Below are 72,089 nucleotides of genomic sequence, written 5' to 3'. Positions count from 1 at the left end.
ATGTATCTCCCACTGGAAACCATTGTGTCCAGTTAAAGTCAATCGACTTTTTTTAAGGAGAGTTGTTAGATGCTGTGCTCATGAGGACAATGGGTTTTAACTTGCAGCACAACACAAAGCTGCCATACTGGATCAACGATCAAAACACTTAATTGAGCAGAATTAAGGCAAAATGTAATATCCTCATATGATGACACATCACACATGATCCAGCATTGTTCTAAGAATGCAAACTTTCTTATTGGAAGTTTCCACAGCTGCCAGAAAGGGACAGATTACTGGCTGGTCTTAATGAGTGGTCGTTGCTCTCTCGTTTTTCTCTGGAATTGCTGCACAGAGGATGTAACACCCATGATAAGCACTGAGGTTTGTGTCCTTGTCAGAAATCAGCAATACTCAGCTTCCAGGTAAGGAAAAGTGGAACCAGAAGATATTCAAATGCATCTCTCCACAGCTGCTGATGAATTCTACAAAAAACAAAGTTTGTTAAAAACATTTGCAGGTGAATCACCACTGATTTATCAGTGACATCCATTTACTCAAAAATTACTGACAAGTGGATAACTAGGATATATAATATATATATAGATATAATTTCAAAAATGTCCTGTACAAAATGGAACTGTATATGACAAATGTGGTGTGGTGCTTGTGGAATTTTTAACAAGGACCCTACAAAACTTTACAGTACTCATGCTGCCAAACTTTTGACAGTTAGGTGTGCAGTAGGGCTGGGTACCGTCACTGATTTCTAGAATCGATTCATTTCCGATTCACAAGGTCCCGAATCGAATCGATCCACGATTCGATTCAATTCGATTAAATTCGATTTGAATCTGGGAAATTTTGACAGTCAGAAATATTATAATTCAGATTTCATTGACATATTTTTGTATCTACAAAAAGGAAGCTGACACACGCAGGACTTTATCAAAGGTGTGACCGTCACAGCAGATGCCTTTGTGTCAAAGTAGCTGAAGATAAAACAGAAAAACATGAAGGTGGTTTTCCTGGCCTGGGATTTTATAAAAATATGTATCTGCAGTACATCAAAAACGAAAGAAAACCATTAATCAACATATGAACGTTACCTCTGACGTTACAGCGGTTTTATTAGAGACACGGCTAAGCGTTTTGCATTTTGCATAATTTTAAAAAGTTTAAATTTGTTCAGTATTGAACGGCAGAAATTAGGTTTTCTTTTCGGAAGTATGTAAAAAAAAAAAAAAAAAAAAAAAAAAAAACAGCGGCCGACAGCGCTGTAAACAACAGTAGAGTTGCGCGTAACAAGCAAGTGAATAATGCAGAAAACAGTACAGAGAGAGAGAGAGCGAGCTGTGCATGAAGTGTGATTTTATCGTGGGTGAAGCAAAACAGTAAAAGTCAGAGGGAATTCATGACGATGTTTACGTGAAGCGTAGTTTGGATCTTCTTTTGCTGCTGGTTCAGTCAATATTGTTTGGAGAGAGATAAAACTAACAGCTTTAGAATCAGCGCAAAAAGGGCGTGAACACAAAGCGTGGACCCGCCGAAACATCAGAATCAGCGAGCTGTCGGCTTTCAGCACCGACCATGTCCGTGCAGTTGTTGTGCCAGAAAGTGATTGCCGTCCGTGGGAACGCACGCAGACGCTTAAAGCTGCAGCGCCCGTCGGGTGAGAAAGGTGACATCTCACTGATTCTGATCCGCGGGTCCGCGCTGTGTGTTTACGTCCTTGTGCAGAATCCGTGTACCTGCTCTCATTTACTGTCTTAGCTGTTTGGTGGTTGTTGAAATTTTGTGAGGTTTCACCTGAGATTCTGGCGTTTCGGGCAAAATAAATTTATATTAAAAAATCGATTCAGGATTTTAATGAATCGATTTCACGTTATCCAAGCCAGGCGATTTTAATCGATGAATCGATTATTAAAACCCACCCCTAGTGTGCAGTTCCTGCTTTAAATGCATTCAAAATCTAAGTGATAAGAGGCCAGAAATGTTTGAACTCGCTTATGAACCTACATCACTGAGGCCGTCTCTCCTGCATGAAGTCCAGGTGCTGGTTTTCCAGTGTGTGCGTCTGATGGCCCAAAGCTGACTCAGAGCTGTAACACCATCAATGGCTGCAGTATGGAACAGATGTGGGTGTGTCCTCATCTCCCAGAGGAGTCCAAATCGTCATCAAACAGCCCTACAGACACAAAAACGTGAAAATATAAACAACCAGACTATCAGCAGTGATTTAAGTACTTTAAGACCTCTGTGAAAATCATTTACAGTATATATCATAGAATTTAAGGCCTTTATAATCACAGAGCATACAGAGAAAAGTACTAAACTGAATCAATTTCAGCTTTCATTTTTCATGATGTATATTGTATTAATAATTAAATTTCATTATCTGTATCTTTACCACACATTTGCCACACAGGTGTAGATACTATAGGTTCGGTGAATGCTTACATTGCACTGATTAGAATATACTGGACATTTAAAGCTAAGATTCAGTGCACTGTGTTAGAGGCTGGGATTTGATGAATTCATCATATATACAACCTTTGATCATCATTTATGTCCAGTTGAGAATGAATCTGTGCACTCACATATTAAATGAACTGAAATCAGTAGTGTGATCTCCAGTCTTGATATAAGGAATGAGAGAACTGACAGCTGTTATTTTAATCAGCCTGTCTCAGTTGTTTTAACTCTTAAGTACCATAGAGTAATGTGGTAACATCTGGACTGACGAGTTTACGGTCAGCATTGTAATCGCTAGTTTAAAGGCTGTAGGTTGCAGCCATTGCTCTAACACCGTATAAATGTAACAGGGCTCAGTGCTGGTTCTAACAGTCTGAGCTGCTTCCAGCTTTATTTGTGAAGAGCACAGCAGCTTACAAAACACGTAGCGAGCTCGTACAGCTGCGACGTAAAACTTTCATTAGCTAAGATGATCTTAAAATAACGGGCAACGCGTGCGGTGATGCTAGCGTTAGCCACGTTAGCACCTTACCTTCAACAGGTGGTCAGAATGTGTAGACAGGCACTCAGTCAGAGGTTGGCTCTCCGTTTCGCTGCAGGGTCCCTTCATTCTTCACATATCCGTGTCGAGCCGAGTGTAAATCCCGAGGCTGAACGGCCTTTGTACAAGCACACACGCTTCAGCGTAGCAGGGAGAAGCTATGAGCTAGAAAAATCCAGGCTGGCAGACAGCCTGTGTCTGACCAACCAATCAGAGAGCTCCTTACATCCCACGGTGTGGCTAATTTGAATAGCCTCCAGCAAGTTGTTAATCGAAGAGCTAATCCAGGAGCTAATCCAGCAGCTAATCCCAGAGCGAACAGGAAAGGAAATGGATTTTGAACTGCAGTTTATTAAATTGCAAGTGGAAAAAGGATTTTGAACTGCAGTTTATTAAATTGCAGGTGGAAGAAGGATTTTGAACTGCAGTTTATTAAATTGCAGGTGGAAAAAGGATTTTGAACTGCAGTTTATTAAATTGCAAGTGGAAAAGGATTTTGAACTGCAGTTTATTAAATTGCAGGTGGAAAAGGATTTTGAACTGCAGTTTATTAAATTGCAAGTGGAAAAAGGATTTTGAACTGCAGTTTATTAAATTGCAAGTGGAAAAAGGATTTTGAACTGCAGTTTATTAAAGTGCAACTGAAAAAAGGATTTTAAAATGCAGTTTATTAAAGTGCAATTGGAAAAAGGATTTTGAAATGCAATTGGAAAAAGGATTTTGAAATGCAGTTTATTAAATTGGAATTCAAAAATGAATTTACAATTGCAGAATTTATTCTACAATTCATTGTTAAAGCACAGAAATTTTTATTTCGATGCGCGTGGCTCTTGTGGTCCTCCATAAAAATTGGGGCAGAAGTCAGTTTGTCTATAATCGTCTCAAACGCTTTCTGACAACTCTCTGTCCATCTCTCCCCGAAAGGAGCTTTTGGCTGAAAGTATTGGATGTAGTTGGACTTAGAGCCATTGCTTTTCCGCAGTGGGGGGTATCCGGCAGTTAGGTTGGTAAGGGGTTTTACGATCTTAGAAAAGTCCTTAATAAACCGCCTATAATACCCCGCAAACCCTAAGAAGGAGCGGAGTTCTTTCAAGTTCTTGGGACTTGGCCATGTTTTTAATGCTGCTACTTTTTCGGGGTCTGTTTCTACACCGTTTTGGGAGACAATGTGCCCTAAGTACCGAACTGACGTCTGAAAAAACATACATTTTTCAGGCAATAGCTTCAGACCGTATTCTTTGAGACGATTAAGCACGTGGAGAAGGCGGGTCTCATGTTGTTCGAGGGTTTCGGAGTAAACTATAAGGTCGTCTAGATAGACCAGGACTTCCTTAAGGTTGATGTCGCCCATACATTTCTCCATCAGCCTTTGAAATGTGCTGGGAGCGTTTGTTATGCCTTGGGGCATCTGGTTGAACTCGAAGAACCCCATCGGACATACGAAGGCCGTTTTGTGCTTATCTGCCTCATCGACCTCGATCTGGTAGTACCCGCTTTTGAGGTCAAGAACCGAGAACCACTTCGATCCTGTCAAGGCGGAGAATTAGGAAGCGCGTAGGCGTCTTTGATGGTGTTCAGATTCAACTTGCGGTAATCTACACAAAGTCTTACGTCTCCGTTTTTCTTCCTTGCCACCACTATCAGTGAGGAAAATGGCGACTCGGATTCGCGAATAACACCTGCATCGCTTAGTTCCTGCAGATGCCTCCGTACAGCGTCAAGATCTTGTGGTCGTACGGGACGGGCTCGGTGTTTAAAGGGGGTTTCATCACTCAGTTTGATTTGGTGTTTTACTTTGTTAGTGCAACCAAAGTCTGTATCATGTAGTGCGAAAACCGACATAGCACTTAACTTTTGTGTGATTCGTTCTTTCCATTCAGCAGGGACTGGAGAATCAGCAAAGTTAAGATTAAGCTCAGCAGGGTTTGAGCTGGGATTCTGTTTAGACTGCTCTGTGATCTGACTGTTTGGTATGAGCTCTTGAATAGCATGCATTCGCACAATGTGCTCTACTACAACCTTTTGCACCTCAGGGTGTGTTATAAAACTCTGTGGAATGTTAGTTTGTAGATCTGGTTGTGTCTGGTTGACTGACTCAGAATCGCTGATGCGTTCGTTAGCTTTGATTGGTTCTGCAGTTTCACTTTGGATAGGTTGGTCATTTGCTTGTACCTGGGTTGCTGGTTCACTTTGTGCATCTGGAGTAGGAGCTTCTGTGCTGTGTGTGACTGATTGAGCACATTGGGAAAGGTGTTCATGCAGTACAGCTTCAAAAGATTTGCCACAAAGTTTAGCAATGCTTTGCAGTTCATGGCGACGTTGGTGGCGACGTTGGTAACAGCTGCGATGTACTCAGGTGACAGGGCTCGTATCTGACAAGTGACTTCATTTGGACATTCAAGTGTGTAAGGTAGTAAGGGTTCAAGTGTTGACAGAGCAGCCCCACTCTCATACTCCACAATAACATTTTTGTGGTAAGAAGACTTGGGATCATCTATCTTAAGGGTTCTCGCTGTTCGACCATATCTGTTTAAAAAGTCTTTTAAAGCTTCATCAGCGTCTGTGCCTGTAATCCCACTAACAATAACTGAGTTTGGGATTTTAACATTCTCTCTGTCAACTATTTCCATTTTGCCGGACTTGGCCTATTTTTGAGGTCTGGGTCAGGAAAACAACCTTGAGGAATAAATTACTGCTCCTGGCTGGCTCGCCACTTCTGTAACACTTCTGGAGTCGTTACAGTATACTAGGACCAGCTAGGTTCGACTACTAGAGTAGTAATGAGTGTAGCGTGTGATAAAGACCACAGACCAGAAAATAAGTTTAAATTGCCGGCTTATTATTTTGAAAAAAAAAAACAAAAAAAAAAAAACAGATAATAGACAGTTGACAAACATTACATAAAACATTCAACACACCTTTAAGGAAACAAGATATTTTCTTTCCCTTCTTTAGTTCAGTGATTTCTGTTGATTTATCCTATTTATTTCAAAACCTTTTATTTGGCTTTAAAAGGATGTTATTTTCAACCTAGGTTATTGTTTTATTTATTCCAAGTTCTAAGTTCAAGTTTATCCTTTGATCTATTTGCATTAACACTGTGTTATTTTAAATCAAGTTTAGTTCTTTAGGCCCAAGATTTAATTTAGTCTTGGTCTAGGTTCACCTTTAAATTTCAACTAGTTCGTATTTTGTTTTAACCCAACAAAATTATTTACATTTCCAACAACACCATTACAGCATTAAATGTAAGGTTGACCAAAATAAATTACAAAAATAAATAAATAAATGTAAAACTGAAAACAATTCAGCAAAAGGCTGAACAAATCCCTTAAACAAACAAATAAACAAAAGAAAATTGTCTCTGTGTCCTTTAACTATAAATCCTGGAATTGCTCTGAATGATTATCCAGTGCTTTGAAAGTCCACTGTTCTTTTGCAGAGGTGTATGGATTAATCCTACCAGTTTCTTTTAGCGAAAGAGTTCAACGTCCAGCAGGGGGCGGTTTCCTTTTTCCTGCTCGATACAGTTCAATGGGTCCCTGGGTGGCTCGCCATCTTGTTTCTCGCTCAGCGGATCAAACTCCGATTCTAGCTCGGCATTTCCCGATCCACACCTTAATGGCCAAGTCCCGTTCGGTTACGTTCACAACGTCACCAAGGCAAGGACAGGTCGGAAAACAAAAATATATTCTCCAGAGTACAAAAATGACTTTATGTAGGCTTCTGACTTGTTTTTTAATATTTTTTCACTCGTTTAGGCAGCAGCTCCGCAAGGACTATCTGCATTTCTCCCTCTCCAGCATCAAAAAGAAGGAACAACCCGATTGGGTGTGACTGATCACAGGAGTCACGCTGCAGCGTACCCTTTCACAATAAGAGTCTGAACACATATTTTAGCCATTTTACCTGAATTATCATAAAAACACCATGAATTAGCAAGTTTTTAAACCTTTTAACATGTTTTTAAACACAAATGAAATCCTATACCATGAATTATATCATTGCTGATGTTTTTAATGAATTTTCTAACCATTATGATCTATTTATTGACTATTTATCACCAGTAATATATTTCTTATGACTGTTTTTACTAACAGGCTTTTATCTATTGACAACTATGTTAACCAGGGTTACACCTACATGAAAGTAACAGCTGTGATGTGTGACATCAGAAGTGTATCTAGCAGAAATGTATGAATCTGTTACTATGTTTGTGTTGTTGTTTTGTCCCCCCCTCCTCCCAATAAAGCATTGATGCGACTCATTAACAACTGACCCGAGACGCCTTATTTCCGGCCACTGCCCTTGCATGTCTGCGTCTTAAAACTGTGTGACCAGCTGAGGTAATGTGATGAGTGTGGTGAGGTGATAAGTTGGGATGTGAAAGAGGGAGTGGCTAAAGCTGTCATTACAAAATATAATACGGCGGCAGCCATATCTGATGGGGGATGGTGGTCAAAGTGACATTGTTTGAGGAGTTTGCATCGAAAGTGCAGCAGGGCTTGTCATATATAATAAGGGGGCATGACCTAAGAGGTACAGCTCCCCCTTATGCAATACACATTAGTGCTCACGCTCAGTTTTTCAAGGCCTCTGCCCTTCCTGTTTCAGAAGAGCTTTGTTCCTAAAAGCAGAGGATGTTTTGCATCCTCCGGCTCCTGAGAACACCCTGAGGATGAGCTCCACAAATATGGGGCTTATTACAGTAGAAGGGGAGTGTGGTGGGGCGTGGCCTGCGATGCCGCTGCAGGTGAGACGGACTCACCTGCACAGCATCTACAATCATGCCTTGCCAGCATAAAAAGCTTTACTTGTGTTCTCGTTGTTGTTGGTATGTTGAGCTGGCAGTGGGTTAGCTGCAGCTGGGGTGTAAACAGCAACTGAGAGTTAATAACAGATGCTTAAAAGCGTGAAGTGTCCTCGGGTCTGCCATGTTTTACTACAGGGTGTTTGTTGATTTAAGTATTTGTGCTGTCATCAGAATTGATCATGGTTTAGGTTTTCAAAGAAGCCATGACTGTTTTTCTGTATTTACAAGTAAAAATAATCATTTTTGACTTTGGTTTCCAAAAAACACTAAATTTGATGAATGAATTCGATTTGATAATTTGTATTTCAAAGTGTTTCTGGTATTTATACAGTCCATCTTCATCATGCCAACATACATTTGTACTGTTGAGATTAGAATGAACAGTTTGTACTGCATTTATTCTGTACTTCCTCAGAACAACGAGATGATTAGTTTAGTTTTATTAATAAATTTACAGAGAAAGGGGTTTATTGAATTTAATGTCTAATAAGAAAAAGGTTAGGTACAATGGGAATTGTTAAGCAGGAGGAGAGGAAGTTGGAGCTTGTTACCATCATGGGCTCATCTGGTCAGGATGAGAATGAACAGTCATCAATCACTTGCAGGTTTCTTGTTTTATTGACTGATCAGTACTAAAGGAAAGACACATGGACTGCTAATTCTAAAAGGAAATAACGTGTGATTTAAGTCACTCAGTAACTAGAAATAATACATGAACTCAGGGCACTCAACAGAAACTCACCTCAGCTGCTGCCCCATGTGGGAGTGAAGAAAGAGTGAGGTGTAGGTGAGTGCAGTCCTTGTATAACGGGTGACAGGTGAGTGCAATTAAGGCCAAACACCACACCCAATCACAGGTGTGGAAAATAAACAAGGTGCATCTGGTGGAGTGAGTGAGCTGAAAGGTGTCTTTACAGAAATGGTCAATATTATGGTGAATTGGGAATTGTCTATGACAAATGTAATTGCCAGAGATTGAAACAGGCAAATTGAACACTGATGTTGGTGTTGCTGAAGCATGAGTTTAAAAGAAAATTATGAAATGTATTATGTATCCAAGGATCCATTTTTGTGTTTGTAGAATTTTTATGAACACCAGAATATAAATAGTATTGAAGAAGGAAAGACTTATCACGGATGTATACATTCACTATAACTGACATTATATTTTAATGGACTTTTCAGTGTTCGGCAGTCAGGAAGGTGGTGTCAGGGAAACAAGAAGTTCCCATAAAACATCTGCAGCTAAAGCAGGAAATGGTACAACTGAAGTGTGAGTTTTGAAAGTGATGTCTCATATTTGAGATTGGTGGTAGAGGAGCAGATTGTATTAGGATGTGGGCTGTATTTTGGTATTGAGTGACTTTTTGTATTACTTATTAAATCTTTCATTCTGTCATGTTTTTGATTTCAGGATGTTATACCATGGCAGTGTCCCTGTGGAGGGAGGCAGCTATTCACCTCTTTCATGCGAGACCACACATAAAGGTCTCTCACATAAAGTGAGATCCAGTCTGCTTATGGGTCACAGCTGCACACTACATCATTCACAAACACTAACGTATGAAGAAGCCATATGTTTGTACCAATAATAATGTATGTATGTATGTATGTATCTGACTTGGTGATTTGGGGAAAACGTTTGATTAACACATTTCCTTGTTTTTGGAAGAAAAAGGTAAAGATTGCAAGGCTAAAAAATTACTTGTGGTGTATCAACAGACAAAAGAAGAGGACAGAGCCCAGGTCCATATCATTGGTGTGGCCACTACTGAGACATCCATCGAACTGGAGGTACTCCTGGAAAGTGGAGAAAGCCTCCATATTGACACAGACATGTGGAAGCTCTTTGATGAGGACCTGGAAAAGGCCATGGTCAGTTTGGATAGTAAAATCCAAAGGAAGCATATTACCCAGATGGAAAAAAATCAGTGAGTAGTGAAAGGGGGAAAAAACAAAAGTGGTTTGTGTGTATTGTTGAGAATGTTCAGAAAAATTTGAGCAATTATAGATTAGAAATTAGACCTACTGGTCTTACAGAAACAACCTTAGAGGGTACACCGTACCCCCCCATTCAAACTATCCCAATGTTAAATTCTCTGATCTTCCTGGCATTGGCACCACCAAATTTCCAGCTAAGAAGTATTTTTAAAAAAAAGTTGGACTTGACTTTTTTATCTCAGACAATCTCTTTACAGAAAATGACGTGACACTCCCTCAGAAGATGAAGAAAAAGCTCTACTTTGTTCGCTCAAAGATTGACAACAATAAGCTGAGAGAAGAGAGCCTTTTCCATGCCCAACATCAACCTGGAGATCATCATCAAGGATAGATAAAGTTGGGTGCCATGTCTTCTGATGATGCTGCCTAAGGGAAGCATGTCCATAAACAGAATTGGTCCTAACACTGAACCCCGTGGAACTCCATAATTAACAATGTGTGTGAAGAGGCATCTCCATTTACATGAACAAATTGGAATCTATTTGGGTGAAACAATTCTAGTTTATTCTCACATTTAGAATTGGGGATTAGAAATTCACTGTAAAATTTTGCATAGCCTTTATTTCTTAGTTGAAGGATTCGTGTGTCAACGTGACCCGCTTAGCTTTGCTTAGCTATGTTATCTGCTGACTGTATGAGACTCTCAGGGAGGCCAGTGCCAGGGGCTCCCTAAGCATAGATGGTGAGAATGCTCTCTGTCCAGCAACAGCACAGGTGGACAAACTATTGTAACTGAAAAGATGAAGAGAGTTGTGTGTGAGAGTATAAAAGGGAGCTGCGACGTCTGAAGGGTAGAGCTAACTTGACTGTATAAGTGATGGTTAACGTCTGTTTTACGGTCCTGCATGCAGTAATTAAAACAGAGCGTGACCACAGTTGATCTTAATTGATCATAATTACTTATGACAGACACACGCTCCTGAATCTTCGATTTTCTTATTCCCAACGACCGGACCTTTGTGGGACCTTGGGCGATGCAATCCCCTTAATACCTGATTCCCTCACCAGTGCGACCTACTTACCTTTTCCCACTCTGCGCAGGAAACGCTTCAGGAAACGGGGTAAAAGGAGTGGCGTTCGCGTCCGCTTCAAGGCTTACCTTAAAGCCATGGCTACGGACTATCCTTCTGCAAGCCGTGAATTTTCACGCTTCATCCACTATCCCAGGAGCCGCCCTGTGGCTAAACTGTTGAGTCATCGTTGGATCTGCCCTGCTGGTCTTTGTTAAGGGTCCGAAATTGAGGACGAGAGTAAAACAATCATGGTCCAAAAGAGGTCGGTCAAACAATTGATTTTAATGAATGCACGCAGCGTGGAGAGGTGTAAACTGCAAAACATCAGTTGTACATCTCCACCCAAAAATACACTTCAGATTGCTTTTATAACATCAGGGTATTGTAACGCCCCCTCATGCGTTTACAAGCACATAATTTGCATCTTAAGAACATTGTTTGTCTCCTCTACAGATAATGATCTATTCTAAGAGATAAGTGCAGACACAGAAGTTCCCCTTTCTGGCATCCTCTTTCCAAATATGGTGATGATCTCAGGCCTTTGCTCAGCCTAAACATGTTAATATGTGATTCTGATAACCCCTGTAATACAAATTATAACATAATGCCAACAACTTCAATAAATGCTTGGATGAAATGATAATTGATGCAATGATAAGGATGATGGTTATATACAGTTCAGCAGTAAACTAATTTCTTTAAATCTTACAATCCCCTCTCTTGACCTCTTGACCACAAGAGGTCACCATACTGTGTGTTGTGTCACTCCTCGACCCACTCTGTCACCTCTAGATCCATTAATGGCACCATAGGCGCCGAAACCACCATTCCCAAGTCCACTGTCTTCGCTCTTACCCTCTCTAGTGGAAATCTTCTCCTGTAAGGGATAGAAAACAAACAGCCTTTCTCTGCTACACCTCACTAACCTACTGTGTTCATCTAAGGTTCCTTTAATTATTCAAAGTTGGTTCACAATGTCATGTTCTGGGCTTTATCCATTATATTAACTTTATTTAATCTCAATACTCTTTATGTGCGTGAGCAACGCTTTTAGTTTTATTAAACACACCCCGAGTAAAATACACACCATCCCCATGTCAGCCTAAATCTCCGCTAGAAAGCACACTTCAAAATTTTCTATCAGGATTTACGCCTCTCGTGGCTTCAAGCATATACATAACATGCAAACATTACTGTTAATGCCAGTTAGACAAGTTTCCATTATCTACAACATTTTGTTTCACCCGTCTCAGTAGTTGCTAAGCAGAAACAAAGCAACATGTGTCCCACCTTTACCCTGTAACATAACTCCATATCATGTTTGTGTCTATAAGCATGTTTTGCATTCATTCATTACACTCCACGCCATTCCTGCAAGTTAGGAGCTGTAAAGTTGAAAGCTACATCAAGTCCAGGCCTTTGGCCTCGCCTATATTTAAATCATGTGTGTTTGTAAGCGTGCATGCAATTAACCTGCTATGTTCTCATCTTCCCTCAACATGTATCACCTGGACACTCTCACCAGTGAAGCTTAAAACCCTTTTGGACGGAACATCAACTCTAAACAAGCACAGATATGCATTGTGTATAAAATGAACTCACCCTATAAATAGAGACGTCACTGTGATGACAAACATATTCAGTACTATTAAAATAATACTGTACAACATGTTATTAATGCAGTCATCATAAGGCAGATTATATGATAGCAATAAAAGAATCTCTAAATCCCCAATCCCAACAGGTTCTGCTTTTAAATCTTCCCTGACTTTCCCTTCAGGTTCTGCTTTCTTAATACAATCATGAGGTTCTCCTGATCCCATTAAATCTGCCATATTGATTCCTTCATGTGTAAATGTCAGATTTGGAGCGTCTAAAACTTTACTCAGTCTCTGTTGTGCTAATGATGTCATAGTGAACGCCTGCGAGTTCACATAAGCCACCACACTATGTGTAGTCAGAACTTTTAGTGAGTGTTCTCTCACTACATGTGCTGTTTTCTATATTATTTTGGCAACCCCTGCTGCATGCTGTGCTCATGTAGGGTGCCTTGCTTCTGTTGGACTCAACCTTATGCTAACCTACATAAGTACCTGTCTTTCTTTATTTAATCATCTTCCGGGGGTGAGGGACCTCTGCACAGCTCAGACGCCAATTGCAAGAGCTCTCTAACATTAGAATCATCAGCTGTGACTTATATGGTGTTATTTCGGTGCTTTACACATCACACACTCTTGAACGTTGTTTATATGGACAGTTCCTCTTTTTGTGTCTATATCTATTAATATGCCTTGTGCACTAAAACTTCCTGTTTTTCAGTCTGGCTGAGCACTTGTTTGTGAGTAAAAGGTGGCCTTGCTCTACAAGCCTTCATTATTAAAGTACATAAAACAAGATAATGAGCAGCGTCAGCTAACAGAGACTTTTAAGAGAGAAACCTAATATTTAATAATCCACATTTCACTATTTTATTCTTCGGTTCAGATTTGGATTCTGTATTGTTCTTTATTTGTTATTATTTATGTTTAGATTGTTTATTGCTAGTCTTGGTTTGTTGTTGTCTGTTTGGGAGCTGACATAGTCTCTATGGATAAGCGTCTTTGGTGGGGTAGCATCAGGAGAGAAGCTCCAGAGAGGCATGTTCCATGTTAAACACTAAAATATAACAAAAGAGATTATGCTAAACAAACAAAACCTTTCGATTGGCCAACCCTATCTGTCTCCTCAACGGGTTGTATATTTTCAATGTTTCCTTATTATTTTGTCATAAAATAAATCAAACAAATAAGTTAAGCTGTGTGACAGCACCTTGCGTTTACGCCGGGCTGTGAGCTGCCCTGAATCTACTTGCTACACCCCCTTTCACCCAATTTAATCTATACACTATACCTTTTATATTGTCTTTACAATAGACAGTATAAACTTGGTATTCAGTAAATTAAGCTAAGCAACATCATCTTAAATGCAAGTTAATCTCTGCTACACTTGATGTAACCTAACTGATTATGAGCACTGCAGTCACTGTAAGGCAGTCCAGCACAAAGCTTTACTGTGAATTCACCACACTAACACAACCTAACCTGCTTATCCTGGACAAAACTAACCAGTATTCTCATGCAACATTTGAATTCACAAAATAAGTATAGGTTAGTTTTTTTGCAGGAGGTTTAACAATATGAAAATACATAATTTATCAAACACACCGTTTACAAAACCAATATGTGATGAAAATGATGGCATTACATTTAAGCTTTAAATTCCAGGTTTATCAAACACAACTGTGCAGTTATTGTGTTTAAATCTCTCATTCCTCTCCTGCTCTGTCTTTCTTATCTTTCTCCATCTCTGAGTGCCTTTCTTTTCTCTCCCTGCGTAATACAGCAGCTGAACCTATAGCTGCAACACACTGTGAGACAACAGCTGCACTCTTTCCAGCCTACTTTAACCATTGAAACTAAAGTAACAAGTCTATAAGAAGTAGAAAGTACAGCTATTTGTTTTACAGGGACTAAAAGTAAAAAGTTGTCAGGATAATAACTACAGATACTTGAAAATTCTACTGTAGTAAGGAACGATTTCTACTTCATTACTGCCCAGCTCTGATTTTCATGTTCTTATATTGGACAACCTAATATAATTATATCTGCCTGATTATATTCTGATCCGTGTTAAGCATAATATCAGCAAAATCACAAATGAATCACAAATCTGTGTTTAACCATTACAGCATTAATGCTGTTTTCTGCTGTTCCAGATGATCACAAGATAATGTTGGATTAGGTCGGCAGTACAGTTCTTTTCTTCTCAGTCCCAGACATGAATCCAAAAGTTGATGATTAATCATTTATTACAGAATTTAGACATTTGAATAGAAATTTTAACTAGTCAGGCTACATTTTCCATTTAACATATAAACAACAAAGTTATATTTTGATTTATCTTTTTGAGTAAAAAAAGAATAAAGTGACTATTAGGAAAAGGACACTAGCACCCTGTAAATTACTGTGTGTGTCTGACTGTCTTGTGTCTCCTCTGCAGGGAGAGTTCAGGTCCAGGATCAAACAGGGGACATCAGGAACAGAAGCAGCTCCATTGATCCGACTCCTCTGATGGCTGATCAATCAGTTTGATCTGTGTGTTCTTTGATTATTGATCAGTGATGTCAGAGTGGAGTCAGTGTGATGTTGTTGTTGTGTGTTTGAGACTTTTAGTGTCCATGAAGGTCTCTGCTGCCGTAGATCCTCTGAACTGTGACAGAGGTCTCACTCTGGAGGAAACTCTCAGCACTTTCCAGCAGCTCCTCCATCATGGAGGACGTTCCCTCACTGTAACAGGTGGAGGAGAGAGGAGAGGAAGCACAGGTGGATCCTCTGAGGAAGAGGAGCGTTCTTGAAGATTTATGGGTCAGCAACTATGTTTCAGAGTCACAAAGTGGCTGCATTTTTAACTTTGAGATCACCATGGTGACTAATGTTTTTTTTCTATATGACTTTGCCATTTCTTACTGTAAATTTTTGCTAATAAATTTATGACTTTTAACTTTTCTCTCTTTTTTGTACCTCCGTATTCCTAAAACTAAAGATTAGTCTTTGTGTTCTTTGTATGACTGTAGACCTCAGTGCAGCATTCGATACTGTCAACCACAATATCCTGTTAGAACTATTAGACTAGGCTGTAGGTATTACAGGTACTGTGCTGCAGTGTTTTGTATCATATCTATCTAATAGACTCCAATTTGTTCATGTAAATGGAGAGTCCTCTTCACACACTAAGGTTAATTATGGAGTTCTTAAGGACATGACTTTCAGATACTATAAGTTAAGTAAGTAAAATTTTACATATCAAAGTAGATATGTAATTGAATATCATCTGCAGAAAAACGATACTCAGAATGTGTTAAAGTGGGTAGAAACAAGGTCAGGTATAGTAGAGACAATAAGGGCCCAAATGTAGAGCCATGTGGTACACCTTAGCTCACAGAAGAGGACGAGCGCCTGTAGTTAGAAACAGCTGCAGGAAGCATCATTCGGACTGATATGATGTGAAGGACTCCAAAGCAGATCCAGATACACCCACTGAATATTTCAGCCTATCAAGCAAAATATGGTGGTCAACAGAATCAAAAGACAGAGGTCAGGTCCAACATCACCAGAACCAACCACACTCCGGCATTGCATTGCATCAAAATGCCGCTGCATAGCCTAAGAAGAGCAGCTTCAGTAGAACAGGATCTAAGAAAACAAAGATTGAAATTTGTCAAATGCACTGTGTTTATCTAAGACAGCTGCAAGCTGCGTAGGCACAATCTTTTCTAGTATCTTAGCCATGAATGTAATTTTGACTTTCTAAACTTTCTAGCCTCCTTCATTTGAAGAGATTGGGAAGGCAGGTGGAGCAGGAGTAACAGTATTACTAATGGTGTCTAATAAAACCTTAGGGTTACCTCTGCTCTTTGTAACCAGCTGTGAGAAATAGGCAGGACTCACATCTATAACTCAACTGTTGAACTGTCTAACTTCTTTTGTCTAAATACAAGTAACACTCAGTACACAAACATCCAAATCATATGCAATAACACATCAATACAAGTACAACTTCAAAAGCAGTCCCAGTTACCAAAAAGACTACTCTCTCAATCTTTTAAACTCTCCCATCATGACCAGTTTTTTCATGTTCCCCTCTAGGTTATTTCAAGAAATAATAATAATAATGGATTGCATTTATATAGCGCTTTTCAAGACCCTCAAAGCACTTTACAATTCCACTATTCATTCACTCTCACATTCATACACTGGTGGAGGCAAGCTACAGTTGTAGCCACAGCTGCCCTGGAGCAGACTGACAGAAGCGAGGCTGCCATATCGCGCCATCGGCCCCTCTGGCCAACACCAGTAGGCGGTAGGTGAAGTGTCTTGCCCAACAACACAATGATCAAGACAGACAGAGCTGGGGATCAAACCGGCAACCTTCCGGTTACAAGATGAGCTTCCCAGGGAAGCTCATCACTGCCCAGGGCCAGTGTAGCTAAATCTCCCTTTTCCTGATTTTGCTCTGACTCTAGGGTCAAACATTTGGAGAATATTGGAAGAGCACAGAACATACTGGTTGTGGGTTTTACACATAGAGACAGATTGGAAGGAACTAGCCTAAGCAGAGATTTAGATATAAAATACAACAAATGGGTAAGTCTGCAGACATACAGAGACCGCAACTTAGCAGCAGTTAAGAAAACAGTGATGTACACAATTTCCACAGTCAGGGATAAAGAAGACGTCTTTACTTACAGGCCAGGTGCATTTAAAAACAGCAGATCACTCTAATCCAATAATGATTTAAAAAACAAACAAACAAAGAAACAAAACAAGAAAACAGTTGCAGAAATCAAGTTCCTGCCTTGGGTTTGTTATTGTTGTGACGAATTTCAGTTTTGTGATTTTCTATCAGGACAAAGCTCAGCATAGATGAAGAAGAGAAGAAACCAAAAGACTGCAGTTTTTTGTTTTGTTTTTAAAAAAAAATCCAAGACAGATGTTAGGCAGTGTCTTAGTTCCTAAATGCTTTCAGTATACGAGGAGCAGAGTTGGAAGTTGTTGCCAGGTTGAAATCAGCTGGAGTGATTGTTACAGGCCTTAAAATGGGTCTGTTTTAGGCAGGAAAAGCAGACACATGAGATGTGACTTTTCTGTTCGTTGAGACATTCTTTTATCTTTGAACACATAGTTTTCTTGTAACAAAACACAGTATCAAATTGAGTTCATGTTATGAACCCACTTGTTTAGAAAACAGCTTCTTTATTTCACAGAATCTCTTTTTCATACACTTCAACTTGCAACTAGTCCCCACAACTGTTGAGCTTAAATAATATAGCAGTAGCATTAATCTGCAGTAGCCAGTGACCTTCTTATTATCAGCCTTCTCTGCATATCTTATCACATATAAAAATAACACACCATCAGATCTATAATACCAGATAAACAACAACCAAAAAACACATTCAGCCATTTTCAAAAATCTAAATGCACTACACTCTAATTACAATACTAGAACCACAGTGAGTGAACAACTTTAGAAATCACATTGTTACATTTTTTTCAAAAGCTTTGATAACATTTAAAATAGCTGACATGTGTCTTTGAACTACATTCACCCGGGAAAATACACTTCTTTTTCAATGTAACTCAATCAGATTAACAGAAATGGGGTTTATATCCTAATAAATGCATTGATATCTCATACTTCTGACCAGCAGAACAGAGCTTGCAGTCTGGTATTCTGATGTTATGTAGCGAGCCACAGAATCACTGAATGCAGCTCCAAATCTGACTCACCATCAGTTACTCTGACCTGCCTCCAGCAGCAAGACACCACATTCAGCTGAAACACCACTTCCTGTTTTACTGGCTGATGATATTTTGTTATAATATTGTAGTGATGAAGACTTTGAAGAGCTCATCATCTGAGGTTTGATCTGCCAGAGGAAGCAGCTGAGTTTCTGAGCTCAGAGAAAAACCTTGGGACTCCAGGAAGCAGATTTTCTGTTTTCCTTAGACATGGAAGATGGCATGTTAATTCTGTCTAGTTAACGGAAACCTGGGTGTAAAATATGCAAACTGTGCTGGACAAGCTGAAATACAATGAGCACAAAAGGACCACATGTGGAAAAAAGCAGATGTGACAAAACTGAAAATGACTGAATATTTTCAGAAAGAGTGTATCAGAGAGTATCAACTATTTTCAAGAAAACAGCAGAAATTGTGTTTTTTGATGCAGGGTGATGAAATTAGTGAATGAGGGTTTTTTCCAACAGTGAATCCTTAAAACAAATGTTATAAACCCTCACAGAGAGCTGCTGTCCAGGGAGGCGGGGCTGGAGCAGCAGACCAATCAGATTCTTACCTTTTGGTTCCTGCTGTACCTGGTAGATTGGTGCTTATATATATATGTGCAATTTCTACTTGAAGTCTTATTCACATTCATATAGTGCTTCTTACTGATGCATAACATGCACACTCCCATGGGTAGATCAGGGTACCTCGGTATCCTGCCCAAGGATATCTCCCAGAGTTCCTGTGTGCCATGTTGGGGATCAGTTTGTTTCCTGCCTTGTTCAGTCGGTATTGTTTGATGTTGGACTTTGATATTTCTCTGAACATCAAAGAACAAACCTTATCTCTTTTATTATAACGTCAGATTGAAGTCATCTTTGAAGTCCAGAGTTCAGATGGCTTGCCTTTCATTTGTAGTTAATCATTTCTTCTTCCATCAATCACACTGCATCCTGCTTTTTAGATCCTGGTTCAAGAGCCGAGACAATCACAGAAAACACAACTCCTATTTAACTTCTTTGCTCTTCACACGTGCACAATTTCACACCAGATTTAGACGAGAGGTTAGTGCACACATGTGACTGTAAACCTTTAATTGTCTCTGTCTCAGGTAGAAGACCAGCTGTTGGTGGGAGACACTTCCTGTTGTGTCTGTTGTGCATATGGAGCTGAAGTTTGTCTGTTCAGAGTCTCCAATGAGAAAGAGCGAATACTGAAACGAATACATGTGTCATTTCAGATGATTTACCATCAGTCACTAATCTGCGTGTGTGTGTCACTGTGAACCTGCCTGAACATCCTCCTCAGGAGGGATCTGTGAATTTCAACAGGTCTAGTTTAAAATCCAAGAACATGAACTTCACATTACTCTAAAGGTTTTGGGTGTCATGTAAAAAGATTTTGCATAAAGAGGCGTGGGCGATCGAGGTCAAAGGTCAGAGGGTTTGTCTTCCTGTGTGAGAGTGTCAGTAGATGATCAGCAGAGGAAAGTGAGAGCTGCTGTGAGCTGATGTCCTGAAGGGCTTTTAAAGAGTCTCTGAGTTTGACAGGAACATGAAGATGTTTGTGGTGTTTGTGATCCTCCTGCACGGTAAGTACACCTTCCTCTCTCTGCTCTCATCATCATCTCTCTCTCTTTAATGTGTTGAAGTGCAGCAGGAGGAGATTTCCATCAAACACTGGATTCTGATTCAGATCAAACTAACAATCCAAAGCAGCAACTTTCAAATCACTGGATTCTTCTTGGTGGCTTTCAGATGAGCTCATGTTACAATCAGCTGCTGTGTGTGTGTTGTTGTGTAGCTGAAGCTCTGACTCACATTTCATGTGTGACCAACTCTAACTCTTTGTGAGGGGTACAATGATGACCATGAATTCACACATCGGCTTCATGTAAAACATTATAAACTATCTGTAGTGAATGAGCAGTGGATCCTGAAGCAGTAACACCACCTAGTTTGTCATATTTGACTGTTTTTGTGAGTTTTAAGACTTCTACATCATTGTTTTCTTTTTCTCCCTGAATTTTCATTTTGTATATATGAAAATTAAAATGTAATACATTTTTAAAACCGATTTGTCAGACGGTCCAATAAACTCCCTATTTTCCAAAAATTTGAATTTTCTGGTAATTATATGATATTTCAGACTTTAAGGGGTTCATGCATGATTATTAATGAATAAAGTGTTTCAGTAGTGACTGAGGAATTCATCAAAGTCATTTTGAAAACTGATCAGTGAGATTTTGAGTTCCAGATGTTGTAATCATGATGATGTAAGAGGAACTCTGTTATGATGTCATCACGTGTGGGGCGTTTCAGGAAAGTTCAGGACTCTTGGGATTGGTTGGTGTCCTGACTGGGCTGGTTTACTTACTTTGTTAACCCGGCTGACGTCGGGGAAGTGATGAAGCATGAACGCTGGTTTGGTTTGTCAGAGGAGATTTTGCAGGTTGAGGAAACTAAGAGAACCACACCTGGACCACACAACATCTGCCGAGCTGTCACTGAGCCGTAAGTGCTCCAGATCACACCGATGTGTCGGGAAAGAACCAGTGTCAGCCTCTCTGAGCTTAAAGGATGAACTCAGGGGATCTGTCCAGCAGGAGGTTAATTATGTTTGAGCCTCTTTTTTAACTCTGTGTGCAGCACACTCACCGCACTTTAAACGCAACAATAAATCAAACCGAGTGAGAAAGAAAAAGTGCTAAACCACGTGTGCAAAGGGTGTGGAGAGTGAAGCAGCAGCAGGCTGAGCTTCCTTCAGTGAAACATCTCCGTCCTGTGAGATGAACAGCAGCGGCTGTGAGACCAGTGCTTTCTTTATTCGTCCGTGTCTCCTGTAAATAACCTTTTATTTATCCAGGTGAAAAAATCCTCATTGAGACAAACCTGTAGCACAGCAGGGATTGTGTAACACACACAACTGGTGCACAGGAGTGGCAAGTGAACACAACATCCCAATCACGTGCAGTCTGACTCTCATATTCCTGTTTTACTTTGAAAGTTCCTCATGTGGTTTCCTGTTGTTCTGCTTTTTTCCCACCTTCTTTATTGTCTTGTTGCCTGATTTTTTATTCTTTTGTGTCTGGCTCAGATTTCTGCTTTCACATTTTACATTTGAAAATGAAATATTTTGTTTAGAGTAAAATATTTCATTTTATAGCAATCACAGCGATGTCTAAATGATCTTTACCTCAAAGTGACACACAGAGTCTCTGTGTCCTCAGTTTCCCAGCATGCCTCGGCTGTGCAGCTGTATGAGGGAGAGCCGTTTGTCCTGCTGCCCTGTGAGTTTCCCATTTTCGATCTGACTAACCCCACAGTGGTGTGGAGTCGCTCCGACCTCAGTCCTCCAACCGTCCACCAGCGTCAGCGTCAAGGAGACGAACTGAAAGATCAAAACCAGCGTTACAGCGGCCAAACATCTATGAAGACTGACGCTCTGGAAACTGGAGACCTCAGCCTGAACCTGACCAACCTCCAACTGTCTGACAGCGCCACCTACACCTGCTCAGTCAAATCGTTTAAAGGAGAACAGAGGTTGTCAGACATTCAGCTGCAGGTCAAAGGTCAGCAACATCTACCAAAATACAGTTAGAGAGGATTCATTTCTGTACCAATAAACATGTTGAGTCAAGACATCTCAGACTGAGGTATATTAAATCAAAGTCTTTCATGTAATTCGTTCACTCAGACGTCAAAGGTCATGTTGTTTTTATATATTTTTTCCATAGAACGGTTTCCAACCTGGGCCACAGCTCTCCTGGTTCTCCTGGTTCTTGTTCTTGTGGTTTCTGGAGGTCTTTTATTTCATTTCCAGCAGTATTTCATGTCAGGTGAGTGTCTCCTACTACACTACCCATAATGCCAATGATTAGCAGGTGTCCTCTGGTGGCTCCTGTAGCTCACACAGATGTTGTACTTTGTTGTCCTCTCAGATTACAAGGTGGAGGTGGATTCAGGGGTGGAGTCTGTTCAGCTGCCCTGCAAAACCACAGTTTGCCTGCCTAAATACGCTAAAGTAGAGTGGACATGCAAACATGATGAGAACGTCCACAGGAAGGTCCACGTGTATGAGAACGGCTCTGAGGAGCCTGAAGAACAGCACCAGGTTTACAGAGGACGAACACAGGTGAAGAGAAACCTGCTGAAAACTGGAGACCTCAGTCTAACCTTGAAATACCCCACAGATGGAGACAACCACAACTACACCTGCACCATCTACAGCAGGGAGGGAAACATCCTGATGAAGAAACAAGTGGAGCTGAAAGTCAGAGGTCAGTGCTGTAGATGCAGGTTGGAGGTTTTAGATGGTGATAATATGTTTAGCATGTAGCTAGCACATAGCTGAAATAAGTCAGTTCAAATATCAGGTGATTTAAAAATATATTGTTTTCATGACTGACTCAAAACACCTACATGCATGTTTTACACTTGAACTATGAACATGGCCTCAGATTGTTTCCAACCCTGTTTCAGGTTTCAGTCCTCTGTGGCTGTCTCTACATTCCACAGGGAGCAGTTCACAACATTATGTCATCTGAATTTATTACTTCTGAAACACTTACATTAAATTATTCTCTAATCTAAAAGCTGCAAAGCTGCTTACTTTTACAGATACAGTCACTGCTGACCAACAGCCAGTTCTTATCTGCAGGAAGTCCTCCTGTTCTGCTATCTAGTTTACAACAGGCCCACATTCACACCAATGGGCAATTTAGATTCACCAATAAAACTAACCCCACTAACTGCATGTCTTTGGACTGTGGGAGGAAGCCAGAGTACTTGGAGAGAACCTACGCAATATGGGAAGAACATCCACACAGAAAGGTGGAGATGGTGGAGTCAAACTCAGGATCTTGCTGTGAGGCAACAGTGCTAACAACTCAGAAAACAGTGCATATTTTCTTCTATTTTTGCATAGTTTTGTTGTTCTTATGTATATTTCAAGGGAGTCTGAAAATCTTTTTCCATGGCCTCTCCAAACTCATTCCACACTCGAGTTTTTGCGTCAGCCACTGCTCAAGTCATGTTCCGCTTGGCCTGTCGGTACCTATTAGCTACCTCCTCAGTCCCACAGGCTAACCAAGCCCGATAGGACTCCTTCAGCTTGGTGGTTCACCTCTGGTGTCTGCCATTTGATTCGGGGTTACCAGCACGACAGCCACCAACCACCTTACGGCTGCAGCTCAGTGCAGAGTCTTCGGCAATGGAGGTGCTGAACATGATCCATTCTTAATCAATGTCCCCAGTCTCCCTCGGAATGCTGTTGAAGCTCTGCGGAGGTTGGAATTGAAGCTCTCACAGGCCAGGGCCTCTGCCAGGCATTCCCAGCACACCCTCACTATATGTTTAGGCTCCCCAGGTTGGTCCAGCATAATTCCCCCGCCACCTGATCCAACTCACCACCAGGTGGTGATCAGGTGACAACTCAGCACCTCTCTTCACCTGAGTGTCCAGAACATATGGCTGCAGGTCTTGTGATATGATTACATCTGGTGCCACGTGCACTTATGGACACTCTTATGTTCAAAGACGGTGGGTTGCACAGAAGTCCAGTAAGAGAACACCGCTCGGGTTCAGATCACGCCCCTCCAGGTGTCACTGTCATTGCCCACGTCTTCCAGCAGGATGACAGAGTCCCCAGGTGGAGCACCCTCAAGCACCCCGCCCAGGGACTCCAAGAAGGCCGGGTACTCTGAACTGTCATTCGGCGCATAAGTGCAGACGACATACGATATTGACTTATATTATTAATATTACATTACAAAATGGTCAGGCACACTGCCTCTCTTTCACTTTAACCATTTCTGTACGTGCACAGCTCACACTGTTCTGTTGTCCTCTCAGTCCCCCAGGTGGAGGTGGATTCAGGGGTGGAGTCTGTCCAACTACCTTGCAAAACCACACTTCACCTGCCTCAAGAAGCTAAAGTTGAGTGGACAGACAGAAACCACATGAAGGTCCACGTGTATGAGAACAGATTTGACCAGCCTGAAGAACAGGATGGTCGTTACAGGGACCGAACGAAAATGAATGAAGACCTCCTGAAAACTGGAGACCTCAGTCTGACCCTGAAATACCCCACAGATGGAGACAACCACACCTACACCTGCACCATCTACAGCAGGGAGGGAAACATCCTGATGAAGAAACAAGTGGAGCTGAAAGTCAGAGGTCAGAAATATTTAATGCAATAGTTGGAAAAATTATGAAAAGTGGGGGAACTGATAGATTAGGCAGGATTAAGAGGATTTCTTCTTCTGTATAGTTTATAGTAATAGTTGGAGGAAACAGCCCATCTGATGTCATGTGATCATCAGCTTCCACTGGATTGAATTGGTTTGGATGTCAGATGTTTTTACAGTAAAGTAGAAAAACTTTTATCCCAGTGAAATTCAGTGATGCTGTCAGTCAATGAAAAGCTCCTTCTCACTTCACTAGTTTTCACACAGTAGCTTCAAATAATTCACTTTATTGCTCCAACAGAGCAGCCAGAACAGAAAGTCAGAGATGAACGGATCCTGAGGATTTAATGACGACTCTGATGTGATGGAGGTTTCTGCTGCTGTCTGTACAGCTCATGTTGTGTTTGTTGTCCTCTCAGTCTGTCAGGTGGAGGTGGAGGTGGGGATGGAGTCTGTCCAGCTGCCCTTCAACACCACACAAAACCTGCCTGAAAATGCTACAATAGTGTGGGAACGTACTGAATCTAAACGAACGATGATGGTCCACGTGTATGAGAACGGCTCCGACCAGCCTCACAGACAGGACCAGGTTTACAGAGACCGAACGAAAATGAATGAAGACCTCCTGAAAACTGGAGACCTCAGTCTGACCCTGAAATACCCCACAGAGAGAGACAGTGGGAGATACAGCTGTGGAGTCTACAGTAGGAAGATCTACAGACAGAATGCTGTGCTGCTCAAAGTCACAGGTCTGTCTGTGTGTGTACTTGTTTAAACATCTTTGTGAGGACCAAAAATTGAGGGGACCAAATGCCGGTTCTCACAAACTTGAAGGCATGTTTTGAGGCTTAAAATGTTGTAGGGTTAGGTTTAGGGTTGGGGTTAGGGACTAGCAAAAGCATTATGTCATTTCGATGTCCTCACTGAGACATGAAAACAGTCATGTCTGTGTGTGTGTGTGTGTGTGTGTGTGTGTGTCTCTGACTGTCTTGTGTCTCCTCTGCAGGGAGAGTTCAGGTCCAGGATCAAACAGGGGACATCAGGAACAGAAGCAGCTCCATTGATCCGACTCCTCTGATGGCTGATCAATCAGTTTGATCTGTGTGTTCTTTGATTATTGATCAGTGATGTCAGAGTGGAGTCAGTGTGATGTTGTTGTTGTGTGTTTGAGACTTTTAGTGTCCATGAAGGTCTCTGCTGCCGTAGATCCTCTGAACTGTGACAGAGGTCTCACTCTGGAGGAAACTCTCAGCACTTTCCAGCAGCTCCTCCATCATGGAGGACGTTCCCTCACTGTAACAGGTGGAGGAGAGGAAGCACAGGTGGATCCTCTGAGGAAGAGGAGCGTTCCTACAAACCACATGATCACATGACCAGAGGGGCGTGGCCTTCAGTGGTAGTAATCAAGTTCATATTCAAAGACTTTATTGTCATTGCATTTGAAAACAACAAAATTTCCGTCACATGTAAGCAATATTTAAAAATAAGTACAAGTTAATAAAAGGATCTAAACTTTCATAAATACTCAAAGTAATAGAAGTCTAAACAAAATCTCCACTATATGCATATTTTAAAACTGAAATGACTCAGTGAAGTAGTTTCCCTTTGGTTTTGGAATTCTTGCACTTGAACAACTGTTCTTAGTGGTTTGTGTTCTGGGTCATTATTGCCTGTGGGAAGAAACTGATGTTGGCTGTATTGGTTCTTGTCTTCAGAGTCCTCAGGCAACAGGTGGAACAGGTGATGGCCTAGATTTGAAGAGTCACGGATGATTTTCATGACCGTGCTGAAGTAGTGTTTGTCTGCAGTTTGCTGAGGGGATGGGCCAGCCTCTTGGGGGGGTTTATATGCCCTGTTTATGATCCATTTTAATTTGTTTTTCTGCGTGGATGAGGAACATTAATGCAAGATGATGGCAGTCTCTTTATGGAGAAGTGGTAGAAGGACACCTGGAGCTTTATCTGTAACCTGTTTGTCCTGAGGTAGTGCAGGCACTGCTAAGCTTACTTCACTGTGGCAGTAGTGTGAACAGTCTAGGGCAGGGGTGGGCAATCCCAGTCCACGAGGGCCGGTGTCCCTGCAGGTTTTAGATGTGTCCTCGAACCAACACAGCTGATTTAAATGGCTAAATTATCTCCTCAACATGTCCTGAAGTTCTCCAGAGGCCTAGTAACGAACTAATCATGTGATTCAGGTGTGTTGATCCAAGGTGAGATCTAAAACCTGCAGGGACACCGGCCCTCGTGGACTGAGATTGCCCACCCCTGGTCTAGGGCATGTCCTCTGCATTGCATGTTCTCAGGACTTTTAATACTAGCTCCTCAAAAGACACCATGGCACCAGGCATAGGTGCGACCAGTCTATAGTCAGGTGTCACAGGTGGATTTATTGGGCACAGAGATGATCAATGCAAACTTCAGACAGGGTGGGATGTGTTGAAGATCAGCACATGCCTCGAGGATCAAACCTGGCACAACATCAGTGAGTGGTTTCACAGTGCTGTCAGGTTGAATCAGGGTATCGGGCTGGGGTCTCTCTTCCTCAAACTTGGCAAAGAAAAGATTCAGCTCTTCTGCTAGTGAGCCATTGCTGGTGACATGCTTCTCTATTTTCTTTGTTATCAGACAAGTTTGCAGCCATGATATCCTTTTTCATGTTTTTCTCTTGCTGCGCTGTAGCTAGCAGTGTGGATATCAACAGCACATATATACACATATCATCCATAGAGATAATAATAAATATGTACAAGCATCCTCACACACAGAGGAACAGGCACAGAGACAGACATACCATGTATACCACGATACTCACGTACACTTACAATTTGGAATCACAGAAATCTCAACATATGCTGGTGGTTTCTGTACTCATAGAGGGGGTCTAGTGTACACAGTTCAATCTTGTTGCTGACTGGGAAGTTATCGCTGTATGGCTGATTCCGTGGATACATTAAACACACATCCCAAAAATTTGGTGTCACAAACAGTCTTGTGTGATCTTAAACAGTGAACAGATGTTACTCTTTGCTCCCCTAACTAGATGCATGGAAAAGGAGCTTTGTTATGATTATATTGGCTTTGACCTGATTGGCTTTAAGCCCTGGTGCTCCATTTAAGTAAACACATGTGAATATTATAATTAAAAGTAATAGGGGAATCGATGAGGTTCTTCTAGTTTTAGGCAATCCATCAGTCTGAATAGCTCTGTAGCATCTGGAGGCACAAAGTTACAAAGTTATTGGGAGCCATCTTCAGTGTGGTAAACTCACAAAGTCTGGTATTGTCAGTGTAGGACCCCTGCATGGATGTTTGTGAGCTACTGGGACAGTGTGTGATTGCACAGGAGCTCCTAAGGCTTCTGAGAATGAGAAGGATGCTGAAGAATCTGTGGTGGACAAACACATTATGTGTGTTACGTTTTTATTTGACTTTTTTTTTTTTTTTAGCAATTCTATACCCAGGTCAAAATTAGATTAAAAATACACTGTAAGTAAGTTATATTAAATATAAATGTATCTGTTCATTGGTTAGTTAAGTAACTACTTGGAAGGATGGATCTCGCAGCACAAATACACTTCCAACCTATTTTATGAGTGTGTTGTATATTATTATACATGATGCATGTATCTGGTATGTTTATAAATGTCAGGAAATCAAAAGCAAAGGGAGACTACACGAGGGCACATGTTTGAACAAGTATGGTTCATTCATCATAATTATTTATTAATCAGAAAACATAAACAGTAGCCCGATATCACAACTGTAACATGATATTGAATAGAAGCTGCCAACTTAGCTCTGCAGAGTAGACAATCATAATGAAGCAGCTCATTTTAGCCTGCTGTATTTCCTGTGCTTGTTTCCATGGTGACTGGGGTGACCAGCTGTTGGAGAGCATGTTTGTCCCTCTGATTTCCAAAAGTGAACATGTGTCAGCAGAAACCTGTAGCTCACAAACACGTCTGCATTTATCTCTATGAAAGCCAAAGAAGAGGCCACGCCCACAAAAACTGTGACAGAAGAGCCTAAAAACAGATGTTAGCCCACATCTGTGCTCAGACACAGCTGGGAGAATGACGTGTGGATAATAAAGTTTAATTGGCTGTCACATGATTCAAGCAGAAAAGCTTTTGAAACATTTTTCTTTTCTCTCAGAGTCTTCTTTCTTCTTCCATCTCCAGCCAAGAGCTTCCCATACGGCTGCACTCTCCACCTCACACTGACTCCACCCACTCCTTTCTTCTTCAGCTGCTCCTTCACCTGTCAGACAGCAGCCACAATGTCTTTTCTTTTCATTCAAAATCAGGAAATTGATATACATATAAACGTTGTGAGTGTAAAGGTGGACTGTGGGAACTTGCCCTTGTCAGCAGTTCTGCTTTCACAGCAGAGTCATTCAGATCCACAGGAGGGTCCTCCACATGTACTGTGAGCTTCACTACCTGCCTCTTTACTGCAGACACAGAAACAGAAGCTAAATGAAGCCACCATCATATTTATGCATTTAAGCACAGAAGGAGATTCCTAGCTGATTTAAACCATCACTGCTACTGCTGTGATTGCAGGGAGCAGCGAATGCTCTAGGTGGGACTGCAGAGCATGTTTAGCCCTCATTCTCCATATCACACAGGTCCAGACAATGTCCCACATTTTCATTTGATCTCGTTTAGAGAAATGAACAAGTCTCTCGCACAAAAGGAGGCTGACAAAAAGACGAGCTCCTTTTTAGAATGCATTCTTAAAAACTTTATTCAAATTAATTGTAGTGTGTCTGACTGTTGTGTAGATGTGTTTTTAAGCTTCCTCTCATCCTTAACATTGTCTCACACAAACATGGTCTTTGTCCCACACTAACTTTTGGAGGTGTGTTTGGGGTTGTTATCATTTGGAATACTGCCCTGTGGCCCAGTTTCTGAAGGAGGGATCATGATCTGCTTCATCTACTTCAGTATGTCACACTACATATTGGCATTGGTGGTTACCTCGATTAACTGTAGCTCCCCAGTGCCACCAGCACTCCCACCACCATGCTTGACTGTAGGTAAGACACACTTATCTTTGTACTCCTCACCTGGTTGCTGCCACACATTCTTGACACCATCAGAGCCAAATAAGTTTATCTTGATCTCATCAGACCACAGCTAATCCATGTCCTTAGTCTGCTTGTCTGCAGCAAACTGTTTGTGGGCTTTCTTTTGCATTATCTTCACAAGAAGCTTCCTTCTGGGATAACAGCCAAGTGATGCAGTGTGTGGCGTATGGTCTGAGCACCAAGAGGCTGACCCCCCACGCATTCATACATCTATTTTCACAAGACAAACTCTGGATATGACACTGAGCAATTGCACTCAACTTCTTTGGTCGACCGTGGAAAGGTTTGTTCTGAGTGGAACCTGCCCTGTTAAACTGTTGTATGGTGTTGACCACTGTGCTGCAGCTCAGTTTCAAAGTGTTTGCAAAATTCTTTCAGCGTAGGCCATCTTTATGTAGAGGAACAATTCTTTTTTTCAGACCCTCAGAGAATTTTTTTTTGCCATAATGTGCCATGTTAGACTTCCAGTGATCATTATGAGAGAGTATGAGAGCAATAACACCAAATTCAACACACCTGCTCCCCACCTTGGCCCTGTAGCATTAACAGGTCACATGACACCAGGAAAGGAAAATGGCTAATTGGGCACAATTTGGACATTTTCACCTTGGGTTACACTGACTAGGGGTGGGTTTTAATTATCGATTTTCCGATACAAATCGATTCTAGCTTTAATAACGTGATATTGATTCATTAAAATTCTGAATTGATTTTTAAATATTAATTTATTTTGCCCAAAATGCAAGAATCTCAGGTTAAACCTCACAAAATTTCGACAACCACCACATTGCTAAAAACGTAAATGAGAGCAGGTACACGGATTCTGCACGAAGACGTAAACACAAAGTGAGGACCCGACGCATCAGAATCAGTGAGTGTCGGCTTTCTTACCCTACAGGACATACACGGACAGCTGCTTCACTTAAAGTTATGAAGATGTAATTGAGTGGCATCGCCACAAGAGGGGATGCTCCTCATACCTGTAACCATACCCTCAGGGGAAATAGTTGAGGTCAACTGTGGAACACCTCAGGGGACAGAAGCAACAATATTGGGGGAACGAAATGCAACAAATGCACTGAGGGAAACAGGAATGGAACAAGATGGCGGACACCAAAGCACTGAACTGGACAACGACATTGGAGAGGAGGAATATGAGAGGGTACAGAAATCAGGGGTCACTAAAAGTGCCTTTCAGAGTCGACGAAGGGGAAGTTGCCGCTTTTAGAAAGGGCACAGTATACACCTAACGTGACCCCACCGACTAATGAATCAGTTCTAAGGAGGTCTCCTGGAGAACGACGGCCTGCTATGCATTTCACATATGACACCCTTGGCAGCCCTCTCTGTGTGCATCCATGGACTGAAGTGCACAAGTCACCAAACACAGCATTCTGCACCATGCCACCATAGTACGTTACTTTCCCCAGTGCCATATCACATTCCATCATCTCACTGTGCACACCCCGGCGCCTTCCCAGTAAATTATAACTCCCCAATCCGAACGCAATTCATGACTCCTGTCTCTGCTTTTCTGTTTAAAAACAGGATCCATAGAAGGCCTGTAACATATGCTTTAAGTGTCTTTCATCTACTATTTGTTATCTTAAGTATACATCCCCATGCAAAAGCCTTTTTTTGTTTGGTTTGTTAAGCCACCTAATTCTGACCTGCAAATCACTCAGGCATAAAATACCTTGATCTTGAACTCTTTGAGGGTTTACCTTATATATACTATATTTCCGTTTTGAAAGATTTAGTAAGTCTCTGCAGCTGTTTCCCATTTCTCTCCAGAAAATGCAGAAATTACAGGTGGCTCAAGACTTTTGCACAACACCGTGTGTAAAATTGCTTGTGATCCTTAAAGGAAAGACAGTGAAAGCTCACCAGGTGTAGGGAGGCTGTAGCAGACAAATGGTAATCTTGTTTCACAGGACAAAGTCTTCCATTCTCCTGAACGAGTCAGAGCTGCACAGATCTTACTCATACCCCTAAACGGGTTCATCCCACTGGCCCAGTTTGAGAATGAGTAGTTTGTGCCATCAGACCAGTAAATGTGTGGCTCTCTGTGCAGGCCAATCCACACCCTTTTACTCTGAGCCTTTTCATGGACTTGTTGGTTCTCTCCATCGTTCTTGACAGTGGCCAGGTCCAAGAAGTTCTCCCTGCAGTACCTCTGAGCATCGGACCAACTCATTTCTTTATCCACCAAATCAAACTCAGGGTTCATCTGAGATCCTGAAAATTAAAACGTAGAAACGTGTTGACTTGTTGCATGCTCAATCATCAAGATAAGGAAATCCAATAAGTTGATTGTATTCATCTGGACGTTTTCAGTGAGAGAAACGGTTCATCATCATCCAAAAGTCTTCTTCAGTCTCAGCTGACTGCAGGTTTCCTTAACCTTTTAAAAAGTACTTTTATGCAATGACTGAAACTAGCCCACCGAATGAAATGGTCTTTGATTGCTGGTCAATGGTCATGACAGTTTGCATATTAATGATCATAAACTGACCTCACAGCCCATTGTTTATGCATTGTATAAGTTTTTCCATTGTGCAAAGGTGTTTATAAGGTTTGGGAAACCCGCAGTCAGCTGATGATGATGATGATGATGATGAAACGTTTCTCCCACTGAAAACGCTACATCTAGTTGAACATGATCCACTTTTTGGAATGGATATTTTTCTTTGGAATGGTACACTGAAATCAAAGTTTAAAGTTTAAAAGTTTAAAATCAAATGTAGGTTTTTTTTGTACCTCTGTAGCAAATAAACTGGAGCTTCTCTCTGCACTGAAAATCCCACCATTTTCCTTTTAAAGAGGACACACAGAACTGAACCCCAGAGTAAAAATCTGGTTCATATTCAGAAGTGTCCCAGTTCCTGTAGTCAGCTCCACTCCCTGTGAGCCCATCTGACCACCTCCACCTGATCTGACTGTACAGACCGATCCAGAGCTCAGAGCTGTGAGCGGCAGATGAAACTGTGCTGTTCAGCTGCTTCATTTCTTCAGTGTTCTCGATGGAGGCCAGGTCTGTGTGAGTCTGTTGGCAGTAGCTCTGAGCTTCAGTCCAAGTCTTTGCATCATCAACATAGTGGTACTGACGGGGACAGCATGTGGAGACGAGCCAGCCTGAAAGGAAAAAAGTTTGACTGGGTCAGTTTGTAGAGACACTCTGAGTCTATCTGAGACTCTGAGCCTATCAGGGGCTGAGACTGATCTGAGTAATAAGTGCTGTTGTAGACGATAAAGAGCTGGACTTACCTGAGAAGCAGCAGACACACAGCAGGATCCTCTGCATGATGCTGCTGCTCTGGATTCTTTGTGTCAGCAGATTCACTCACTGATCTCTGTTTGCTGCTTAGACTCATTAACACACATTCAAAGCTGCTTCATCACTTCACTGGAAATGCTGATGTATGCAAAACCTCACTGTGTGCTCTCCCTGCACAGCTGTGAGCTCACATCTTATCTTCCACAGTAAAGTCTGCTCACAGCACTGCTCACTGTCTCCATCCAGCACACAGTGAGAGCATGAGGGAGTGAGCAGGTGTGGTCCTGGTACTCCTGTCATGTTGTTGATCAGTCCAGTGCAGCACTTTGTTTCACTTTATTTGGACTCGGCTTCAGTTTTTCATCTGGCTCTGAACATCGTGTCATTACTTACATTTGCCTTCAAAAGTGTGGCAGCCGTCTATAAACTGTGCTAAACACACAGCTGCTGTGTGTCCTATCACACACACACATTTACACACAGTGTGTGTCAGCACCAGCTGATGTTCTAAAAATCACATACTCATCCTAAACTCTGTGTGAATGTCCATCAGCACCACTACCATCTGACCGTGGCTCAGAGCCTTCAACACAGGATGTGACATCATCAACAGTGATGACGGGCTCCACAGTAAATATGAGTGAACATGAACAGCTGGGAGCTCAGCTCACTATAAACAGATCAGCTCATGCAGCAGTGACGTGTGCTGAAGGTCAAATCAGTGAATCCTCAGAGGAACAGCAGCTTTCACACATGGACAAAGAGTTTGTGCAACAAGCACAATAGTTACAGATGAGTTTACAGATTTTGTGCTGCTTCATGAATCAAAATTACAGTAAGAATATTTAAACTAGTGACCTGATGCTGTCACATCACAGCCACACAGCACTCTGACTCTCCACTGGGGAACTCTGTGCTACAAACAACATGAAATGGTTGATAAACAGCAGCTCAGCTGGATGGTGGTTTTCTCTTCTAAGCTTCACATGGAGGAAAATGAATGTGAAGCTTCATCTGTCAGTCTAACCAAATCTCATCATTTCCATTGCTGACCTCAGAGCTTTATCAGCTCTCTGTCCTTGAAGCAACACTTTCATTTGCTTCATCAACACACAGATATCGCCATGTTTGAATGTTTTGCTGTTCAGCAGCTGAATGTCTTTATGAACTGTGAGTACTGAGATCTGTCCCACTCACCCAGCCCAGTCTTCCATTTACGCCGTCGTTTACACAGATGTCTTTCAGGTGTTTCAGTGCTCTTTCCATGGAGAGACGGAGAAACAGGTGAGAGGAAGCAGAATGAAAGAGAAATACATGATCAGGGTGGATGCAGGACCAAAACGCAGGACTTTCAAACCAACAGGAATTTCAGGAATCAATGTGTTATTTTATTAGGTGGCAATATGTCCTAGTGCAGTCAGACGGAAAAGCCAGGGTCAAAGGTGAGGCACATCAAGCACAGAATAATAATTTTGTGTTAATCTTAGATGAGTAGTTTTATGGACAAAACCACCAGGACATCCAATGTCACCTTAGTGCTGGGTATTCCCATCTCTATATACAGGTGTATAATTATTCTTTCTTTTCTTTCCCCACAGATTAGGTGTGTTTTATACCTTTTTTGTTTTTTTTTTGTTTTTTCATATTTTGTCATGTACTTTTGTTCCTTTTCATATTTTTGTTTGCATGTACTATAAATTTGGAAAAGTACAAAATAAAGTTAAAATAAATAAATAAATAAAATTTTTGTCATGTGTTAGAACATTAGATATATTGGAGTGTGTATAATGGTTCATGTGGTAACTGTTATTAACGTGCATCCTTTTTGAACTGGTTTTATAGGAAATTACCCGACACTGCTAATTCTACAGCTACTGCTACCAATAATACTCATGTTAATAAAAAGTAAAATATCAGTAAAACATTAACAGCTCCAGTAATACAGAGTTCTGTCATGCTGATGAGTATCGGTGATTGGCTGCTCTTCCTTTCAGGGTGGTGGCTGCCTCGGGCGGTGTTTCTGGGGCTGGTACCTGTGAATCATTCTTTAGCTGTCCTGTTACCCTGACACAGAGAATAATGAGAAGTAAACTCGTGATGTGTCCACACAGTGAAGTTTCTGCTAAATGAAGTCATGTAGTGATCCTGCTGAGCTGCTCTCTTCTCTCTTGGCTGCCTCAAAGGATGTAGTCATGATGATCCTGCTGAGCTGCTCTCTTCTCTCACTTCTTCAGATTCTCTTGATACGCACTTGAGCTTTTACACACATGATACAAAGATATTTCATATGCTGAACAGACTTTATTGAAACAGAGACAATCATCAGAATACAGTGAGACAGAGCTAATCAAACAGATTGATTGTAGGATCAATGATCATTGTTGGAGTCAAAGATCTGAGATCACAGTGGGTGAACATCATTTCAGAAAGGAAAGAAAAACAATCAAACTGGTTAAACAGGAACACCATAGACTCTTTGGTTTCTGCCCAGTGAGCATTCCCAGCTCTGTTACTAAAACGAACTGAAGGTCAGGTACAGCGTGTATTACCTTTGTTCCCACTGTTGAGGTTTTTTGTCTAATGAAGACCCTGGGATATCTGTACTGCTCCACAGCTGCTGTGTTGACGATCACAGAGACCGCCCGAATGGGAAGACCGAGTCTTTCTTGTACCACAGGTACACGTAACTCCTCTCTGCCCCTTGCTTAGATCAAAGTTACCTTGTAAAGCCCATATACTGAAACAATATCTCGTCTATATCATCAGTGGAGATCTTCAGATCTGTGATGGCTCTTTGAGAGTTAGTGGTCTGACGGTACCAGATGAAGACAAAGGATCCTCCTGCACCTCTGTTGGTATCTTCATCCACTCTGATGTAGCCGTTCTGGAAGTAGTCAGCATCTCCATCATAGTCAGCATTGGCAGTGATGTCACAGATGTAGGTTGGTCTCTCCTCTCTCACACACAGGTAGATCCATTTTCCTCTAGCTTTCCGGTTCAGATCACAGGCCAGTCTCTCCCATCCAAATGCAAACATCTGGGCTTCCTCTCTTGCTTCTATAGAGACATGAAGGTTCACAATGGGAACATCGTACTCTGAGTTACCTCTGTAGTACCACAGGTAGATGTAGTCTCCGCTTGTTCCGGCATTGAGGTTCTTGTTAATCTTCTGGTAACCTGCAGTGATCAGACCCTGATGTAGTCTCATGCCATCATTGTAACCTGCAGTGATCAGACCCCTGAATGCCATCATTGAATGTAAGCTGAAGCTGGTGATTGGTGAGCTGTACCAAAGGTACCAAAGGTAGATGTATTTCCTTCAGCTCCTTTGTTCAGATCAACATCGATTTTGATGAAACCTTGACTGCTAAGATACGTCTCTTCAGCTTCATCCAGAGACACCTGGAGCTCGGTGATGTACTGGACCACTGATTGTTCCTGCATCAAAGTTAAAAGATTAATGAGTAAACAGAAAGATTTAAAATCTGTTTTAAAAGTTTGAAATCAGGAAGGTGCGTAGTAGCTGAAACTGCTGTAGCATTACTACTTTGTCTACATTTACAGTTTTTTCTGAGATATAATAAAATGACATGATTTTGCTACTAAACGGAATAGTGTTTTTTAAATGTATAGCTAATTAAACTTGAATTGTTCTGAATGTTTTTGTACTTTATGCTAAAAAGTAAGCTAATTAAACTTGAATTGATGAATGTTTTAAATGTATGAAAGTTTGAAATGAAAATAAATGTGTGAAAACTGAAAAGCAGCACACATTTTCACACAGACTGGACACAAAAGAGAATATGAAGCGTTACCAGAGTGAAGGGAGGTCCGATCAGCAGCAGCAGATAAACCTTCAGCAGAGTCTTCATAGTCTCCATCTCTTCCTCCTTAAACCACAAACACATTAAGGTACCTGTGAATTGAACTACTGATAAAGATTTTATGCTCTCTGCCTCCCCAAAAACTTGCCTGGGAACGCACTGTACAACATGCTGGACGAGAAATGATTTTAATTGATTACCTCAAGATGGGTAAAAAGGGTCATTTTGCCAAATTTAAAGGAACATAAAGAGCAAACAGAGATGCTGTGTGAGCAGTTGTATACTTACGTGTGTATAGACAGCGTTTGGCTGGCTGAAAGCTGCTGATCGTTCTTTATACACACAGCAGCATCAGTATCGTGAAGTCTCACACCTCCCAGTGCAATCTACACACAACATTCTCTGACGCTGAAATTTTCTGACGTGCAGTTTCAGCCCTCCTGCTTCCTGCTTCTCTGCATTCACGTGATGATCAACTGAGCTAAACATGAATTTCAAAAAATAATCTGTTGTATATTAATGAATAAAAACACATTTGAGCACTGTGTGGACTGTCAGTAGCTACATGGGGATTAAATATATCAATGAAAAATGAAGGTGAAGTTTGATTTCTCAGAGATATTAATCTGAAATGTTTTTTTGTTTTTGTTTTTTATCTGAATATCTGTAAAAGTACCTGTTTTCACTGCCAATGCTGACTATGATGGAGATGCTCAGTACTTCTGCTTCCAGTGTTTATCTCCTTCAGCAGTGGCGCACTTAAGTTTCCTGTTTTTGATATTATTTTTAATGATTTGATTTGTATTTATAACTGGTATCAAACTGTTGCTTCCTGCAGTGGGAAGAGCCACGGACGATATTATCGGGAGTTGCAATTCCTCTCCAGGACTGTGTGTCGGGTCATGATGGTGAGCAGACCAAGGTTGCATTACTGCCCAGTAGTGATGTTCAAAACACCTTGAGGTGCACTGTTTAAATAAAACTGAACTAAATTGAAACACTGTAACATTTAAAGGTTTTGAAAAAATCTGACATCATCTTCACAAGTAGAATGGGAGGCAGAGCCTTCAGTTTTCATTTTACTTTACAAATTGACCTTCATGCATTCAGCTTCTACTGGGATCTTTGTGATGGACACAAGCAGGTGAGGAACTCTGAGATGATGACATTTCTTGACCTGTGTCGTTGTCATCTCAGCAGCTGTTTGGTGGAGTCAGGAAGTGAATGATGAGTTTTAACAAAACCTCTCAACATTTGAAGAAACGAGTTGTGTTCAGATTAAACTCATTTCTTCAGAGGACACAGCAACATCAGAGTTTAACTCATCCGGATCTTTAATGTTGTAAAGAAAGAGAAACTCCTGGTGGACTTTCAGGTCCCAGCTGTTTACACACTGACTGCTGTGAAATGTGTACAATGTTCAGACTTTCAAAGAAATAAATGGCTTCACAGAGAATTAACTTGACGTCTGCTGAGAAACTGTAACTGTTGGATGCTGTGAGGAAAACTGCTGAGCATGTGTGAGAGTGTCATGTTTAACGGCTTTTCAGAGAGTCACTGCCTTCACTTTCAGAGTTTCTTCATGTTCTGCTTCATCAGCACTTCTTCACAGCTTCTGACTTCAAAATGATGGGTCATGAACAAGTGTTGAAATGATTCTTACTAATGAAAGATATTTTTAATAGCAGCAGCAGCTCTTTCACTTCCTTTTACTTCTCTTTTGAGAAACTGCCTCATGAAAACCAAACTGTGTTGTAATCTCTTGTAATCTGTATCTCTTTTAAATCACAGAAAAAACAAAACATCTTTAATTATTTTACGTATAGTTGGTCTTGTTTCTTTCTTTCTTACTGTGTAAGAATATTCAACACTGCTATCAATGCATTTTTCAAAAAAGGTCTCTCTGCGCAAAGTGGGCCTAAAAACATAAACAGCTGTGGGATACTGTTTGTCCGTGATTTGAACCGGGGGAACAAACTGTGGCAGGATGAGTGTTGTGTCAAGTTTGGTGTCACTGACAAAGTGTGCTCCCCGTGCGTCGTGAGCATTCGCTGGGCATGGAGCGCAAATTCAGTTTACTCCGCCTCCATTACAGGCGATTAGACGTGGCAGTAGTGATGTTTTAGTTTTGTGAAAAGTGAAAAATGAGTGTCGTTACATTACCATTCAGTTTTAGGGTGACAATAGAAAATTATATATTTATTGTTCTCACGTGGTATCGGACGGGATTATTTTAACAAACGAATGACATTTTGCCTGATAATTATTTTTATCCTCCTGTAACTTCCCTGTACAGAGAGCTAAAACCTCCAAAGTTTCAGGATTAGTTGGTCGTTCTAAGAAGTGTTTGTGAACTAAAAATCAAAAATGGGGAATACTGTTTGTCTGTGATTTGGAGAGCCCAGCGTGTGCTCCTGACGCAGGGCAAACCAATTCTTTTGGGGACACCTACCTTGGCACAACAGCTGTTGTGCAGGTGAAGCTGAAGACAATATATGAAGGCAAGATTGCGTAAGGTTGCAGGTCCAGATGGCGTCAGCTCCAGGCTCCTGAGGTGCTGCGCAGATGAACTGTGTAGCATCCTAGGATATCTGTTCAACCTGAGCCTGTCACTGGGGAAAGTACCACAGCTGTGGAAGACCTCCTGTGTGGTACCGGTACCAAAGACCTCCCATCCCAAGGACCTCAGCAGCTACAGGCCGGTAGCCCTGACATCGCATCTGATGAAGACCCTCGAGAGGTTGGTTCTAAGCCATCTGCGCCCCCTGGTGAGGTCTTCATTGGATCCGCTGCAGTTTGCTTACCAGCCTGGCATTGGGGTGGAGGACGCCATCATCTACCTCCTGCACCGAGCTCTGACTCACCTGGAGAAGCCTGGAAGCACTGTGAGGATCATGTTCTTTGATTTCTCCAGTGCTTTCAACACCATCCAGCCACTTCTGAGAGACAAGCTGGAGCTATCGGGAGTGGACCACCACATGTCCCAGTGGATACTGGACTACCTCACAGAACGTCCACAGTATGTGAGGTCACAGGGCTGTGTCTCTGACACACTGGTCTGCAGTGCGGGGGGCCCCACAGAGAACTGTGCTGGCACCGTTCCTCTTCACCCTACACTGCAGACTTCTCCATCAACTCCCCACGCTGCCACCTACAGAAGTTCTCTGGCGACTCTGCCATAGTCGGCCTCATCACAGGTGAGGACGACTCAGAGTACAGACAGTGGACTCTGGACTTTGTGGACTGGTGTCAGCAGAACCACCTGCTGATCAACGCCGGGAAAACCAAGGAGTTGGTGGTGGACTTCCGGAGACGCAGACCCACCACACTGACACCGGTGAACATCCAGGGAGTGGACATTGAGATAGTGGACTCTTATAGGTACCTGGGTGTTCACCTGAATAATAAACTGGACTGGAGCCACAACACTGATGCTCTTTACAGGAAGGGTCAGAGCAGACTCTACCTGCTGAGGCGGCTGAGGTCAGTTGGAGTACAGGGAGCGCTTTTAAAGACCTTCTATGACTCTGTGGTGGCATCTGTCATTTTTTACAGTGTTAGTATGTTGGAGCAGCAGTTTATCGGCAGCTGAGAGGAAGAGGTTGGATAAACTCATCAGGAAGGCCAGCTCTGTTCTGGGATGCACTCTGGACCCAGTGCAGGTGGTGGGAGACAGAAGGACTCTGGCCAAAATAACATCTCTGATGGACAGAGTCTCCCACCCCATGCATGGAAATGTTGCTGAACTGCAGAGCTCCTTCAGTGACAGACTGCTGCATCCTAGATGCATGAAGGAGCGTTTCCGCAGGTCCTTCCTCCCTGCAGCTGTCAGACTGTACAATCAGAACTGCTCCCAACAATCATAGATGTTTACATCTGCGCTGTAACAACTTGTACTGTTATAACTCGCACATTACTTTTCTCAGCTTATATATACACTATACATGTCTACGTTTTAATGCACAGGTACAATACACAATCTGCACTTTTCTAATTATTCTAAATATTCTTAACTATTTAAACATCTTTCAGTATCCTGCTCTGTTTGCACACGATCTGTACTCTAACTTTAACAACTGTACTGTCATCTGCTTTGGTAACTATTGTCCATGATGTAAATATGTAAAAATTGTGTTTCTGTTCTGTGTCCTGTTCTGTTTGAATCACATGATTAGTTCATTACCAGGCCTCTGGAGAACTTCAAGACATGTTGAGAAGGTAATTTATCCATTTAAATCAGCTGTGATGGATCAAGGACACATCTAAAACCTGCAGGGACACCGGCCCTGGTGGACTGGGATTGGGGACCCCTGCTCTACACCATATGGGTTTAGAACTGAAGAAGCTTCTCAGATGAGAGGTGATACGTCTTCATAAAGCTTAAAGAAGTCCATGTGCTTTCTTTCCAAGCTCCTTAGACTATAATTGTGGTTATACTTTGTAATATAGATTTCATTGATCTTGATGCATTCTCAATCATCCAGGAAAGTAAATCTCCAAAAGTTGAATCTGTTCATCTGGACGTAGCGTTTTGTGGAGAAACGTTTGGTCACTCATCCAAGTGACTTCTTCAGTCTCAGCTGACTGCAGGTTTCCCCAAACCTTATAAACAGTACATTTGCATAATGACTGAAACCAGCCCACTGAAGGAACAATGGGCTGTGAGGTCAATGGCCATAATCATAATTATGCAAATTCCCATGACCATTGATCAACAACCACTGACCAAAACCCACTGATCAAAGGACACTCCTGATCAATGGCCATGAGTACCATTCACAGAGAGTTTGGGAATGGCTGCAAACCAGCATTGTAAGATGGCGAAGGATGTACCCTTAGGCCCCTCCTCGATTCAGAGATGGTCTTTCCCTTTTCACGTAAATGGCCTTCTTGACTCACCTGCTTGTTTTGATTAAGGTTCCTCCCTGTCCAGTATGTGTACATCCTCATCATTGAAAGAGTGTCCACTGGCCTGTAGGTGTAAATAGACTGCAGAGTCCTGGCCTGATGAGGTAGCTCTTCTGTGTTGTGCCATCCGCTTCACTAGAGGTTGTTTGGTTTCCCGATGTATAAATCCTGGCAATCCTCCTGGCACTTAACAGCGTACACTATGTTACTCTGTTTGTGTCGGGGACCCGATCAAAGGGTGGACCAGTTTTTGGCGCAGCGTATTTGGTGTTTAAAAGCCACAGAGACCCGGTGTTTAGAAAATCTTACAATGCTGTGATTGCAGACATTCCCCAACTCTCTGTGAATGGTACTCATGGCCATTGATCAGTGTTCTTTGATCAGTGGGTTTTGGTCAGTGATTGTTGATCAATGGTCATGGGAATTTGCATAATTATGATTAAGGAACTGACCTCACAGCCCATTGTTCCTTCAGTGGGCTGGTTTCAGTCATTATGCAAATGTACTGTTTATAAGGTTTGGGGAAACCTGCAGTCAGATGAGGTGACCTGCAGTCTGAAGAAGTCACTTTGATGAGTTTCCAAGCGTTTCTCCCACAAAACGCTACGTCCAGATGAACAGATTCAACTTTTGGAGATTTCATTGATCCATCATTACATTTACATATCCAGTTGAATGTACCCTATATGCATTATTAAAGCAGAGCTCAGTATTTACTCCACATGTCAGTACTTCCAAATGAGCTGTTAATCAGAGCTTTGTGTGATCTGGCTTTTGGTGAAGAAATGGTCCAGAAAGGGCAAAAAAGAGTGAAACATTAAGGCCAATTACCACAATGAGGTAGCTGATGATCTGGCAAGTGAAGGGCTGAGCTGGTCTTAAGTACACCCACATGATTGCTGCTAATGATCTGCAGGTGAGCAGGGATAGACACAAAAACTGGAACTCTGGTCAGAGGTTGGACTTAGGCCGGATCATGACAGAAACAGTGAATTCTTCCTAACTATAACTCATTAAACAAATACAAGTACAAATGTGTAGAAGATACAGACTTCCTTCTAAACTAAACATGACATTTTTGGAATCACTTGAATTATGGGTTACTCTGGTTCCACAGAAGAGGGGCCTGAAAACTGAAGGCTCTGCCTCCCATTCAACAAGTAAGCCTGCAGTGTGAGAGCGAAGTGCTCTAATAGGGTGATATGGTACTACAAGGTCATTAAGATAAGATGGGGCCTGATTATTTAAGACCTTGTATGTGAGGAGCAGGATTTTGAATTCAATTCTGGATTTAACAGGAAGCCAATGAAGGGAAGCCAAAACAGGAGAAATTGCTCTTCTTTCTAGTCCCTGTCAGGACTCTTGCTGCAGCATTTTGGATCAGCTGAAGGCTTTTCAGGGAGTTTTTAGGACATCCTGATAATAATGAATTACAGTAGTCCAGCCTGGAAGTAATGACATTTCTTGACCTGTGTCGTTGTCATCTCAGCAGCTGTTTGGTGGAGTCAGGAAGTGAATGATGAGTTTTAACAAAACCTCTCAACATTTAAAGAAACGAGTTGTGTTCAGATTAAACTCATTTCTTCAGAGGACACAGCAACATCAGAGTTTAACTCATACAGATTTTTAATGTTGTAAAGAAAAAGAAACTCCTGGTGGACTTTCAGGTTCCAGCTGTTTACACACTGACTGCTGTGAAATGTGTACAGTGTTCAGAGTTTTAAAGAAATAAATGGCTTCACAGAGAATTAACTTGACATCTGCTGAGAAACTGTAACTGTTGGATGCTGTGAGGAAAACTGCTGAGCATGTGTGAGAGTGTCATGTTTAACAGCCTTTCAGAGAAACAGCAAACCACCTCTGCCCAGCATCCTGCTCGCGAATCTCCAGTCTCTTGACAACAAACTTGACGAGCTCGGATTAAACCCCAACAAGACATCAGGGACTGCTGTGTTCTGGCCTTCACAGAGACATGGCTGGAGCCCAACGCCCCGACTGCGCCATCACGCCGGATGGATTCACTGTTTACCGGAGAGACCGAACGAAGGACTAAGGCAAGAAAAGGGGAGGAGGGTGTGCTTTATGGTTAACTCTATGGTTAACACTTCTAAACAACAGAGGCTGACCCAAGTGCCTCAGAGCCAGGCACGCCACATCACAGCTCTCTAAATAAGTTTCAAAATAAGAGCTGAAAGCTGTGTTTGCTTGTGTTAGCTTATTATTGTGGAGACTAACATTCAGTGATCATGTGTTCAGACTCATAATGATTACTCTCATAAATCCTGATCTTTGTATTTACTGTGTGTTGGAGTCACACAGACTGTGTTTTTCAGGAACAGTGATTCTGATGTGAGCCTGCTAGCTGACAGCAGACCTGATGAAACCACATGTTCACATCTGTGAGGACAGACTGACCTTTGACTGCACCTTGGTTCTCCTCAGAGGTCTGTACAGGAGCATGTCCACCCCACTGAAGATCTCAGTCACTGTGAAACATAGAAAGCTGCTTGTGTGGCCTCTGCCTCACATGTAGATGCAGCTACAGGTTTCTCTGTCAGTCAGACTGAAACAGTGTCCTGATGCTGCATCATTCAGCTCTGTGCCCCAGTCAGCATCACTGTGTCTACCAGTGTCAGTGTTTCTTTTTCCTGTAACACTCAGCACAGGCTCAGCTGGTATCCAGTGTTGACTTTCAGCTGCTGTGATAGATCCTCTAACATAGATCAGCTCTGCTACATGTTGTTAGATAAGTGCAGCTGCCTGTCATGTCCTGATGTTTCTCTGGGTCAGCAGCTTCTCCATCAGAGGTTCACATGGAGCTGATCCAGTATCTCCAGTAACTGTGTTCTGTGCCTCACTGGTTCATCCTTCTGTCTGTGTGACGTCAGTCAGATGTTAAACTCTGTAATCTTCACTGTGTCACAGAGTTCAGTGAGTCCCGTTATTCACAGGATCAATTAGATCATCAGAGATGATCAGCAATCAGTGGTGCCAACTGCACCTCCTGTGGTGAGAGGATGCAATAATGCAATGTAGCATTTTTACACTGAACACTTTGTTAGGGTTCAATGTTGAGAGAAGAATCCATAAAACCACAGATCCAGGCGCAGCAATTTAGACTGCATTTTAATGAACACATGTGTGAGTTCAACAACCCAATCAGTGTTGAACTGAACTTACAATCATGAGACAAGGTTTTATATGGGTACAATAACAAAGCCCCTCTTTACAAAAATAGACAATAGTACAGCTTACGTCAATCCAAACCACAAAATGTTCCCTGACCTTAACATTGCTCTAAAAAAACATTGTCTTCGGTCGGTGCTTCCCTCTTCGCTGTCGCTCGTCTGGTGCACTTCTCTAAGCACGTCGGCACACTTCTGCATTTCTGTGTGTATGTGTCTGCAGTGTATGCTACGCACGTGTCATGACCTCTCACTATTTGTCTGTGTGTACGTGCAGAGTTTGCATCTGCTTTCTGAACCTTAGTTGACCTCAACTTACAACCAACCAGGCTAAGGCCATCCTGTGTGTAATGATCTTGACTTATATGTGAAATATATAAACAACTGTTTCAATCTACCACAACTGCTTAAGGCTTAATCCGCAATAAATGCATACTAAACACCCTTGCACTTAAACTTCTGGCTTCAGTTTCACTTCTGCAAAACATGCTCTGCAGACGCTGCTTTTGTTTCCTGTCTCATTTTGGCACAGAGAGTATTGTCCTGTCTCTGCCCTCTACACAGAGATCATAAAAGCATTAATAACATTTAAATTATAGATTCAACAGAACCATTTAAAATGGTTCTTCTTGGACCTGTAATAAAGGCTATAACCATATATTTGAACATCTGAATGCATCTAACTGCAACCTCACTATTAATACTGAAATGTTAATGATGATTATAAAATAGCAGCAACTAATAGCAGGACAATATTTCTATTCCTGACACTCCTACTCTTGACCTCTTGACCACAAGAGGTCACCATACTGTGTGTTAGGTCACTGTTGGCCCATTCAGCTGCTCCCTGTCCATCCCAGACATCATGGACATTTAGGATCACTGTTCTAGCTCTGACCTCTCTTGGCATCCTGTGACTTAACAAATCAGACAACCTCATGTCATCTAGGTGGTCTTAGTTATAAAATGCCCGCCTCCCACTTGAGAACACTCATGCTTGAGGTTAATCACACCAAAGTATCAGCGAGCCTAAAGTTGATCAGGGCATGAGAGAATAAGAGTGCAGCAGAGCTCAATCAGCACTCCTCCCTCACCCCAGAACCCACTCATACCCGTGAAAGACCCTCACACTTGTGAATCTCTAGTGGTCTGTCCCTTTCTGGGTCCCACTCTAGTGGAAATTGGCCACCTGCAAAGGAAACAGAACCCTTCCTCCCTAGTACGGCTTCCCTGCCTTATGTCCTCAATTGTCTTCTTTATTCAAACCTAATGTTACTCAAAACATGAACCTAATTTTGTATTTGGTTTTGACTTTTATTCCTATATAATCTTAAACATCACTCATCTCAATCTACAGCTTAACAGTCTTACAGCACTGCTGTCATACGCTTCCTGTTTTTCCTTATCTGATCATCAACATCCTGTGCACAAACTGTCCCTGCTGCTGCAAGTGCCTCTCATCTAAAGTCACCTCTCACCAGCAAAATCATCATAAAATCATTATAACGGCTTATTCTACTAAAAGGATCAAAGAAAAACAACCACTTTAATCACTAATGTAAGCACCCAGTTAATTGCTTCTAGATAAACTTCATCATAGCTAAAACTGAACTCTAACAGTATTTTGAACTCCCCATTTTCTGGGTAATAACCTGTTTGAATATATCATTTTATTTCATTTTGCTGCTTTTAATGTAATGCCTCCTCTAACTTAAACTTTATCAGACTTAACCAACATATATAAGCTTTCTCCCTTTGCTTCTGTTTTCTGTATTTCTGTATTCTGTAACTGCTTTTTATATAAGAGGACTAAGTTAGAGCTGCATCTGTTATCTCAATATTTTATATGTCACTCAGTTTAGTTACAAGCAAAACTCCTATTCAGTTCCTCTTTTCTGTCATTTGTTATTGGGCCAACTCAAATTCAGTTAAAAGTTAAAGGAATTTCAGGCCCTAGGCCTCAAATCAATACTGTCCTGTGTGTTGATGAACTCTGTATGTCTGTAAGCTGCAGTAATCCTTCAAAACTCAGGTCATTCTCACAGTAGATTGGCTAATCATAACGTTAACCAAAAGTTTATGACCCTCAAGAGACGACTCTCTGAGCCACAACCCGTTAAAGGTCCCAAAATGCAATGTGTATGAAAATCATTTCTACATATATAATCTCCAATATTATTCATTTGAGTCAGCTTAGACTTTTAACATCCTCATAAAAGCTCTCCACCACCCTAAAAAATAACAATATTCTAACATTATGTCACTGTTACCACTTATCCTAAAATCAAAGAAAAATCCCACATTTTCTACTCATAAATGTTCACTATTTTCCCAAAGCATATCCTTTATTCCCACAATTTCCCTTTAAATTTGGTGTACAACTTCTTTTTAACCCCAGCAATTTATCTTCTAAACAGAATTCAGTTCATTTTACTCCTTTCTTTAGAATTAACAATCTCGCCTCAGTTTTACCATCTCTAAATTATCAAACAACCCCAATCGTTATAAAATCCTAGTAAAACCCCTTTCACATTAAACAAATTAAATCTTAAACCTCTTTTTTGACACATCTCATGTGGCAAAAAACTCAACATGCTCCACCCAAGCTTAACAAATTAAAAGGAAAAAGGTTAGTCATTTCATTGTTCAGAACCGCTTCAGCAATTCCTCCTCTCCGTGTTTTGCTTCAGCCCTGAAAACCTGTGTTTAAGGAACAAAATCAATTTAATCATCATGTCAAATCTCCTCCAACTCGTTGCTCCATGCAAGGTCTGGATCCTTGAATTTCCTGAAAACAAAACCTGTAGTTTACATTTCATACTCAACTCTCCCTTATGATCCCGCCTATGTCATAACAAAAATAAACTTGAACAGAACAGTTATTAATCATGTGTTACCTCAGTTAATGGTAACTTGAGTTACATCAATGTTTCCTTTAGCATTTTATAATGTATTAATATGGTCTAACCCAAATCAACAAAGCAGAAATTCACTCAAAGGAACATCAGCATCCCCAGATTTAAGTCTTCCACTTCTCCTGTTTGTCAACCTTTTTATTTATTTCCCCTTGGTCCAACCACTCACATTCACTCCCATGCATTCATTATGATATATTTTTGCTGATCTGCAGCTTCTTCACAAGACGCCATCAGATGCTCCACATCAGCAAAATCAGTTCAATCATTTGTTTTATTTCGCTTTTCCTTTAGGAAAATAGTTCTCTATACTTTTGACTGGATTGAATCGATCAATCCATTTTTTAGACAGAGACTTGCCGCCAATCAGTCTCTGATTGTAATCAATTATAATTCTGTAAAGCCCACCTGATTTTCGATTTGGTATTTTTGTCAGCGCCCGTCTGCTCACTCTCTTCCAGGCCTGCTTAGAACAAAATGAAAAAGAGAGCTGATTATTAGCTCATCAAAGTACCAAACAAAATCACCTGACAGGTTTTTTCCTGAGTGCACTTACTACTACAAAAATTTTTGGGGCCCTCTCAGACCTATCCCTGCCTTAATGAAACACCCTCTCTGGAAATAAAACAACAGCCTCAAAAATCTGAAACAATCTTAAATTTCACCCGCTCAACACACCGAAAACCTCGTCAAAGATCAAAGACCGTTTTCATTCAGCACAAGATAAAACCAATTTCAACCACATATCATCCTTAAATTATAAATTTCCTGTCCAAATTGCCCCTCTGAACAGACCTGACCACCGTAATCAAATATCCTGATACTTTACCATTATATATTTCTCCCAATACTCTTCAACAGCCACTGCTCTCTTGAACTGAACCGAAAGCCTCCGCCACACACGCACACAGGAAGTGTCTTTGTCACCACTCACTCCAGCTAATTTGCATAAACCCACAGCTCAACAGCCAACTTAACAAGAGGAATACATGTTTTTAAACCTTATCACATCATTGAATTATTTTCATTTTCTTTCTATACTAATCACTTACTTTGATAAATCAGTGCAAGAGCACCCTGAGTCACTCTTATAGACACTTTTCTTTTGTTTTTTCCATCTATTTTAAATCTTTCCATCAATTGTATTAACCATTCACACCATTTTAACCCTCATGAAATTAGCAGGCTGATTTAATTACGTATGTTTGTGTTCTTAGCCAGGTTTTAAGTCATTATCTGTTCATTAATCTTCATGAGCTTGTCTCTGTAAGGTTAGTGCATTTTCTGTTTGTATGTGTGATTCTTATAAATGTTTCTTTATGATCTTTGTGATCTTGTAAATGTTTCTTTTCCAGTGTTCCAAACTCCTTTGACAGGGTGTGTTTTCTCTTTGGCTCATCACTGGTCATTGTGAATGACATTTCCCTTCTGCCTGTGCCCAGTGGCCTTACCTGTTAAATCCTGCCTCCTCCAGTGACCCAAGGTCACTCCGGGACTTAGGTTCGAGCAATCGTGACTGCGCCTTTGCCTTAGGTTGTCCCAGGGTTTCGAGGTGGGATCTTACCCGTCATGGGCTGTCCAGCCTTCCATGCCCGCCTACTACAGGAGCCAACTGGGCAAGAGTGTTATCAGGCCTAGGGACACACTGGTTCTGGAAATTAAAGGAGTGTAAACTGCTTTATTAAACTTTCCAACAATAATTTCACATGTAACAGTTTGTGTACGGCATTTTCAATTCATTAATGTAATTGTTAGTTCCTGTATTTATTTCTCTCAGTCTGTCTCTTTTCTAAAACCTGTAATTAATATAATTTTATTACTTTATTACTTTTTCTTAAAACATGCATTCGCTTCATCTTCTTAGAGTTTAACTCATCTGTCTATTTCTCTGGTGCTCCCCTGACATCATCAGTCACACACACACCTTCCTCTCACACACACTTTTAAATAGAGCTCTTCCAAACATCAGGACAACTAACACTTCTCCACGGACAGGACCATTCTTTAGGTCAGTTTTATAGCATCAGTCACCCAATAATCTCTTAACTGGGCTTCCCAAGTACATATACTTATGTATTTTCAATCGAAAAATACACTCAACCTGTCATAACATCTCTCATGGATTTCTTGAATTAAAAGCACTTTCAAACTTTAAAACATCCTACTTTTCCTCACACAAGAAATATATTTCACAACCCCTTTCTTTTCATACACACTTTTAAAGGTTCTAACCTCTTTAGTCATTCAGTAATCGCTCCACACACACTGCCTTTTCTCTCAAACTGCCATTTTCCACTCACTCAGACAAATCATGCAGAGTCACTCAAATCAAATACTGACAGCATTCACACAGTTAAAATCACACAAAATACGCTTTCATACGAGTATTTTGGACATGCCTTCCATGATCAGAAAGAGCAAGTCAAAAGAAAAAAAAAAGAAAACTGAAACCTCTCATCATCCTCGCAGCTTCTCCCCACACACACATAACTGAAAAAATAAACACACCAACATTTATGGCTCACTTAAATATACATCTATCAAAATTCAGTCATTTACTATGCATCCACACTAATATATTCACACTGTATTTACACTCTCATAATAAGCTCTTATATACAGGCATTTAGCAAAAGCTCTCAGTCCTCTCAAAATTGAAACCATCCTCTCTGCGTCACTGTTGCTCATTTGCATTTACACACACAATCAGTGCACTTCCGCTGTGCATGACTGACACAGAGACTGATCCTACTCATAGATCTCATATTTTATATTACAGACGCCTTAAATTACAACTGCACAGATTTTTTAGGCCTTGTCGCCCTACAAATTTCGAAAAATTTACCATAACCGACTCGAACGGGCAAACCTCAGGTTTTTGTAATCAATTCACCAGACCAGACTCGAACTGCTCTGTCCAGATTTCTAGCCCTAACTTAATTTACCGGTAGCCAAAAAGCGCAAGAATAGGGGACTTGAACCCTAGCTTATCTCAGGATGCCCTGTACCCCACGGTCAAGCCAAACCGAGCTAACCTACCGCCGGTAGGTCAACAATGCGCGTCCGCATCGAGGAGGATCGCGAACGTCCGGCTATGCGCTTAACAGACGCCGCTGTCGCCCCAGACAAATTTAGAATAATTTGAAACAACAATCTACACCCAACACAGGATTAAGATTGAGGACAACCTCAACAGTTTTAGAGATTCCCCAGTCCTCTTCGGATGTTGCCCGAAACTATCCCTAGTCATCGCTAGGTGAAGGATAGATTTCTATCCAGCAGGAGCGCCACCTCCGAGAAAGTTCTTAAGGGTTGCATAACCAATGGGACTTGAACCCACACAATGACCAAATTCTATCATTCTAAAGTTCACTTCGAGTCCAACTGCTTTAATTCTCTTTTCATTCCTTTATTCTCATTACTCAGTACTGTCACTTATACTTCATTATCATTACTTCAACCGTAAACTTCATCAAAATTTCGCCAAAATTAAAAAACAGACATTTACCAGTAATTCCAGTGAGTAGACTTTAATTTGACATGCCCAATGTGACACCTTTTGGAAATATATTTCAACAGGCAGTGTCTTACCTTTAAATGCCCCGGGAATGCCTGCTCACTTTCACCACTGATTACTGCCTGCCCGTCCAATTGCCACGGACCCCGGATCTCACCAAAACCCCAACATTCCTCTCTCTCACCGAACGAGCCCCCAAATGTTAGGGTTCAATGTTGAGAGAAGAATCCATAAAACCACAGATCCAGGCGTGCAATTTAGACGGCATTTTAATGAACACATGTGTGAGTTCAACAACCCAATCAGTGTTGAACTGAACTTACAATCATGAGACAAGGTTTTATATGGGTACAATAACAAAGCCCTCTTTTACAAAAATAGACAATAGTACAGCTTACGTCAATCCAAACCACAAAATGTTCCCTGACCTTTAACATTGCTCTAAAAACATTGTCTTCGGGTCGGTGCTTCCTCTTCGCTGTCGCCGTCTGGTGCACTTCCTCTAAGTACGCCTGGCACACTTCTGCATTTCTGTGTGTATGTGTCTGCAGTGTATGCTACGCACGTGTCATGACCTCTCACTATTTGTCTGTGTGTACGTGCAGAGTTTGCATCTGCTTTCTGAACCTTAGTTGACCTCAACTTAAGCAACCAACCAGGCTAAGGCCATATCCTGTGTGTAATGATCTTGACTTATATGTGAAATATATAAACAACTGTTTCAATCTACCACAACTGCTTAAGGCTTAATCCGCAATAAATGCATACTAAACACCCTTTGCACTTAAACTTCTGGCTTCAGTTTCACTTCTGCAAACATGCTCTGCAGACGCTGTTTTGTTTCCTGTCTCATTTTGGCACAGAGAGTATTGTCCTGTCTCTGCCCCTCTACACAGAGATCATAAAAGCATTAATAACATTTAAATTATAGATTCAACAGAACCATTTAAAATGGTTCTTCTTTGGACCTGTAATAAAGGCTATAACCATATATTTGAACATCTGAATGCATCTAACTGCAACCTCACTATTAATACTGAAATGTTAATGATGATTATAAAAATAGCAGCAACTAATAGCAGGACAATATTTCTATTCCTGACAACTTCCAGTCATGGAAACTGTCTGTTGGATCTGTGTGACGTTGTTTTTTGTGTTGCTTTCTTGGTTAGAGTTCCTCACAAATGTCCAGATTATTCTTCTACTGAGGCGTCGAACCATGTTTTCAGTTCTTTGGAAGAAAACATCGCCTTTGCCATCCTTACTTTTCTTTGACTTCTTCAAATGCAGCTGAACTCCAGCTGGTATTTTATTGGACTTTGCAGCTGTTTCTGGTCATCAGTTCATTCCTGCAAACCTCTGAACCTGAACAACAATGATGCTGCATTGCTGGCTGATCCCAAAAGGTTGATTCTGTTCATCTGGACGTTTTCACGTTTGCTCACTGATCAGGTGATTCTTCTTCAGTCTCAGCTGACTGCAGCTTTACAACCTTACAAACAGCACATTTGCACAATGACTGAAACCAGCAGCACCTGATATATATGATACTAATATAATACATATACATATATAATCCATACTAATGATGAAGGAACTGAGCTCACAATCCATTGTTCATTCAGTGAACTACTCAGTTTATTTTGGGCCTCAGAAATGCTCACTCTGTTTGTACATCGCTGATTGTCAGCAATAGACTCATTCTGCTGTGTGGACAGGAACACATGTGACATCACTTCCTGTTTGTTTGTGACTGAAGAGGAAGAAGTTTACAAGGAATCATTTAGAAGAGTTTCAAACATCAACTGATTGAATCCATGAATGTGAAACGTGTTTGTGAGTGAAAGAGACAGACATGTACAGACTGAACTATCTGTTCAACAGTCAGAGTGTTTTCTCAACAGGAGACACTCTTTACACTCAGCACAGGGACACTGAGGAACCAGGAATGACTGTAAACCCAGGATAAAGAGTTTGAGTGAATGTGGTGTTGAAGGTGTGGAGGTGGATCAGAGTGTCAGAGGAGACTCTGTAGAAGGACAGAGTGCCAGCAGGACAGTCCACATACACTGCTGCTCTGTTAGAGACAGAGGAGGAGGAGGAGGAGGAGGAGGAGGAGATGGATGTTTTAATCTTATTGTGCCAGACATGATGAGGACCATAATCAGAGCAGTTCAGACTCCAGGACTGATCATTGTATCCAAACACACAGTCTCTGCCTCCTTTCCTTCTGATGCTTCTGTAACTCACTGATATATAAACATTTCCTCTCCACTCGACCTCCCAGTAACAGCGACCAGTCAGACCATTTCTACACAGCAGCTGTTTCCAGTAATCAAATCTGTCTGGATGATCAGGATATGACTGAATCTCCTCCACACGTGTCACCTTCCTGTTGTTGTCAGACAGTTGGAGCTTTGTGTTCACTGTGTTTGTGTCGATTGTGAGTTGACAGGAATCTGATGGAGAGAACAAACACAATCCAGCTGCAGTTATTGATCCATCATCTGTTCATTGATTGACACTTTGATGACTCCTGACATGATGAAGATGGTTGAATGTGTGCTGCTTTGTTTTCATGAATCTCATTAAAAAACACTTACACTTCCTCAGACCTGGTCTCAACCATCGGACTCCAGCAGGCTCCACCCTGAAAGGAGGAGGGGGTCAGACCAGCACAGTCAGCATGCACACATGGACATTACATGACTCTCATACACACACTGTTACACACTGAGCTCAAAGCTCGGCTCCACTGTTTTATTCAAAGAAATCTACATTTATTTATCAGCACATTTAAAAAACAGGTTGAGCCAAAGTGCTGCACAGAGTAGAGATAAAATAGGAAACATACACAGTAATTACTATAAAGACTCGTCAGAATTGAAAGCTACAGAGTACAAATGTGTTTCCAACCGGGTTTTAAAAATGTCGAGTGTTGGTGACGACCTGATGTGAAGGGCGACTGTTCCAGAGTTTGGCTGCAGCGATCGATAAAGCTCACCTCTGTTTTTATGTCTAGTTCTGGTCAGAAGTTGCTTATCTGCAGACCTGAGGGCTCTGCTTGGATTATTTTTTGTTAAAGAGAGATAAGATGGAGCCAATCCATTCAGAGATTTAAAGACAAACAACAAGATCTGGAAGTGGATTCTACGACGTACTGGTAACCAGTGGAAAAGCTGAAAAAGCTGGTGATGGGTCGTCTAGCACAGACCCATTGCTGGAACCAGACAATTCTACCACAACAGCAAAGCACCAAGCAGAGCTCTTTGAGCTCATGCACGAGATCAAACTATGATCTCGAGATCATAGTTTGAGAGAGAACTGTGACAGCGCCTGTTCCTTCACTTGACCTCAGTCGCTCGCCTGCTCCCTCGTAACACTGCTCTTATGAGGTTACATGAATATGCATAAGTTCATTAAAATATGACATCTTACACAGGTATGAACAAAGAGTACCAGTCTGCATAGTGTAGGTATATGTGTGTGTGTGTGTGTGTGTGTGTGTGTGTGTGTGTGTGTGTGTGTGTGTGTGTGTGTGTGTGTGTGTGTGTGTGTTCCAGATGTGACCCTGTGACCCCAAAGCTGGTGCTAAGAGTCCAGCGGTCCCCGAACAAAGGGCTCTTATACTTAAGCAGACACAGAGTAGGTGTCCTCCCACACCAGGGCTCAGCAACCTTTAACACCCAAAGAGCCATTTGGACGCGATTTCCACGCAAAAGAAAACACTGGGAGCTGCAAATACTTTTTGACATCTAAAATGAAGATAACACTGTATATATTGTTTTTACCTTTGTGTGAACAACTAAGGTGTGTTGCTTATGAAACCATGAAGTGCTACAGAGAAAATTACATTTTATTTATGTAATTAACACATTTTGAACTCTTAAAGAAATATAAAAAGCAAAGACACCCAGTTGAACTAAATGATCCAGCAAACAAAAACTGTTGTCATCGCCACCCTTTATATCACCTTTGGGCTTTTGGACCCTTGACCTGACTTATAAAAAATAATTGGAAAAGCTCTATGCTGCTGAAAGATGAAAAATAGATATTTGCAAAATTCTGCCTAAACATGCATTTTACCTGGTTAATGTGTGTGGCGGGCGTGGTCTGCAGTGCTGCTGCAGGGGAGGCGGACGACCTGAGCGACACCCGCAATCACGCCTCACCGCCTTAACATCTGTGCCTCTCTGCTGTTGTGTTGGTGTATGTTGGGCTGTGAGCTGCAAAGCTACAGCCGGCTGTATGCGACAGCAACCTGTGTGAAAATGTCAATAAAGAGATGCTGAAAAGCGTGTTCATGCAAACATCGCCGGGTCTGCCGTGATATGTTTACAATGGGACTTCTGCTCCTAACCTCTGCGCACAGCGCCTGCAGATGGGGGCCAATGAAGTCACTTTGATCTTTATGCAGGACTGTAAGCTGTCGTCCGTGAGGCGTGAGCTGCTTTTTGTTTTAACATAGTTCACGGTGGAGAACAGTTGCTGACATAATGTGGATCCAAGATCCATAATTGGCCTACCTGGGATTGAAAGTCTCGATAAATGCATGGTGTTTCAAGCGGGTACACCAAGCTTCCACGAGTGTGACGCTTATTATGAGCGATCAAAAATAATAGAATATAATTTTATATTTATATTTCAATATCACAATAATCTTCCAATTTCAAAATGCAAGTTAAAAAAGAACTAACATGAGTAAAACACACTTCAGCTAATTACTTAAAAAACTAATTTATTTTCCCAAACCACGCAGAGCCGCACTAAAAGGACTAAAGAGCCGCATGCGGAGCCGCAGGTTGCCGACCCCTGTCCTATACCATAAATGAGTAAGAGAAGGTACGACCTCTCTCATGACACTGTTGTGCGTGCATGCCAGAGCACTCTGAAGGCACACAGAGTCTTTACAGACTACTAAGGATCAAACTCTATCCTTATGCAATCGATTATAAAACTCTAACCATATATGAGTAAATATTTCCAAGCATAAATAACAATCAACAATATAAACCTTACAGCTGGTTTTAAAAGCAGAATGTATTTGTTTCTCAAATGAGAAAGAGCTATCGAGAAACACTCCTAAATCTTTAGTTCTGAACTTTTCCAGTGGGCTAAGAGCAACATAATGCTAACTTGACGTGACTTTAGCATTATGCACTAATGTTAACACTTACTTTTTAACAATGTGAGTAGCTAATACAACACTATTTCCCTTAACTTTTTAAGGATGTGAACTGCTAATGCTAACACTCTTTTCCCAAGCAAAACCTAATGCTCATATTGTTTTCCTTTGCTTTATAGCAATGTGAGCAGCTACAGCTAAATAGACTGCTGCCATTAGTGGCTAATTCTAATTAGGGTGAATTATTATTGCCTGCTACTGCTAATATCGCTTTTCCTTCCCTTTTAACAATGTGAGCAGCTAGTGCTAGGTAGGCTGATGCTAGCAGCTAATGCTGGTGAATAGGAATTGGCAGCTAATGCTAATACCATATTTTCTTGCTATATATAACAATGTGACCAGCAAATGTTAAGTAGGTTGTCGTTATCAGCTAATACTAATTTGAGGTGAATTGGCATTATCCACTTATGCTAACAATGTATTTTCTTACTTTTTAACAATACAAGACCTAATGTGAACACTTTTTAATTCAATCTTAACTTTTCCCCTGCAATGTGAAGAGTTAATGCTAAATAGGCTACCATTAGTGGCTAATTCTAATTTTAGATGAAAAAGCATTAGAAGCTAATGCTAATACCATATTTTCTTGCTTTATATCAATATCAGTAGCTAATGCTAAGTACATAGCTATTATTAGCTAATGCTAATTTAGGTGAATTAGCATTATCCGCTAATGCTAACAATGTTTTTGCCAACTCTTTTCCCTTGCATTATAACAATATGAGCAGTTAATGCTAAGAAGGCTACCATTATTAGGTCATGCTAATTTGATGTGTGTTAGCATTATCCGCTACTGATAGCAATAGTTTATCTTACTTTTTATTACTTTTTAACAATATCAGCAGCTAATGCTAACACTACTTTCATTTCAGTTGCTTATTTAGCATGAATTAACTTCATTTAGCATTAAGAAGTTTATGCTAATAGGCTACCATTAGTGACTAATGCTAATTTTAGGTAAATAAGCATTGGCAACTAATGCTAATACCATATTCTCTTGATTTCTAACAATGGGAGCAGCTAATGCTAAGTAGGGTGCCATCATTAGCTCATGCTAATTTATCCACTAATGCTAACAATGTTTTTTCACATTTTAACAATATAAGTAGCTAATGCTTATACTATTTTTCCTTTCATTTTATCGTTAATAACTATTACCGCTAGTGGCTAATTCTAATTTTAGATTAAAAAAAAGCATTAACAGCTAATGCTCATACTGTTTGCTTTGTAAGAATGACAGCAGCTAATGATAAGAAGTTCACCGTTATTAACTAATGCTAATTTGATTTGCATTAGCATTATCCGATAATGGTAACTCGCTTCCCCTGCATTATAACGATGTCAGGACTTAATGCTAAGTAGGCTGCCATTAGGGGCTAACTCTAATTAGGGGTGAATAATTATTAGCAGCTAATGCTAATACAGTTTTCTTTCCTTATAACAACTTGAGCAGCTAATGCTAATTTGATGTAAATTAGCATTATATTAGTAAGGGTTAATGCTAAGTAGGCTGCCATTAGCAGCTAAAGGTAATTTGGGGTGAATAAGCACCAGTAGCTAATGCTAATACCCTTTTCTCTTGTGTTATAATGATGTGACGTTAATGCTAAACAGCATTAGCTTAGCAGCATTAGCTTATCAGAGTTTTCATCATGGTCACACAAACCTTAGCAGAGCAAAGTGGCCCACTTAGCAATAGCTGCCTCAAGTTGTAGAAAGCAAGGGAAAACAGTATTAGCATTAGCTGCTAAATGTGCACTTGAGAACAAATTTATTGTGAATTCAGCTGTGAATGTAGAGTTTCCAGTATTTAAGCTTCCATTTCCAAATGTTAGCTGCTCCTGTCTGTCTCTTTGTCACACACACAGACTGAAATGATTCACAGCCTTGTTTCATCCTTCTGACTGCCACTGTGACTGTGGAGATACAGCATGGGAAACATACACATGGCTGACACATTAATAGGTACACAGTGGCCACTATCTCAGGTACACCTGTGACCTAATAAAGTGTATCTAAAGTTACAAATGTTGTCTCTTTCCAAATATTTATGGACCTAACTGTAGGTCCACTTTTAATGAAACTCTCAACATGACTTATCAGTTATCATTAATGCTCCTGCAAACAGACTCCTTGGAGACCCCGCATATAAATATCCATGTACTATCCAGCTAGACTAGTGTGTCTATCCCTGAAAATATTCCTGCATGTCGTGCTGGGCAATATGGAAAAAATATTTATCACGATATGAATTATTTTATATCACAATAACGATATATATCACGATATACAACCTGACCCGTGGTCATCTAGAAAGTACACAGTCTGTAAACAGCGAGTGCCGAGGTGCAGTCTTTGTTTTGAGTTACCATAAAGTATGTCGCAAACCGGGTGCACGGACAGCAGCACCAGCTCGCAAAACCACGAGACAGAATTTCTTCACGAAAAATATCTTTTTTTTTTAAACTTTATTTTTCTTGCATAAAGTTAAGAGCATGTATAGTTAGAAGACAACACTAATATATTTGCCACAGGCTATTTAACCCTTTAAGACTTACCATAGAACCAAGACCGCCAGAGCTTATCTTTCTGTTTTACATGCTGTAGTGCCATTTGTGGGAGTATTTCAAGTTTACATATATATTTACAAACCGTTATAGCCCAAATTTAATAATATGTAGGCATTAAGTAAATAGTAACTTCATAAATTGCAAAACTTCTTTTGTTTTTACATATATTTCTAGTTAAAAAATTTAAGAGGTGTATTCCTCAAAACTGTAAATACAAAAGTTTCCAACCACTTAGAAATTTATTTTGAGTGTCTTCATAGTTTTATTTTTTGAGATACACTAATTTTATATACTACAGGAAAAATGTACATAAATATTATAATGCATCAAAATAAACTATTTCCAACAGCGTAATTTGAGTTCTAAGCATCCCAGAAATGATAAAGTAAAACATGACTTTTAAAAACACCAACATAGGCTTTTTTGCAAAATGACATCACTTCCGGTTTTGGGCAGGTAATGGCGGACAGTTAGTTCACGCTGACATATATGCCAATGTAGGAAGTCTTATGAACGTCGGCAAAAGCGTGTTTCTGGAATATTATCTTTTGTTGCTGCAAGTTTGAATATTATGTTTTGTTGCTGCAAGTGCTTCTTATGCAATTTTTGCAAGTTACATGTGCAGTTATATGTGGAAGGAAACCATGACCCAGGACAAGCTAATGGCATAAGATGTAAGTACAAGTCCTCCGGTTTCACATGCAAATAAAATTATTGCGCTACCCACGTGGCTACAGTTCTACAGGGATTTAAAAATAGTTAGGTAAAACAGAGTGTGCCTGCTTCGACTGGTTGTAAAGGGTTAATTATATAGTTTATGTAATAATTTATCAAATTTGGGTTAGTACGATATAAATGACAGAAGACAAATGGCACGATAGACACTTTTCTATCGTCCACACGATATATATCGTCATATCGCCCAGCACTACCTGCATGTGTAATTGTTCATGTCTCATCTGCAGGAAACAAACAGGAAGTGAGTGAAGGACACAGGACATGTTTCAGCTCTTCCTCCTCTATCAGACATTCTCTTCATACCTGAGAGTGTCCAGTTTCCAGCCTGGATCCTTCAGTCCAGCCGACAGCAGCTTCATTCCTGAGTCTCCTGGATGATTGTAACTCAGGTCCAGCTCTCTCAGATGGGAGGGGTTGGAGCTCAGAGCTGAGGCCAGAGAAGTACAGCCTTCCTCTGTGATCAGACAGCCTGACAGCCTGCAGACACACAAAACAACAACCATCTGTCAACAATCGTTTTCTCTTTGTCACAATAACATATATCCATTTACATCCATTCAATGTAACTTTATTTATAAGTGACAATTCCCAACAGACACCAACAGTCATCTCAAGCTGTTTAACAGTGTAAGGTAACAGGCTCCAATATTAGAGAGAAAGCCCCAACCATCAGACAATCCAGTGTGAGCAGCACTTGGTGATGGTGGGAAGGAAGAACTCCTTTGACACAAAGATCCTCCCAGTGAAAACAGGCTCCAGGAGGAGCATCTACCATGACTGAGGGGAGAGATAAGAGATGAGCTCAGAGAGAAGAACAAAACACAAACTAAGGAGAGAGAAGACAAAGTTAAAAACATGCATAGCATCATGGGAAGTCCACCACAGCCAGGCTTTTCTTTGTGTTCGCTGCTTTGACAAACCTCAAACCGAACCTTAAGCTCCTTATTCTTCACGCTGGGACTATTTGGCCTTCAGTGGTGTCCTGGCTGACACACTGGAGTGACCAGAGTGCTAAAGAGTGAATCAGACACACCAGTGTCACCCCTGATATCTCTACTACACTTTCAGCTTCTCCACCTGAGCTGTGGCTAAGGTGCTACCAGCATGCAGGCTCGGTGTGTCTCACTCAACAGTTACACTCGTCACCCAGACTAACACCACTCTACAAGTTCACCACCAAGAGGCGCTAAAAGACCACATACAGTGAGATCATCACTAAATGTCTGCTGTGTCTGAAGGTGACTTGGTTTTTACTAACTGGCTACATGAGCATGATTAGCTGCAGTTCCATCTTTGTAAAAGAGACTCAGCATTAGAGCCAAACAGAAACATTTCTACTTTTTAGTATGTTTTTAGTAGAAATGTTTCTGTAAAAAATGATTTGATATTTCAATGAAAATACTTTTGTATCAATTGTTTATAAGTCAAGAATAATAGTTAAATAAAAAGAAGCTTACAAATCAATAAACACTCAATAAAACCTTGTACAGCTAAAACTCATGTAGACAATGCCAGGGGAGGAAGTAAACTAAACCTTTGACACCAGAGATGATAACTACCAAAATAAAACAGGAAGTTAATAACAACCATGAGGGGAACACCTGAGTGAACCTAGTAAAGGGATGTAGTGGAGCACTGACGGAAGTAAATAAACTCAAAAATACAAACAGTAACTAAAACTAATGAGAGCTGATGGCAATTGTGTCTGTGAGCAAGAGGAGGGAGAAAAGGAATAGTAAGAGTTGTCACCAAGCAGAAACAGGAGCTGGAAGCATGTAAATATAATAATAACCACTGCAGCCAAAAGAGTGCCTGACGAGCCCAGTTGTAAGTAAGCTATTAAGACTCGACTTTACACTGTGTTCGTGTTTTCCAATAAGTTCCGCTGGAGCAGCCTTTCAACGCCTCTGTCTCTCTCGCAAGCAAAGTTGACCCAGACAACAAAGTAAAGTTAGTTTTTGCCACGAGCCCGACATATTAGCCAGAGGTCCCTTTACTACGGTTCGAGTCATGCAGACGCTTTTTATATATGCAGAATAGTTTTCTATACGAGATCGAGCTCTCGCCCACCCTACTGTTACTCATTTTATATTAAGATTTAAACATCTAGTTGAATTGGTATGGTGAGTAACCTTCATAATAGTAATAAATCACATAGCAATAGTACATTCATGTAGCTGTAAAAAGCATGATAATATATTAGTAATTCAGTATTCTGTTACTTTACTCAGTGAGAGTAACGTAACAGAATGCATTACAAAATACATTTTGGGGCATGTATTCTCTAATCTGTAGTGGAAACATTTTAAAAGTGACCTTCCCAACACTGTGAAGATGTGAATCCAGTGGGTGGATGGCGGCATCACCATGAAGGATCAGTGTGAGAATACATTATCATCCACGATGAAAGCAAGTCGCAGCTTGTGGCTGCAGTTAGCTGGTTTGATATTTAGCTTGGAGTTAACTCAGTAGAAGATAGAATGCTAAACTGTCTAAACCAGGGGTGTCAAACACATGGCCCGTCTGCCAAATTCGGCCCCTGAGATAATTTGATATGTCAGTTATTATAGTATTTTCAGGCTTGCTGATATTCCATGCCAACAGGGATGGGACTTTATTCTGATGGACACATTATGTCGCCAATCACATTAAGAGACAGACTGGGATCATGCCACTATTTAAAGAAAGGGATGGGGGCAAACGTTCAGAAGAAAGCAAGCATAGTGGTACAGGCCAGGTACACACAGACACAGGTTTAAATGCAAGCGTGTCAGGACAAAGTGAAAACACAAAATGAGCAGCATCTGGCTGAATTTCAGTGATACTGGAGACGCCAAAGCTGAGTGCAGAATTTATGAATTAGAAGCTGGATAAAGTGATACCCATGTCCGTTCTCTTCTTAGTGGTAGTAGATGCATAAAATTAAGACTAATGAAAACACTGAATTAAAATTGCTTCCCTTAAAAGCACCAAGTTTACAATTAAATTTCTAATTTTGATCTTCAGCACCCAACACCATGACTATGTACATATTGTCGGGTATGAGAATATTTGTGTTGTGTGCTGTGGATTCAACTCTACAAACTCATCACTATTTTCATCATCAAATTTCTACTTAGACAGCAACAAAACAGAAAGCAGTTCCCAGAAACTACTTCTTGTTTTAGAATCTTTCAACATAAGAGTATGTTGCACATCAGAACACCTCCACATCTCCTCTTATTAAAGGATTACCTTATTATTAATTTGCTATTTCTGCCAGTTGATTAAAAAATGTTTGATCTCACCTGAGAGTTTCCAGTTTACAGTGTGGATTCTTCAGTCCTTCAGACAGAAACTTCACGCCTGAATCCTGCAGGTCATTGTTACTCAGGTCTAGCTTGATCAGATTAGAGGACTGAGAGCTGAGACCTGAGGACAGAGCTTCACAACTTCTCTCTGACAGGTTACAGAGACTCAGTCTGAAAAATAACAGCAAAACAATTAAAAAAAATACTTTTGATCAAGTGTAATGAGATTATATAACATTTAGGAATATTCCATTCTCTTTTTGTCAGGAAAGTAATGAACAACATGTGGAGACAATCAGAGAGACAAGAGAGAAGTGAAGAGAGAACAGAGCAGTAAAGAACACTGGATAGTTCAAATTTGACACATTTTTTGGTATCAACAAAATGTGTCAAATTTCTTTATTTTTGTAATCGTTTCAGAAGAGTTCATGATTAAAACTTACATCAATAAACACCCAGAAAATTTTCAGAAATGCTGACATGTATTCAGTGTTGAACAAAGTGAGTACTGATTATCACTTAATAGCTTTATAGACTTTTCAGACACCAGCACTCATGACTGTATTTTGGGGGTTATTTTGTTAGTTTTTTTTAGTTGATCGTAGGGGTGGGCGATATAAACGATATACGATAGAAACGATATAGATTTGGCCAACGATAGAGATTTTGACTATATCGTGATATCGCGATAGCGCATGTTGATGATGTCATCAAGCTGCGCCTGTTTTGGTAGAAAGTATCACAGCGGCTACAACCATTATCATCAGTAAATTATGTTCTCCTGACTGAAGTTTGGCCCGTGTATAGCATCCTGCTATGCAATTGCATTTGTCCCTAACCACCAAAATGCCTCACGTTAACTTTTATCGAGTGGAAAAAAAGTTGACGTTCATCCTCCAGCTTCACTGTGCTAATGTTATGATAACATAGCTGTGTCGCTAGCAATCACGTAGCACAACATTATATACCAGGTAGTCCAACTTCAGTAACGTGCAAACGCCACTGCTGTTTAGTTTTCTGTCTTCACTTATGTTGGAAGTGGTAGCAGAGCTGTAAGTTTTAATTAGTTTCAAAAATCTCTGTCAGAACATGGTATGAAATGTTTAGGTGCAAACTAGCGAGCTAAATTCCTGTTAACTTCTATCTCCGTTAAATTTAATAAATTCTGTTTTCATGGATGCATGGATGTTAAACTTAATTGTTACACCCGATAAAGCAGCAACGCTGATGATTTAATTGAATGATGATAATTGAAGATGAAAGAATTTAGACTGTTTTTAACTCTCAGTGTTCGTTTGACTTTGGGACCTGAAGGGGACGGAGTTTTGAACAGATTACTCCTCACTACGGCAGTCGTAATGCTCTGACAATCCATCAAGCAGTCCATCAGCAGGCTTACCAAAGTTGTACTAAAACATTTTTAACAGATTTCTGCACTAAAATCGGTTCAAGGTCAGTGAGCACAACCAGAATTCATACATAAGGCACACTCTCGATTTTTGAGAAAATTAAAGGATTTTAAGTGTGCCTTATAGTGTGGAAAATACTTTATACAGAAGAACAGAATATATCGTGATATATATCGTTATCGCACATGCTTCAAATTATATCGCGATATGAATTTTAGCCATATCGCCCAGCCCTAGTTGATCGCACCTGCTTTTTACCAACAAGCATATAAGTTAAAATGTACTCACAGAGCTTTGTTGGAGGCTTTGACCACTGGCAGCATTCTTAGAAGAGCCTCCTCAGAAGCAGAGTATTTCTTCAAGTCAAACTCATCCAGATTTTCTTCTGATGACAGTAAGATGAAGGTCAGAGCTGACCACTGAGCAGGAGACAGTTCTTCTGTGGAGAGACTTCCTGATCTCAGGGACTGTTGGATTTGATCCACTAGAGAACGATCATTCAGTTCATTCAGACAGTGGAACAGATTGATGCTTTTCTCTGCAGACAGATTCTCACTGAGCTTCTTCTTGATGTACTGAACTGTTTCCTGATTGGTCTGAGAGCTACTTCCTGTCTGCGTCCAGCAGACCTCGTGAGGAGACTGTGATTGGTCTGCAGTGAAAGACCCAGGAGGAAGCGGAGGAACAAGTCCAGGTGTCCATTTGGACTCTGTAAGGCCTTGTTCACAGCACTCTGGTAGAAGTGTTTCTCTACAGATTTTACTTCTTTTTCTGGTTCTTGTTTTCGAAACAATATAGACCATATGGACGTTGTTTGTTTCTCTTCAAGCAGATTGAGTCCAGAGTTGATGAAGGCCAGATGGACATGAAGAGCAGCCAGAAACTCCTGAACACTCAGATGGATGAAGCAGAACACCTTGTCCTGGTATAGTCCTCTCTCCTCTTTAAAGATCTGTGTGAACACTCCTGAGTACACTGAGGCTGCTCTGATATCGATGCCACACTCTGTCAGGTCTGATTCATAGAAGATCAGGTTTCCTTTCTGCAGCTGATCAAAAGCCAGTTTTCCCAGAGACTCCATCATCTTCCTGCTCTCTGGACTCCAGTGTGGATCTGTCTCAGCTCCTCCATCATACTTGACCTTCACTTTGGCCTGAACCACCAGGAAGTGGATGTACATCTCAGTCAGGGTCTTGGGCAGCTGTCCTCCCCTCTGGTTTCCACCACATCCTCCAGAACTGTAGCAGTGATCCAGCAGAAGACTGGGATGTGGCACATGATGTGGAGGCTTCGTGATGTCTTGATGTGGGAGATGATCCTGCTGGCTTGCTCCTCATCTCTGAACCTCTTCCTGAAGTACTCCTCCTTCTGTGGGTCAGTGAACCCTCTGACCTCTGTCACCATGCCAACACACTGTGGAGGATCTGATTGGCTGCTGCAGGTCGTGTGGTTATCCAGAGGCGAGCAGAGGGAAGCAGTTTCCCCTGATGAGGTTTATCAGCAGCACATCCACTGAGGTGGACTTTCTAGGGTCAGTTAGGATTGTAGTTTTGTGGAAGTCCAGAGGAAGTCGACACTCATCCAGACCATCAAAGATGAACACAACCTGGAAGTCTTCAAAGCTGCAGATTCCTGCTTCTTTGGTTTCAGTAAAGAAGTGATGAACAAGTTCCACCAAGCTGAACTTTTCCTCTTTCAGCACATTCAGCTCTCTGAAAGTGAATGGAAATATGAACTGGATGTCCTGGTTGGCTTTGTCTTCAGTCCAGTCCAGGGTGTATTTCTGTGTTAAGACTGTTTTCCCTATGCCAGCCACTCCCTTTGTCAGCACTGTTCTGATTGGTTCATCTCTTCCAGGTGAGGCTTTAAAGATGTCTTCTTGTCTGATGGTTGTTTCTGGTCTGTCTTGTTTCCTGGATGCTGTTTCAATCTGTCTGACCTCATGTTCATCATTGACCTCTGCAGTCCCTCCCTCTGTGATGTAGAGCTCTGTGTAGATCTGATTCAGAAGGGTTGGGTTTCCTGCTTTAGCGATGCCCTCAAACACACACTGGAACTTCTTCTTCAGGGAGGATTTAAGGTTACGATGACAAACAGCAGCTGGAAGTTCTGAACAATACAGGGAGTGCAGAATTATTAGGCAAATGAGTATTTTGTCCACATCATCCTCTTCATGCATGTTGTCTTACTCCAAGCTGTATAGGCTCGAAAGCCTACTACCAATTAAGCATATTAGGTGATGTGCATCTCTGTAATGAGAAGGTGTGGTCTAATGACATCAACACCCTATATCAGGTGTGCATAATTATTAGGCAACTTCCTTTCCTTTGGCAAATGGGTCAAAAGAAGGACTTGACAGGCTCAGAAAAGTCAAAAATAGTGAGATATCTTGCAGAGGGACGCAGCAGTCTTAAAATTGCAAAGCTTCTGAAGCGTGATCAGCCGAACAATCAAGCGTTTCATTCAAAATAGTCAACAGGGTCGCAAGAAGCGTGTGGAAAAACCAAGCGCCAAAATAACTGCCCATGAACTGAGAAAAGTCAAGCGTGCAGCTGCCAAGATGCCACTTGCCACCAGTTTGGCCATATTTCAGAGCTGCAACATCACTGGAGTGCCCAAAAGCACAAGGTGTGCAATACTCAGAGACATGGCCAAGGTAAGAAAGGCTGAAAGACGACCACCACTGAACAAGACACACAAGCTGAAACCTCAAGACTGGGCCAAGAAATATCTCAAGACTGATTTTCTAAGGTTTTATGGACTGATGAAATGAGAGTGAGTCTTGATGGGCCAGATGGATGGGCCCGTGGCTGGATTGGTAAAGGGCAGAGAGCTCCAGTCCGACTCAGGCGCCAGCAAGGTGGAGGTGGAGTACTGGTTTGGGCTGGTATCATCAACGATGAGCTTGTGGGGCCTTTTCGGGTTGAGGATGGAGTCAAGCTCAACTCCCAGTCCTACTGCCAGTTTCTGGAAGACACCTTCTTCAAGCAGTGGTACAGGAAGAAGTCTGCATCCTTCAAGAAAAAACATGATTTTCATGCAGGACAATGCTCCATCACACACGTCCAAGTACTCCACAGCGTGGCTGGCAAGAAAGGGTCTAAAAAGAAAAAACTAATGACATGGCCTCCTTGTTCACCTGATCTGAACCCCATTGAGAACCTGTGGTCCATCATCAAATGTGAGATTTACAAGGAGGAAAACAGTACACCTCTCTGAACAGTGTCTGGGAGGCTGTGGTTGCTGCTGCACGCAATGTTGATGGTGAACAGATCAAAACACTGACAGAATCCATGGATGGCAGGCTTTTGAGTGTCCTTGCAAAGAAAGGTGGCTATATTGGTCAGCTGATTTGTTTTTGTTTTGTTTTGAATGTCAGAAATGTATATTTGTGAATGTGGAGATGTTATATTGGTTTCACTGGTAGAATAAATAATTGAAATGGGTATATATTTGTTTTTTGTTAAGTTGCCTAATAATTATGCACAGTAATAGTCACCTGCACACAGATATCCCCTAAAATAGCTAAAACTAAAACTACTTCCAAAAACATTCAGCTTTGATATTAATGAGTTTTTGGGTTCATTGAGAACATGGTTGTTGTTCAATAATAAGATTATTCCTCAAAATACAACTTGCCTAATAATTCTGCACTCCCTGTAATAATAAAAGTACAACTTCAACAATCCTATTTTACAAAATGCTGATGACATTTTCTGACCCACTGAGAAATGACTGAACACACTGGTGTCATAAGTGTCTCATTTATCTAACAGGTTAAAACCTTAAGTAAGAAATCCTCTTCACGCTCTCTGCAGACGGTCAGCCAGCTGCTCCTGCTTCATTCTCTCAGGAAGTCCACTGTGATCTTCACAAATGCCTCTCTGCTGCTCCTCTGCTCATCATCCTCCTCTGAAACTCCAAGCATTGGGGCTTATTTGGATTCAGAGCCTTCTGGATCTTCTTCAGCTCGGTCTTCACAAAAGTGATGATGTTGTCCTCCAGCAGCTGGGACAGGATACTTTATGAATGAGCCACCACTCTGAACTTCAGTCTACACAACATCCACTTCTTTATGATCAAGGAGCATATAATCCACGATCTCCTCACCAATTGTAAGTCTGACTTTATCTGATTAACTGAGACTTTGTCCACAACTCCATGATCCCAAAACATTGATTCTGTTCATATGAATGCAGCGATTTCAGTGGGAGAAACATTTCACTGGTGTTCAGAGCTGAACTACCAACAGGTTGATGATCGAAGCCAGAAACCTGGAGATGTTTCAGGTGACTGAGTTGAATGTACAGACAACTGGTCTTAAAGGTTCACTCTGTTTACACATATGGATCAGTATTTAAGGTTTGACTCTCATCATCTACTGGAGCACAAACTGGGTGTCATCAGGACGCTACAACACAGAACAAACACCATCCCCACAGACACAGCAGCCAGGAAGCAGAAGAACATAACATCAAGAAGGTCCTGAGTAAATGTGAGCGCTGGTTTGAGGCGAGTCAAGGAGGCCATTTATATGAAAAGGAAAGACCATCTCTGAATGGAGGAGGGCCTAAGGGTGCATCTCTCACCATCTTACAATGCTGTGATTGCAGCGTACCAATATGTGATATGCGTACCAATGATCAATGAACTGACCTCACAGTCCATTGTTCTTTCAGTGCTGCTGGTTTCAGTCATTATACAAATGTCCTGTTTTTAAGGTTGAAGCCTGCAGTCAGCTGAGACTGAAGAGGCGTCACCTGATGATGATCAAACGTTTCTCCCACTGGCGTCCAGATGAACAGAATCAACCTTTTGGGATTTACTTACCTGGATGATTGAGCATCAAGACACAACTCTGTGACTTTTCTCAGTTGAATAAATCCTCTCCTCCAGGTTTGTTTACATCTACCAGCCCTGTGGCTCTGCCCAGGGACAATAATCTATGTGAGAGGTGGAAAGTCATACAGGTGTCTGCTCCTGCCTTCAGTTATTTTTATCTACTGTGTGTCAACTGGCTGAACCTACTCCAGCTGTCTACTGTCCCCCTAAACTCAACAATGACTTAGTGATCTATCCATTCTCTGACCAAACACATCCTGCTGCAGGATGTTAACATAGCAGTACACTGATGATCCCACTCACTGTGAACAACACATTTGGACCTGATTTGCTGCTCTGGTTTACACGTGAACTTTGACTGCTGTCACCAACTTGAGAGGCTCTACAGAAAAACTGGACTTGTCCAAAATCATAAACTTACATTACAAGGACAGCATTGCTCAGTCAACTCTAATTACTATGGCCATGTTATCTCTTCTAATTAAGGCACAGACACTCAAACTTGCTGCTTTCAGTGAGAAGTCAAATGTCTGAATATGAGTTGGAAGCTGCTGAGAGTCCTCCTCCTTCCCATGGGGTTTACTTTCTCTACTACTTTCACTATAAACACGCCCCTTTCATGCACCTGCAGAGGGCCACCAGCAGATGGAGCTGTCTTAAACAAATCCACTTGGATAGTTAGCTGTAGATGATTTTCTCAGTGTGATTGTAGGATTTTGAGTTACTCTTTAGATTTATTTAAACTCTTATATTGTGCAAAAGTGTTGAGCGACCCATAATTTCTCTGTACTTTTCATAAGAGCAGCCAGACTTTCAGCTAGTGTTTCTTTTGCTCTGCAGGCTTTATGAAGGTGTGTCAAAGTTGTTCTTTGGCTGCTTTTTAAATCATTTTCAGTCCTCGTACAGGAACCTTCTTCAAGCTAAATCCAAGTGTGTTAGACCAGAGTTAACTTGATATGTGTGGGTGTGTAACTCTTAGAAGCTGATTGGCTGCTTTTTATGGGGGCTGGGTCTTTGGAAAGTGAGCAAACCACAGTTTTAGTAACACACCCTGAACTGCACACTTTAACAAACAACATGAGATTTTAACAGTAATGTAAAAATCCTGCGATTCATTGTTATTAAGCACAAACACATCTATGGCCCGTTTCCATTAGTAGCTGCTCAGATGGACTCACCACAGGTCGCCACGACTGGACTGGATCCACTGGTTTCCATTACAGTTGAGGACCACCTAATGGTCGTCTCAGTACAGCCAGTGTCAACTCACATCATTAGTAAGTGCTAATGCTGCTAATTTCCATCATATCTGTCATTGACAAAGTTATCATAGAAACCGTTATTCAGCTTCATTCCCACTGATCTCGACTACAAACTGTTTCACTTTGGTTTTGTTTAAAGCCTCGATGTTTAAAACGTTTCCCTGTGATCACATTTGCACCGTCTGATTTCAAAGTTTGTTTCTTTTGGTCATTTAGTCCACAGAGTCCTTGGTGTTCTGAAAGGACCTATAAACAAATGTATTATTATTAATATTAATAATAAAGTAGTTGTTGTACATGTACAGACCATAAATATGGAGTCCAGCTGTGTTTGATGCTGCTGGGCAGACTGACCACTGGGAACCTCTGAGCTCTGCTGGTCCACTCTGTGGAGGAACCATGGACACACACACACACACACACACACACACACACACACACACACACACACACACACACACACACACACACACACAAACTGAAGCCACTTTCATTATTAAAATGTGAATTTAGCCTCTAAAATCTGTATTCAATCAGTGTTGCTGCTTCCCTGTGTTTGACCTCACGTATGTGCTTCTGAAAGAACCGTTAACATTTCCCGTAAACACTTTTAAACCTGTGAAAAATCCTTTTTAGAACAGTTTAAGCTGTTATATGTTGAACTCTTGGCTGACATCATATTAAATGCTGTGGATTCAGAATCTGATGTCACTCAAGTTTACATGTGTGAAGGCAGACGAGTCAGTACTTTTGGTAATACAGTGTAAAGTTGCACTGATTGATTTCCATGAACAGCACTGTGGTTCAGTGTTTTCCTGATGGAGTAACAGCAGCCAGTATGATCCAGGCTTTAGCTGCTGGGTCTCTGTGTGACCTCTCAGACTGTTTAACAGATCAGACACAAAGAGAATCAGAGCAGCTCTTTAAAGACAAACATGAACCCACTCAGGTCACACTTTCCCTACAGATATGAGCATCACTGTCCTCAAACAGCAAATGACCAAGTCTAACATTTGGATCTTTTCTCTTTCATTGTTTTCTTTTTAATGAATCTTTGTAACAATCTCAGGACGTTTCAGGTCAGATTTATCCAGGAAACACAAACATGTAAAGGCGTCATCACAGCTCTCTGACCTCGTTGGTCCAGGTTCAGCACTGAAGAATGGAGGTTCAGGTTTGGTTTGGTCACTCCTCACAGACGGACAGCTGGGCGCTGCAGACTCTGCTCTGTCCTCCTCTTCCTCCATCATCATCTTCTTCTGGACTTCAGTCAGTCTGAGAGGTAAACCACAAACACTCAGTGAGTTCACATTAACAGGAGTAACTGAGTTACAGTCGCTGACCTCTGACCTGTCATGTAACCTAGAAACCAGGTCACATGATCCACATCAGGGACACAGAAACCTGATCTCACCTGCTGACTCTGACATTTGAGACCTTCCAATAACAAAACACAAAAAGCATAAATGGACAGAACATCAGGAACAGCTCTGAGTCTGATGCAGTCAGCTCACTGTAAACTCCGACCTCAGGATGAATTAAAGCTCTTTTATGGTCACTCAGACACTTTAGGATCACATGATGTTTACATGATATCTGTGACTGTCCTAGTGAACTTCATGTTGATGCAGATCTGAGCTCCACATCAGCTCTGCTGAATTATGTAAGTTTCTCTGACATCAGGAATCAGACGCTTCCATGAACACACCTCCATGTTTCTGTTTCTCTGACACACT

General features: G+C 41.2%; 3 protein-coding genes and 1 long non-coding RNA gene across 4 annotated transcripts; 1 reads left to right on the top strand and 3 right to left on the bottom strand.

Moving 5' to 3' along the window:
• Nucleotides 1–19,605: 19,605 nt before the first annotated feature.
• Nucleotides 19,606–21,750, top strand: LOC120434835 (V-set domain containing T-cell activation inhibitor 1-like). Its single transcript, XM_039603275.1, has 2 exons — nucleotides 19,606–19,741; nucleotides 21,380–21,750. Exons 1-2 carry the CDS (start codon nucleotides 19,705–19,707, stop codon nucleotides 21,748–21,750), a joined length of 408 nt encoding a protein of 135 aa, XP_039459209.1. The 5' UTR covers nucleotides 19,606–19,704.
• Nucleotides 21,751–23,731: 1,981 nt separating this feature from the next.
• Nucleotides 23,732–33,006, bottom strand: LOC120434834 (C-type mannose receptor 2-like). The gene is made up of 7 exons (XM_039603267.1): nucleotides 32,699–33,006; nucleotides 32,192–32,566; nucleotides 31,319–31,669; nucleotides 28,701–28,792; nucleotides 28,449–28,599; nucleotides 28,283–28,349; nucleotides 23,732–23,855 (listed from the first exon to the last, which is right to left on the bottom strand). The coding sequence occupies exons 1-7, from the start codon at nucleotides 32,733–32,735 to the stop codon at nucleotides 23,732–23,734; spliced, it is 1,197 nt and encodes a 398-aa protein (XP_039459201.1). The 5' UTR covers nucleotides 32,736–33,006.
• A 3,015-nt stretch (nucleotides 33,007–36,021) lies between these two features.
• On the bottom strand, nucleotides 36,022–36,859 carry LOC120437823. Its single transcript, XR_005611426.1, has 3 exons — nucleotides 36,821–36,859; nucleotides 36,524–36,598; nucleotides 36,022–36,146 (listed from the first exon to the last, which is right to left on the bottom strand). It is a non-coding gene; the product is annotated as an uncharacterized LOC120437823 (long non-coding RNA).
• Nucleotides 36,860–47,271: 10,412 nt separating this feature from the next.
• Nucleotides 47,272–64,696, bottom strand: LOC120434832 (cytolytic toxin-beta-like). Its single transcript, XM_039603263.1, has 5 exons — nucleotides 64,538–64,696; nucleotides 62,838–63,011; nucleotides 59,868–60,027; nucleotides 52,993–53,499; nucleotides 47,272–47,325 (listed from the first exon to the last, which is right to left on the bottom strand). The coding sequence occupies exons 1-5, from the start codon at nucleotides 64,570–64,572 to the stop codon at nucleotides 47,272–47,274; spliced, it is 930 nt and encodes a 309-aa protein (XP_039459197.1). The 5' UTR covers nucleotides 64,573–64,696.
• Nucleotides 64,697–72,089: the final 7,393 nt, after the last annotated feature.

This window comes from Oreochromis aureus, linkage group 3 (genome assembly GCF_013358895.1).
Source record: "Oreochromis aureus strain Israel breed Guangdong linkage group 3, ZZ_aureus, whole genome shotgun sequence".
NCBI lineage: Eukaryota > Metazoa > Chordata > Actinopteri > Cichliformes > Cichlidae > Oreochromis > Oreochromis aureus.
This window is presented reverse-complemented; position numbering and strand designations above follow the sequence as displayed.

Coding starts and splice junctions, on each gene's coding strand:
- LOC120434835 (XM_039603275.1), top strand. CDS start 19,705: ATGAAGATGTTTGTGGTGTTTGTGATCCTCCTGCACG. Junction 19,742..21,379: donor GTTTGTGATCCTCCTGCACG/GTAAGTACACCT, acceptor CTGTGTCCTCAG/TTTCCCAGCATGCCTCGGCT.
- LOC120434834 (XM_039603267.1), bottom strand. CDS start 32,735: ATGCAGAGGATCCTGCTGTGTGTCTGCTGCTTCTCAG. Junction 31,670..32,191: donor CCAGTTTATTTGCTACAGAG/GTACAAAAAAAA, acceptor TTTAATTTTCAG/GATCTCAGATGAACCCTGAG. Junction 28,350..28,448: donor AGCTTTTCTGCTTGAATCAT/GTGACAGCCAAT, acceptor CTTCTGTCACAG/TTTTTGTGGGCGTGGCCTCT.
- LOC120434832 (XM_039603263.1), bottom strand. CDS start 64,572: ATGCTGCCAGTGGTCAAAGCCTCCAACAAAGCTCT. Junction 60,028..62,837: donor TGTAAACTGGAAACTCTCAG/GTGAGATCAAAC, acceptor GTGTGTCTGCAG/GCTGTCAGGCTGTCTGATCA. Junction 53,500..59,867: donor TGAAGGATCCAGGCTGGAAA/CTGGACACTCTC, acceptor TGTCAACTCACA/ATCGACACAAACACAGTGAA.